A 72,089-nucleotide genomic window follows, 5' to 3' on the forward strand; every position below is an offset into this window, starting at 1 on the left:
ATTGCTGGGATGTGGCTGGGGTGGCACGGCGCTATGAGACGGTCCTACCGTGTCCCAGGCTGTCGTTCCCCGCGGCATCCACGGTGCAGAGGAGTAGGCGTCCATGCCCCGGTAGGCTGCGTCCAATGATAGTGCGAGTTCAGAGGCCTTGTTGAGATCGAGGTCACTCTGCTCCAACAGTCGCTGTCGGGTGTAATTGGACCTGTGGCCCGCTACAAAAGCGTCCCGGATAAGTTCCTCTGTGTACACGGCGGCCTTTACATCCTTACAACCACAGGCCCGGCCAAGCACAGACAGTGCCTGAAGGTATTCCTCGGTCGATTCCCCAGGTTGTTGTTTACGACTCCCCAGGAGGTGCCTAGCGTACACCTCGTTCACTGGGCGCGTGTACTGGTCCTTGAGGAGCTTGATAGCATCCGCGTACGAGGTCGCGTCCTGGATGACCGAGTACACTCGGTGGTTCACTTTGGAGGTCAGGACGTCCAGTTTGTCCTCGTCCGATTTGACCGTTTCAGCGGAGGCGATCAGAAATTTTTCAAAACACCTAAGCCAGTGAGTAAACTTGGTGGATGAGTCCGCCTCCCGATGATCTAAGTCCAGGCATGCTGGTGTGAGGATCTTCTCCATTATAAAAATCTTGTTAATAAAATTGATGCGCTATCAATAACTCAAAAGACTGAGATTAAGCGAGTAATTAACAGGCTTTTATTAACAAGAGAATGAAGGTGTGCCTCGAGTGGTCGACCGGTCCAGAATACAGAGGGACTGTGGAGCAGTCACCTTTATACCTGGACTCGTGGGAGGAGTCAGCCGAGACATGTACAGGCATGTACACAGTGGAATACAAACAGTGGTTTACCACATTCACCCCTTGTTTAAAAATGAGTCCGGCGGGGTGAAGTGTATTAAAAGTTAGTGTATTGGAGTCTCTCTGGAGGTCTTGTCTGCCGCTGTGATCAACGTGGCGACGGCAGGGGTAGTGAAGCTTCCGGCGTCGAGTCCCGCGTAGGCTGGGGCACTGGTGTGTAGTCCTCGTAGGTGTCGAGCGGGTCGCAGGGCCCAGGCCCGCCGTCTGCTGGGGCTGGATATCGGGTCATGGGGGGGGTGGTAGTGGGTAGTGGGTTACTGCGGCCCCCGAGGGTGCGAGGTCTCGTATGGAGATTGTGTCCTCCCGCTCGTCCGGGTACGCAATGTAAGCATACTGGGGGTTGGCGTGGAGGAGGTCGACCCTTTCGACCAGGGGGTCCATTTTATGGGTCCTCACGTGTCTTCTCAGTAGGACCGGCCCTGGGGATGTCAGCCATGGCGGTAGCGATGTCCCCGATGTGGACTTCCTTGGGAAGACAAACATTTTCTCATGAGGGGTGGCGTTAGTGGCAGTGCAGAGCAGTGACCGAATAGAGTGGAGCGCATCGGGGAGCACATCCTGCCAGCGGGAGGTCGGAAGGCCCCTAGACTTTAAGGCTAGCAGGGCGGCCTTCCAAACTGTCGCATTCTCTCTTTCCACCTGTCCGTTCCCCCGGGGGTTGTAACTGGTGGTCCTGCTTGTGGCAATACCCCTAGCGAGCAGGTACTGACGGAGTTCATCGCTCATAAACGATGAGGCCCGGTCGCTATGGATATAGCTGGGAAAACCGAACAGGGTGAAGAGGTCGTTCAGACATTTAATGAACGTGGCACTGGTCATGTCCGGGCAGGGGATGGCGAACGGGAAACGGGAGTACTCATCAATAATGTTGAGGAAGTACACATTGCGGTCGGAGGAGGGGAGAGGCCCTTTAAAATCAACGCTCAGGCGCTCGAAGGGGCGAGTGGCTTTTATCAGGTGAGCCCTGTCTGGTCTATAAAAGTGCGGTTTGCACTCAGCGCAGACTTGGCAGTTCCTGGTCATGGTCCTGACCTCCTCAATGGAGTAAGGCAGGTTGCGGACCTTGATGAAGTGGAAGAACCTGGTGACCACCGGGTGGCAGAGGTCATTGTGGAGGGCCCGCAGTCTATCGATCTGCGTGCTGGCGCAGGTGCCACGCGATAGAGCATCCGGGGGTTCATTGAGCTTCCCGGGCCAGTACAAGATCTCGTAATTGTAGGTGGAAAGTTCGATTCTCCACCTCAAGATCTTGTCGTTTTTGATTTTGCCCCTCTGCTTGTTGTTAAACATAAACGCAACTGAACGCTGGTCAGTGAGCAGGGTAAATCGTTTTCCGGCCAGGTAGTGCCTCCAATGACGCACAGCCTCCACAATAGCCTGGGCCTCCTTCTCAACAGCGGAGTGTCTGATCTCCGGGCCCTGGAGGGTTCGTGAAAAGAAGGCCACGGGTCCCCCCGCCTGATTAAGGGTAGCGGCCAGGGCAAAGTCGGACGCGTCGCTTTCCACCTGGAAGGGGATGGATTCGTCCACTGCGTGCATGGTGGCTTTGGCAATGTATTCCTTGATACGGTGGAAGGCTAAGCGGGCCTCTGCCGTCACGGGAAAAGAGGTGGACTTGATCAGCGGACGGGCCTTGTCCGCATAGTAGGGGACCCACTGGGCGTAATAAGAGAAAAACCCTAGGCACTTCTTCAGGGCCTTGAGGCAGTGGGGCAGTGGGAGTTCCATAAGGGGACGCATCCGGTCGGGGTTGGGACCGATGACTCCGTGTTCCACAACACAGCCAAGGATGGCGAGGCGGGTTGTGCGGAATATGCACTTCTCCTTGTTATACGTCAGGTTGAGGAGTTTGGCGGTGCAGAGGAATTTTTCGAGGTTTGCGTCATGGTCCTGCAAGTCATGGCCGCAGATGGTCACATTGTCCAAATATGGGAAGGTGGCCTGCAACGCATTTTGATCGACATCTCCCTTTGGAAGACGGAGACCCCGTTGGTGATGCCAAAGGGAACCCTAAGGAAGTGATAGAGGCGGCCGTTTGCCTCAAAGGCAGTATACTGGCGGTCCTCAGGGCGGATAGGGAGCTGGTGGTATGCTGATTTCAGGTCAATGGTCGAGAAGACGCGGTACTGCGCATCTGGTTGACCATATCAGCTATACGGGGGAGTGGGTAAGCGTCCAGCAGGGTGTAGCGATTTATTGTCTGGCTGTATTCGATGACCAGGCGCTGCTTCTCGCCGGTCTTAACGACCACAACCTGGGCTCGCCAGGGGCTGGTGCTGCCCTCAATAATCCCTTCCTTCAGGAGCCGCTCCACTTCGGTTTTAATGAAAACCCTGTCCCCGGCACTGTATCGCCTGCTCTTTGTGGCGATGGGCTTACAGTCGGGGGTGAGGTTAGCAAACAGTGGGGGGGGGGTGACTCTGAGTGTGGAGAGGTTGCACCTGGTGCGCGGCGGGCAATTTGGAAGCTGCTGGCTGTGGACTGTGAGTGGGGGGAGGGGTCCACCATATGCCATCGTAACACTTTTAAGGTGGCACTGAAAATCTAACCCCAGTAGAACGGCAGCGCAGAGGTGGGGCAGGACCAGAAGTTTAAAATGATCATACACAGTCCCGTCTACTACGAGTGTCACCACGCAGTAGACGCCAATGTCTGCCGACTGGGACTCAGAGGCCATAGAAATCCGCTGGTGCGCAGGCAGGACTGGGAGAGAGCAACGCCGCACCGTGTCGGGGTGGATGAAGCTCTCCGTGCTCCCAGAGTCAAAAAGGCAGATTGTTTCGTGACCATTTACCTTAATGTCCATTGTGGACCGGGCCAGCTGGTGTGGTCTCGCTTGGTCCAGCGTAACGGAGGCCAGCGTAGGGGTCGGTGTGTCGCTGCGGGTAGCAGATGAGGCGGTGTTGGGAGCCTGCTGCGTCCCGGCTGTCGTCCAAGATGCCGGCGTCCATGAGCCCCATGTGGCTGGAGGCGTCCAAAATGGCTGCTGTTCCGGTGGTTCGCACATGGCTGGGGAGGCCCAAGATGGCGGCCCGCACGGCCCACACGCGGCGCTGCTGGGGTTTGGGGTGGCTTTGGCCCTGCAGACGCTGGCGTAGTGTCCTTTTTTCCCGCAGCCCAAGCAGATCGCATTTTTCGCCGGGCAGCGTGCTCTGGGGTGTTTGGCCTGGTCACAGAAGTAGCATTTCTGGCCTTGGGGCACTGCTGTCTGGCCTTGGGACACTGCTGCGGTAGTTGGGCCATTGCTGGGATGTGGCTGGGGTGGCACGGCGCTATGAGACGGTCCTACCGTGTCCCAGGCTGTCGTTCCCCGCGGCATCCACGGTGCAGAGGAGTAGGCGTCCATGCCCCGGTAGGCTGCGTCCAATGATAGTGCGAGTTCAGAGGCCTTGTTGAGATCGAGGTCACTCTGCTCCAACAGTCGCTGTCGGGTGTAATTGGACCTGTGGCCCGCTACAAAAGCGTCCCGGATAAGTTCCTCTGTGTACACGGCGGCCTTTACATCCTTACAACCACAGGCCCGGCCAAGCACAGACAGTGCCTGAAGGTATTCCTCGGTCGATTCCCCAGGTTGTTGTTTACGACTCCCCAGGAGGTGCCTAGCGTACACCTCGTTCACTGGGCGCGTGTACTGGTCCTTGAGGAGCTTGATAGCATCCGCGTACGAGGTCGCGTCCTGGATGACCGAGTACACTCGGTGGTTCACTTTGGAGGTCAGGACGTCCAGTTTGTCCTCGTCCGATTTGACCGTTTCAGCGGAGGCGATCAGAAATTTTTCAAAACACCTAAGCCAGTGAGTAAACTTGGTGGATGAGTCCACCTCCCGATGATCTAAGTCCAGGCATGCTGGTGTGAGGATCTTCTCCATTATAAAAATCTTGTTAATAAAATTGATGCGCTATCAATAACTCAAAAGACTGAGATTAAGCGAGTAATTAACAGGCTTTTATTAACAAGAGAATGAAGGTGTGCCTCGAGTGGTCGACCGGTCCAGAATACAGAGGGACTGTGGAGCAGTCACCTTTATACCTGGACTCGTGGGAGGAGTCAGCCGAGACATGTACAGGCATGTACACAGTGGAATACAAACAGTGGTTTACCACAAGCTCCCTCTACACTGTCCCATCAAACACTCCCAGGGCAGGTACAGTATGGGTTAGATACAGAGTAAAGCTCCCTCTACACTGTCCCATCAAACACTCCGAGGGCAGGTACAGCATGGGTTAGATACAGAGTAAAGCTCCCTCTACACTGTCCCATCAAACACTCCCAGGGCAGGTACAGCACGGGTTAGATACAGAGTAAAGCTCCCTCTACATTGTCCCATCAAACACTCCCAGGGCAGGTACAGCACGGGTTAGATACAGAGTAAAGCTCCCTCTACACTGTCCCATCAAACACTCCCAGGGCAGGTACAGCATGGCCTAGATACAGAGTAAAGCTCCTGCTACACTGTCCCATCAAACACTCCCAGGGCAGGTACAGCATGGGTTAGATACACAGTAAAGCTCCCTCTACACTGCCCCATCAAACACTCCCAGGGCAGGTACAGCAGGGGTTAGATACAGAGTAAAGCTCCCTCTGCACTGTCCCATCCAACACTCCCAGGGCAGGTACAGCACAGGTTAGATACAGAGTAAAGCTCTCTCTACACTGTCCCATCAAACACTCCCAGGGCAGGTACAGCACGGGTTAGATACAGAGTAATGCTCCCTCTAAACTGTCCCATCAAACACTCCCAGGGCAGGTACAGCACGGGTTAGGTACAGAGTAAAGCTCCTTCTACACTGTCCCATCAAACACTCCCAGGGCAGGTACAGTACGGGTTAGATACAGAGTAAAGCTCCCTCTACACTGTCCCATCAAACACTCCCAGGGCAGGTACAGCGTGGGTTAGATACAGAGTAAAGTTACCTCTACACTGTCCCATCAAACACTCACAGGGCAGGTACAGCATGGGTTAGATACAGAGTAAAGCTCCCTCTACATTGTCCCATCAAACACTCTCAGGGCAGGTACAGCACGGGTTAGATACAGAGTAAATCTCCCTCTACACTGCCCCATCAAACACTCCCAGGGCAGGGACAGCACAGGTTAGATACAGAGTAAAGCTCCCTCTACACTGTCCCATCAAACACTCCCGGGGCAGGTACAGCACGGGTTAGATACAGAGTAAAGTTACCTCTACACTGTCCCATCAAGCACTCCCAGGGCAGGTACAGCACAGGGTTAGATACAGAGTAAAGCTCCTTCTACACTGTCCCATCAAACACTCCCAGGGCAGGTACAGTACGGGTTAGGTACAGAGTAAAACTCCCTCTACACTGCCCCATCAAACACTCCCAGGGCAGGGACAGCACAGATTAGATACAGAGTAAAGCTCCCTCTACACTGTCCCATCAAACACTCCCAGGGCAGGTACAGCATGGGTTAGATACAGAGTAAAGCTCCCTCTACACTGTCCCATCAAACACTCTCAGGGCAGCTACAGCACGGGCTAGATACAGAGTAAAGCTCCCTCTACACTGTCCCATCAAACACTCCCAGGGCAGGTACAGCATGGCCTAGATACAGAGTAAAGCTCCTGCAACACTGTCCCATCAAACACTCCCAGGGCAGGTACAGCACGGGTTAGATACAAAGTAAAGCTCCCTCTACACTGTCCCATCAAACACTCCCAGGGCAGGTACAGCAGGGGTTAGATACAGAGTAAAGCTCCCTCTGCACTGTCCCATCCAACACTCCCAGGGCAGGTACAGCACAGGTTAGATACAGAGTAAAGATCTCTCTACACTGTCCAATCAAACACTCCCAGGGCAGGTACAGCACGGGTTAGATACAGAGTGAAGCTCCCTCTACACTGTCCCATCAAACACTCCCAGGGCAGGTACAGCACGGGTTAGATACAGAGTAAAGCTCCTTCTACACTGTCCCATCAGACACTCCCAGGGCAGGTACAGTACGGGTTAGATACAGAGTAAAGCTCCTGCTACACTGTCCCATCAAACACTCCCAGGGCAGGTACAGCGTGGGTTAGATACAGAGTAAAGTTACCTCTGCACTGTCCCATCAAACACTCTCAGGGCAGGTACAGCACGGGTTAGATACAGAGTAAATCTCCCTCTACACTGCCCCATCAAACACTCCCAGGGCAGGGACAGCACAGGTTAGATACAGAGTAAAGCTCCCTCTACACTGTCCCATCAAACACTCCCGGGGCAGGTACAGCACGGGTTAGATACAGAGTAAAGCTCCCTCTACACTGCCCCATCAAACATTCCCAGGGCAGGGACAGCACGGGTTAGATACAGAGTAAAGCTCCCTCTACACAGCCCCATCAAACACTCCCAGGGTAGGTACAGCACAGGGTTAGATACAGAGTAAAGTTACCTCTACACTGTCCCATCAAGCACTCCCAGGGCAGGTACAGCACAGGGTTAGATACAGAGTAAAGCTCCTTCTACACTGTCCCATCAAACACTCCCAGGGCAGGTACAGTATGGGTTAGGTACAGAGTAAAGCTCCCTCTACACTGTCCCATCAAACACTCCCAGGGCAGGTACAGCACGGGTTAGATACAGAGTAAAACTCCCTCTACACTGCCCCATCAAACACTCCCAGGGCAGGGACAGCACAGATTAGATACAGAGTAAAGCTCCCTCTACACTGTCCCATCAAACACTCCCAGGGCAGGTACAGCACGGGTTAGATACAGAGTAAAGCTCCCTCTACACTGCCCCATCAAACATTCCCAGGGCAGGTACAGCACGGGTTAGATACAGAGTAAAGCTCCCTCTACACAGCCCGATCAAACACTCCCAGGGTAGGTACAGCACGGGGTTAGATACAGAGTAAAGTTACCTCTACACTGTCCCATCAAGCACTCCCAGGGCAGGTACAGCACAGGGTTAGATACAGAGTAAAGCTCCCTCTACACTGTCCCATCAAACACTCTCAGGGCAGGTACAGCACGGGTTAGATACAGAGTAAAGCTCCCTCTACACTGTCTCATCAAACACTCCCAGGGCAGGTACAGCACGGGTTAGATATAGAGTAAAGCTCCCTCTACACTGTCCCATCAAACACTCCCAGGGCAGGTACAGCACGGGTTAGACACAGAGTAAAGCTCCCTCTACACTGTCCCATCAAACACTCCCAGAGCAGGTACAGCACGGGTTAGGTATAGAGTAAAGCTCCCTCTACACTGTCCCATCAGTGGTATCCACTCTGAACTGGGCAATTCAGTCAGAGCTGATCTTTACCTGGACTTCACACATTAAAACCGGACGGCATAGACCTTCAGCAACCTAAGAGATCGCACCAAGGGCCGTGGGCTCAGTGTTTGGGGCACTTCTCACAGGGCACATCGTTCTAAACTCAGCTCAGCCCCAACACTTCTAAACCGCTCCCTGGGCTCGGACTCAATAAAGGAGAGTTTTAATAAAATGTTAGAAATTACAGTCCAGGAGGTGACTTTGTAAAAACAACAGGCTGATAAAAGTCAAAGCTGTTCCATTTCCAGGATTGGCGGGGTGTCATTCTTCATCTTGGGGAGCAGTATTGTATTGGTGAAATGTCCAAATGCTGTCTTGAATTATCTGTGGCTCAGCAGGTAGCTCCCTTGCTTCTCGGTTCTGGGTTCAAGTCTCGCTCCACGGGACTTGAGCTTAAATATCTTGGCTGACACGCCAGTGCCGTCCCGAGGACTGTCGGAGGTGTCATCGTTAAACTGAGGCCTCGTCTTCTCTCTCAGGTGGATGTCCTGGGTCAATATTTATCCCTCAATCAACATAACAAAAACAGGTTATCTGGTCATTATCACATTGCTGTTTGTGGGAGCTTGCTGTGCGCAAATTGGTGGCCATGTTTCCCACATTACAACAGTGACTGTAAAGCGCTTTGGAATGTCCAGCGGTTGTGCAAGGTGCTATAGAAATGCAAGTCTTTCTTTCTAATCTCTGAGTTAAGCACCACCCAATAAAAGACCAGGACATTTTGAATTTGAAATGATAGTGAGTGAGTAACGTGCATTGTAGGGATCTTACTTTTCACCGTTGTTGCATGTAACATTGCTGAAACTGTAATAAATCTATGCCAATTGTATCTATTTCTTCATGTACATTGGCCAACCGGCTGCAACACCCACCGCCTGCCTCCTGGTGTCACCGCTGAGCTATTATGGGCCATTATTCCCTTCATCGCCCCCACGAGAGAAGTATTGGTATTGCAGCTCCAAGTTTAAATGCAATCTCATGTCCCAAGTTGTAATGAAAGGTCCCACTCGAAATATTAACCCGTCTTTTGACAAAATCAGAATACAGGCGTGGATGAGGAAGATCAGTTGCCTTATCTGAGTTCATCCATCCAGCCTCCCTACCACTGCCTCTTAAATCATTACAGAAGTTTCAACTCTACTCAAAGTTCTTTCCAACTGTTGGCCGCTTTTTGTGCGAACAAGAGCTTCGTGACATTAGTCCCAAACTTGCCTTTCACATCCCTGAAAGTGCATGTGTGTGGAAATTGTCTAAAGACAACAAGAGCGGTGTGTGAAGCTCACTGGTTACGATGCTGGACTAGGCTGACCCCCCCCCCCCCCAGTGCAGTGCTGAGGGAGTGCCGCGCTGTCAGAGGTGCCGTCTTTCGGATGAGACGTTAAACCGAGGCCCCGTCTGTCCTCTCAGGTGGACGTAAAAGATCCCATGGCACTATTTCAAAGAAGAGCAGGGGAGTTTCTCCCTGGTGTCCTGGGCCAATATTTACCCCACAATCAACATCACTAAAAACAGATGATCTGATCATTATGAAATTGCTGTTTGTGGGAGCTTGCTGTGCGCAAATTGGCTGCCGCGTTTCTTACATTACAACAGTGACTCCACTTCAAAAAGTGCTTCATTGGCTGTAAAGCGCCTTGGGACGTCCTGAGCTCATGAAAGGCGCTATAGAAATGCAAAACTTTCTTTGTTACTGGACTAGCAGCCCGGGGGTACTGAGTTCAAATGGTGAATTACCAAATTGATTTCAATAAATCCGGTAATTTACGAACTGTCACTAGGAGAGAAAGTGATCACAAAATCTGCTGAGTTGTTGTAAAAACCCAACAGTTTCACTCATGCCCTTCAGGGAAGGAAACTTGTCACCTTGACTCAGCCTGACCAACACGTAACTCTTGTCCCACACTACATGGCTGACACTTAAGGCCTTCAGAGAAACTAGGGATGGGAATAAGACACTGCCTTGCCAGTGTAACCTCCACCAGCCCTACAACCCTCCGCGATCTCTGCGCTCCTCTAATTCTGGCCTCTCACGCATCCTCGATTTTAATCGCTCCACCATTGGTGGCCGCGCCTTCAGCTGCCTAGGCCCAAAGCTCTGGAATTCTCCCCCTAAACCTCGTCACCCTCTCTACCTCTCAGTCCTCCTTTAAGATGCTCCTTAAAACCTCCCTCTTTGACCAAGCTTTTGGTCACCTGTCCTGTTATTGTTTCGTATGACGGGAAAAGCTTATAATGGGAGATCTAGTTTGGCTCTCCATTCGATGGCCTCCTGAAATGCCGAGTGGAGAAACGAGGTGCCTCCTGCAGCAGATCTCAGTGGGCAGGTTAATGTGATGTGTTCCATGGTCTGGGACTCATGGCCACAGTTGCACTTCAGGCCGTCCCTCATCTTCCACTTGTGGAGCAGGTGACCTCATTGTCTGTGCCCTGTGCGGATTGGGTTGAGCGCCGACCACTGTCTCCGAGGGAGGTCGAAGCCAGGGGACCTCTGCTGTTGGGTCAGTGATGAGGTGTTGGTTCTTTATGTTGCGTGCGTCCCACGATTCCGTCCATCTGGATAGTGGATCGATACCAGCGGCGTGAATATTGGCTGCTGTTTCCCAGAATGGCCGGCGCGATGTTAAGCGCTTTCGTGGTGTGTTTTTCAAGTCTCCGTGAATGGGAAGGTCGATGTTGCTCATGATTGTTTCCATGTCACGGAGCACGGTGGTGAACGGCAGGCGGGACAGCACCGGGAGCCATCCAGCTGGAGTGGACTCGAGCGACCCTGACACCGTCCTCACGTTTAGCTACAAGTGCACGAGCTTTGTGTGGCGGCTGCAGGACCAGGAGGCAGAGCAGTATCCTGCAGCAGTGTAGACCAGGGCCATTGTTGCGGTGTGAAGTGTTCTGGCTGTGCTCCCCCCCATGACGCTCCAGCCAGTTTCAGGACCAGCTTCTCGCTGGCTTTTACTTTTTTTGGCGGGTGTTGGTGAGATGAGGCCGACGGGCGAGAGTCCTGTCCAGGGTAATGCCCAGGTATTTTGGGTGGGGTTCATGGGTAAGTTGCCTTTTACAGAAGGAAACGTTGAGTCCTTCCTCGGCGACGCTGTTGTTCAGAGGGAACGCCGACACAACCGTCTTCTCTGGATTGAGGTGGGCGGGGGTTCAATGTCCGGAGGTAGCGTTTCAGTAGGTCCAGGTCGCTTGTTAACTTCCTACTTGCTCCCTTCAGCATTGATGCCTGCGTCAGCAGTGCCTGTCTTAATATCTGCCCGACCTGCTGAGTATTTGTAGCATTTTCTCTTTTTATTCCAGATTCCCAGCATCCGCAGTATTTTGCTTTTGTTTAGTGTTTAATTCACTGCCACTTCTCTGCTAAGAATCCGTGATTCTGAGAGTATGATGTTTTCCAATAACTACACGGATGCTGTAACTTAACAATCAACACGTGTTTACTGGAGGAGGGTAGTCTCAAGACTGGGGGTACAGAGGCATGCTCAAGGCTTATGCACAGGTGTGGTCACTGCCGGTACTACAGTATACAGGAGCTGTAAAAGTAGTTCTCTCTTAAAGATACAGACACTACAATTCCTCCCCTTTTAGATTAGCAGTACCCATAATATTCAAATAACAATTAACACTTTAACATGCACATTAAACAACAAGGCCTAGAAATTCAGTTGCGTTCGCCAGCCGTTAGCGCCTTAGGAGGGGTAGATCTCGAGCGCTAGGCACTTAGCGCCCGGGCGCAGGACGATCTGCGCCTACGCCCAACTTCAGTAGACATTTAGCGCCGGCGCAAAGTGTTTGCGCGCGCTCAGCTGCGCGCGCAACTTATGACGTCATTTCGTCGTGCAACGCCCTTTGTGCGCCCCAAACCGGAACTTCAGTCGCGCCCGCCCAATGTGGGCGTGGCGGTGTTAAGAACTGTGAAGTGGAACGCAGCAGAGGCCCTGCGGGCCTCGGGGAGCGCTAATTAAAGGGCACTTACACTGAACTATAAAGGCCAGCCATTTTGCTGCAATGACTTTAGTGCTTTGGATTTCTGGACAGAGACCAAGGAAGAGACCTTACTGATTTGGCCCAACATAGGAGAGGTATTTTTGGCTTCTGGCCAGAGCTTGGAAATTTGCCTCATTGTGATTTCATTGTTTGCAAGTATATTATGGGGGCTGCATGGGGTTCCAACCCTCAGTTCCAGCATTATGTGCGAAGGGCTCGCAGACGCTGTGTGAGAGGGGCAGCCATGCCTAGACGCAGAGGGGGCATCAGGCGTCGGCAACGTAGGCCTTACCCACTCAGGGAATACCGCCAGCAGGTGTCCTATCTCACCATGACTGCCGCGCAGTGTGTTAAGAGGCTGCGCTTCAGAAGGGAGGTGGTTGCAGAGATCTGCCAGCTGCTTCACAGAGATCTGCGTCCACAGCTGAAGTGCAGGACGTCTCTGTCGGTGGAAGTGAAGGTCACGGTGGCTCTGAACTTTTATGCAAGCGGCTCCTTCCAAGCCGCTGCTGGGGACATAGCTAACATCTCCCAGTTCGCGTGCATCGCTGCATCCGGCAGGTCACCGATGCCCTTTTCACAAGGAGACACCAATTCATCTCCTTCCCCATGACCCTAGAGAGGCAGGAGCAGCGTGCAGTCGGATTTGCGAGGATCGCCGACTTCCCCATGGTGCAGGGCGCCATTGACTGCACGCATGTGGCTTTGCGGGCACCTATCGACAATGCCGAGGATTACCGCAACCGGAAGGGCTACCATTCCCTCAATGTACAGCTGGTGTGTGACCACAGGCAGCGCATCCTAGCTGTCAATGCCCGCTTTCCAGGCAGCAGCCACGATGCATTTATCCTGCGCCAGACTACTTATGGCTGACATGTTCCAGGCACAGCCTCCCCCAAGAGGATGGCTTATCGGGGACAAAGGCTATCCTTTGTGTACATGGCTCATGACCCCGCTCCGCGCGCCCAGGACCCCTGCTGAGGAGGCATACAACGAAAGCCATCAAGCCACAAGGAACATCATAGAGCAAACGATTGGCATCCTCAAGCAACGGTTCCGCTGCCTGGATCGCTCCGGCGGATCTCTGCAGTATTCGGCGGATAGAGTCTCCCAGTTCGTCGTCGTTTGCTGCATGCTGCACAACCTGCAGGACTCAGGCACTGCCACCTCACGTTGGACCACCACTTCAGGAGGACGAGCAGGAGGACTATGAGGAGGAGGAGGAGGAGGAGGAGTACCAGCCCAGGAGGGAGCCACAAGGTCCAAGGGCCGTCCGTCGGCGGCTTATTGAACGACACTTCTAGGCCCCCTGTCAGGGAATGGCTTGTGGCAATGAAGGCACATGAATGCAGCCGCTCCGCAAGCCCTCAGCCGGTTAACGCAACAACCACTTGAAACATCACACATGGACAAGCTGAATAAAGAAAAAGCTTTATTGAACAAACTCAGGGCCCTTCCCACATGAAACCCAAAAAGAGACAACACCCCCAAAAAACAGTCAAAAACATATCTCACTCCCACAACCTGGGGAGGAATAACAAAACTTGTCCATCCAAATGGCCTTCATCCTCGGCCTTACCAAAAGAACCCCCCCCATAGACAACACAACCACCCCCATATAAAAAAACATTTGCCAACACACTCTACTTTGTGTGCCGAGAGGGCGAGTCCTTGTCCAGGCTTTTCCGGCCCCTGGCCGACCTGCTGCTCCGCCTCAACCTGGGCCCTGTGGGTGCTGCAAGGCTGGGGGAAGGCTCCTGAGGGGCACATTGCGTGACGGCAGATGCCCTTGGGGGTCGGCCTAGACGAGCTCTGGCCCTCGAGGGGCCGGCTGCTGACTGCTGCAGCTGTGGCTGGGCGGCATCAGTCCCTCCAGCAGCTCGTCGCAGCTTCGCTGGGGGAGTGGCAGTGGCGGCTGCAGCAATGGGGGCAAGCTGGCTGATGCCAGGCGCTCGCTGCTCGCCTGAGACACTGGCACTCGGCCGGGCTGGCACTGCAGCAAGCGCAGCAATCTGGTGAAGGCCAGACTGCTGTGCTGCTGCAGCGCGGCGGGTGCCCTGGCGATGCCTGCCTGACACAGCGAGTGTGGCAGCAGTGAGTGCCCGTACTGCCCTGGTCTGTGCCCGCATCAGACCAGCCAGTGACTGCACGGCACCACTGATCAACTGTCCACTCGCTGCCTGTGCTGCCCTGAATTCGTCCCGACTCGCGTCCTGTGCTGCCCTGAATTCGGCCCGACTCGCGTCCTGTGCTGCCCTGAATTCGGCCCGACTTGCGTCCTGTGCTGTCCTCAATTCGGCCCGACTCGCGTCCTGTGATACCCCGAATTGTTCGAGACCCCTGGCCTGTGCTGCCGCGAGTTGTTCGAAACCCCTGGCCTGTGAGGCCCCGAAATCGGACACACTATGAGCCAGGGACTCAATGGCCTCAGGCAACCATGCCACAACCCCCATGAACTCGGTGTGCCGACGATCCGAGTCCGCGGACATTTGATCAAGGAGGCGCACCTCCTGGGTGAGGACCGTCTCCGGACTGGAGGCCGGACTCTCCCTCTGGGGAGAAGGCCGCCGAGCTGCCCGACCCTTCCCGCGTGGCTGCACGCCACTGGGCCCAGCAACTACACTCCCCTGCAACACTTCCCCCCTCTGGGGAGAAGGCAGCCGAGCTGCCCGACCCTTCCCGCGTGGCTGGACGCCACTGGGCACAGGAGCTACACTCCCCTGCAACACTTCCCCCCTCTGGGGAGAAGGCAGCCGTGCTGCCTGACCCTTCCCGTGTGGCTGGACGCCACTGGGCACAGGAGCTACACCCCCCTGCAACACTTCCCCCGGCTCTCCTCCAGGGAAGACGTGTCCCCTCCATTGCCATCCCCTGGCGCGGATGAGGGTTCCCCCGATGGGCCGCCTTCCTCTTGCTCCTCCTCGTCCTCCTCTTCCGAGGGACTCTCACTGGCAGCTTCAGGGACCTCCTCCTCACCAGCTGAAAGCAGGAAGGCACAAGAGTAGCTTTAGAGTGAGGACAGGGCGTCAGCGAGGGAGGCATGAGTGGTGGCATTCTGCGCATTGGTCGGACAGTGGCAAAGGATGTAGATCTGAAGCGCAAGGGGAACGAGAGAGGTCCAAAAGGTCATGTCCTTACCATTGGGGCCCAGCACAGGGTCGGCATCTCCAATTGCAATGGGGCCAATCACCCGGGCACCCATGAGTCGACCCACGTGCTCCTCCAGGTCACTGAGCTGCTGGAACTGGGGACGGCCTCCCCTGGTGACAGTCCGGCTCTTCAGATTCTGGGCCAGCTTGGCCTGCAAGAGAAAGGACGGCCTCTAAGTACAGTGTGGTGCCCTGTTGTTGTGTGCACTGCCTCCCATGGTCGAATAGCTTGGCCAGTGTGGTGCCCTGTTGTGTGCACTGCCTCCCATGGTCGAATAGCTTGGCCAGTGTGTAAAGTGCAGAAAGTGCAATTGATGTTCATGCCAGTGCCATAGCTGCTGGATGAGGGCTGGCCATTAGGCCTTTGAGGTCCCTTTGCCCATAATGTGAGGTGCACATGCAAGGATGAGGAGGACACTGGAAAGGGTACTCACCCTGACAATCCGAGTGAGGTCGTTAAACTTTTTCCGGCATTGGACAACAGTCCGGGGGACATCGCAGGTGGCTGTGACCCTCTGGGCAACATCCCTCCAGGCTTTCCTGTACACCCTGGTGGCAGGCTTCTTGCCACTGTCCGGGAACAAGATATGGCTTCTCTTCTCCAAAGCCCTAACCAGCACCTTTAAATCATGGCCAGAGAAGCGCTGCGCTCGCTCACGGGCCCTCTGCATCCTTCCTGGCGCTATTTCTCTCCAGCAGCAGTGTTTAGGCCTAGCTGGAGGACTGCAGTATCCAGGGCGTGGCAGCAGGCCAAGTCGACCCTTCCCCCATTAAGAGCTGGCCGGCGCCAGGGTGTCTGCTGTCAATCAAAACATGACCGCACCTGCGCTGCGCCCGGCCTCGGCGGTATCAGTCTGCACCGCCGGCTTAGCGCCTAAGGATAGCCGTGCAACGCCAGTTTTAGCGCTCGAGCAAACTCCTTGGCCAAAGCTACTGAATTTCGGCGAACTGCCCTCCACTTTCCGGCGGGCGCAAACTATAGCGGCCGCCCGACTTTACCGCCCCAAAAGTGGCTATACTGAATTTCTAGGCCCAATAGTCCATTTATAAATTCAGTCTTTGGGGCGGCTTCCTGATCCTTTCGGGATAGCGCCTTTCCTGCGGTTCTTGTTCTTGGTGCGGAGGCGATTCTGGCCCCTTTTCGTCGGTTAGTTCATCGGTTTCCACTGCTACTGGTTCTGAGGTAGATGCTACCGGCATGTCGGGTTCATCCCCAGGTACGCGAGACATGGGGTTGACTCGTTCCTGTGACGCTAAGATCTGATCGACGTGGCGTCTCACAATGTTCTCCCTGACATCCACTGTGTACATTAATGGCCCCTGCCTTGTGCATATCGTTCCGGGTTGCCATTTCTCTGTTCGGTAGTCACGAGCCAAGACTGGTTGTCCTACGTTGAAGCTCCTTGTCGGCTTCTCATTGATGTGCTGGAATTGTTTATCCTCAACATTTCTTCGCACATTTGGTCTGAGCAAATCCAGACGAGATCTCAACCTTCGGTTAAAGAACATCATGGCCGGGGTCTGGTTGGTAACTGCATGTGTCGCATTTCTGTAGGCTAATAAGAAATTGTCCACCTTATGCTGCAGTGGAATTTCATCGTCGCACATGGCCTTTATCACCTTTTTAAAGGTTTGTACGAACCTCTCAGCCAATCCATTTGTGGCTGGATGATACGGGGCAGATGTGTAATGCCTTACCCCATTCCTTCTCATAAATTTCCGAAACTCTTCGGACACAAACTGTGGTCCATTATCAGAGCAAATCTGCTCTGGCAAGCCGTTCCTGGCAAATATGGTCCGTAGGACTGCAATCGTTTTCTCTGTAGTGGTTGAGGACATTTTTATCACCTCAGGCCATTTCGAGTGAGCATCCACTGCTATAAAGAACATTGAGTCCATGAATGGACCAGCAAAATCAATATGTACCCGTTGCCATGGAGAGGAGGGCCACTCCCATGGGTGTAGAGGGGCATGTGGTGGTGCATTTTGGACCTTCTGGCATCCTGAGCAGCTCTTGGTTAGGTCCTCGATTTGTTGATCGATTCCCGGCCACCACACATAAGCCCTAGCAAGGCTTTTCATTTTCACCCCTCCCAGATGACCTTCATGAAGCTCATTTAGCACTCTCTCCCTTAACTTGGGTGGAATCACCACTCGGGATCCACACATCACTGTCCCCTGGCATACTGACAGCTGTTCTCTTCTGGATGAGAATGCTGGCAACAGTGAGTCGCCATGTGTTGGCCATCCCCTCGCCGTCAAATCATATACCCGAGACAGCGTCGGATCATTGCGGGTCTCCTTCTCTATATCCGTGTTAGTTACTGGCAATCGTTCAATTATTGACGAATAAAATATCTCGATATGGTCCACTGCTGGTGCTTCCTCCACAGTAGGCAGTGGCAGGTGTGATAGCCCATCAGCGTTTCCATGCTGTTTCGTGCCTTTATATTCTATTTCATATTGATTCGCCCCTAGAAAAAGGGACCATCTTTGTAACCGTTGTGCAGTCATCACCGAAACGCCCTTCTTTGGATTAAAGATGGAGACAAATGGTTGGTGGTCAGTCAGCAAGGTGAACTTCTGCCCATGCAGATAGTGGTTGAATTTTTTTACTCCCCATACTAGGCTGAGGGCCTCCCTGTCAATCTGGGCGTAGTTGCACTCGGCTGAGGTTAGTGACCGAGACGCAAAGGATACTGGCCTCTCCAACCCGTCTGGGAATTTGTGCGACAGCACCGCTCCAATACCATAGGGTGATGCATCACATGCCAAACGAATTGGTAGTGCTGGGTTGAAATGGGCCAACACCTCTTTTGATGTGATCAATTCTTTGCACTTCTGGAAAGCTCGTTTACATTCGTTCGTCATTCCACTTCCATGGTACCCCTGTTTGCAGTAGGCTGTTCAGTGGGTGTAATACCGTAGACAAATTTGGTAAGAACTTATGGTAGTAGTTTACCAGCCCGAGGAACGACCTCAGTTGTGACACATTTTCCGGTGCTGGAGCCTTGACTACTGCCTCAATCTTTTCAGGGGACTTATGTAACCCCTCTTCATCGATAACGTGGCCACAATACGAGATCTGCTTCTGGAAAAACTCGCATTTGTGGCGATTAGCTCGTAGCCCATATTCCTTTAATCTGGTGAGCACCTTCTCCAGGTTGGCGAGGTGATCACTGTCATTTTTGCCCGTGACCAGGATGTCGTCCAAATAACACTGGGTCCCTGGAATCCCTTGCAGGACTTGATCTATCGCCCTTTGCCAAATAGCCGGAGCTGATGCTACCCCGAACACCAGCCGGTTGTATTGGTAGAGACCTTTATGAGTGTTGATCGTGAGGTATTGTTTCGAGGCTTCTTCTATCTCCATTTGCAAGTACGCCTGGGCTAGATCAATTTTGGTGAAGCGTTTACCTCCAGATAGCGAGGCGAAAATATCCTCAATTCGTGGAAGCGGATATTGTACCGTGTGAAGGACTGGGTTCACTGTCACCTTAAAATCCCCACAGATGCGGACCTTCTTTGGTTCCCCAGGCGTATTACTCAATGACCTCTTCATTACAGGTGTTAAGTCTGTGGGTTGTATTGTAAATAATACACAGACTCCACGATTAACAAAATAAAACAGGTCTTTACTATTCAGAGGTTCGGGCGATTCTGATCTAGTTAACGTATCACAACCCTTATATACTGGTGTGGTCACTATCGGTATTACAGTATACATGAGCCAATAAATAGTGCCACCCTAAAGTAGTGCTCTTAAAGGCGAACGGTCACATTCTATAGTTCCCTTAAAGGTAAACGGTTACATACACAACACTCCTCCCTTCCTAGCTTATTACTTACAGAATCCCGTTAAACATACAATCTTCAATTTTATATAAACAGTTTGCAGATATACTCTCGATGGAGTCAACGTCATATAACAATTTACAGATATACTCTCGATGGAGTCAACGTCATATAACTTCATGTTTAACATAACATAATAACATATATAACTTCATGTCAAAACAGATCACAGATTCAGTCTCTGTGGAAAACAGTTCATAGATTCAGTCTCTGTGGTGTAGTCGGTTCACATTGCTGGAGTGACTCATTCAATAGTCCTTCCATGGGTTTAACAGTTTGAACTTCCGAACTGAATTGGCTCCGTTCGGAGGGACGTGTGTGATCTGGTAGAGGTAATCATGGTTCAGATGGGTCATCTTCTGTTTCGACTTTTCCTTTTCTGCTTCTTGGAGACTCTCTGGGCTCCACTGTCAGCTGCCAGCTGCATGCGCAGTTCCTCCTTCTCTTCCTCCTTTTTCCGTAGTAGAGCCACCTTCTCCCGATGTTCCGTAGACTTTCGGTGCTCCTCCATGATTTCTGTATGGTGGGAGTCGAAGTTACAAGTTGGGCAGGACAGGACATAGTAATATTCGGAGTCGTCCGACAGGCCAGCGAGAGGGTCTTCTATGTCCTCCCTACCCAGCTGGACGTCAGCCAGTTTTTGTTCCAAATCCAGACATCTTTCCTGAAGAGACTTCTTCACGTGTTCCGCTTCCTCTAACTTTTTCTGGGCTTTCAGCAAGTTGTTTACTAATGACCTCATTTGTGATTTTAATACTTCAACTTCCTTTGGAGATTGATTGATCGGACTATTCAATCCCTCTACCGGGGCAGTTGTTTCAGCGTTCTGTTGTTCAACCTTGACATGAGTCAGCGTACTTTTGGTATCTAAGGGTTGCTCTGCTGCCATCTTCTCAGTCTGTGTTGCAACCTCGGCTATTTCAATAACTTTTGAGAGCTCCAAACCCTTCTCCTCTGACGATTTAAGCTCATGTTCATGGCCCATTCTTACGGTCTCTGTGTTTCTTACAGTTCCCTTTTCTTCCACTGAAAAGATTTCCAGTCGCATCTGTTCTTCAAGTCGTTGGACCTCGGCCATTGCCGCTTCATATTTATTTTGTGTTTCCTTTAATAATTTAACGAGTTCTTGGACATCCTGTATTCCCTGTTCTGGTATGTCTTCCACCACTAATTTTTTTTCTATGGATTGAATCCCTAACGATGAGTCAGCCTTGGCCTGAAGCTCATCAAACATTTCCTGCAGACTTTGTAATTCTTGCTTATGGTCAACCTTTAGTCGTTCATGTTCAACCTTTAGTTGCTCATATGCTTTCACTAACACGAGCTTTTCGGAAGTTGCCAAGTTAACCCCTTCCAGGATTGTAGTCCGAGCCTGTTCATACTGTTCTTTCAACTCGTTACACCCTGCTTGCAACAAATCGTAGAGGTGAACTGGAATACCATCCTGACTTCCTGAAGATTCCTCTTCCTTTGGACCGTTCTGTGTATATTCTAGTTCCTGAACAGCCTCAGGGAGATGTGATTGGTACTTGGCCACGATGGCTCTATGGTCGCTCTCTGCTTGAGCGAGCTGTCTCTGTTGTCTTTCCAGGGACTCCCATTCGGTGTCCCAGAACTTTTTCACCTTTTCCATCTCTTGTACGAGACGGGCACTCAACTGTTCTAATTGTCGTTGTACTTTGACATAACGTTGAGTTCTAGCCCGGTGTTCCTCCGTAATGCATATGTCTGTAGCTTGAACAGACTCAGAATTCTCTGTCTTTATGTACGCCATCGATTTCTCAACCTTAGTCCGTGAGTTCATGTTAACCTTGTTTTTCATACATAAGCTGGACTTATCGTCTTCCGGCTCGGAGTCTGAGCTGCTTGTCTGCACCGAGTCCTCACTCGTCATTGCTTGTCGGTAGTGCCATTCCATGTCTATTTTCTTGATCCACTCCCGTCCCAGAAGTGGTGGTCCTCCCTCAGGTAGTACGTACAGATACATTCGTGGGTGTTCTTTACCCCTATCTCTCACCTTGACTCGTATTTTTCCCAGGGGGTATACATGATGCCCCGTGTATGTCTGTAATACGAATTTGGTATTTCTTAAGGGTATGTGAGAGAATAGCCGGTGATAGTCCTTTTGGTTGATGACGGATACAGCTGATCCCGTGTCCAGCTCCATTCGTACCTGGACTCCCGCTATTTTTAGTGTGACCCAGATCGCCTGTAGATCAGTTACTTTACCCACATTGTGGATTCTCAGACTATCCAGCTCCTGGCTGTTTGGGTCTGAGTCTGAATTTTGTTCGTCTGAACTCTTTCCAGCCACCTGATGTACCTTGTTGTACTTTCCTTGTGGTGGTGGCTTCCTTTGCTTGTTGGTCTTCTTTCCGGACCTGCATACCTTCGCGATGTGACCTAGTTTGCCACATTTCCTGCATTCTTGGTTCTTAAACCAGCACTGATTCTGGTCGTGCGTTGTCTTTCCACAACGGTAGCATTTGGAAGTACTTGCTGTAATTTGGTCCACCCCGAGTGCCGCCGCCTTTAGCTGCATTTCCGCCGTCCCTTTCGCTGCGGCTTCGTGCGATGAAGCTATGAGGACAGCCCTGTCCAGTGTGAGGTCGTTTTCTTCCAGAAGTCGCTTCTGCGTTCCTTCTTTGGCCAAGCCGCATACGAACTTGTCCCGCAGCGCCTCTGTCAAATTCCCTCCAAACTGGCAGTATTTCGCTAGCTTACGCAGTTCGACTAAGTATTCCGCATTGCTTTCATCTTGCCTCTGGGTTCTGGCGTAAAATTTAAATCGTTCAGCCAGCATCAACGGTGTGGGGTTCAAGTGATCCTTCAACACTGTTACGATCTCTTCGAAGGTCTGGTCCACTGGTTTAACTGGTGCTATTAGATGTTTCAAAAGCCCGTATGTTTTTGCTCCCATCAAATTTAACAAAGTTATTGCCTTGTCGTCATCCTCAATGTCGTTGGCTACGCAATATATTTCTATGCGTTCCACATACGTGGCCCAGTCTTCTATTTCAGCATTAAAATCATTAATATTTCCTCGCTTAGGCATCTTCTTCTCTTTTCGAGAACAGTACAAGTATTTCTTTACTTATTATTAATTTTCTTCTCTTCTTGAGAACACCACAAGTATTGCTTTACTTATTCTTATTTTTCCTCTCTTCTTGAGAACACAAGTATTGCTTTACTTATTCTTATTTTTCCTCTCTTCTTGAGAACACACCAGCCTTTCTGAAAATTCTAATTAATTTTCTAAGATGGCGGTTTCCCGCTTCTGTCTTCTTCCCCAGCGGTTTTCCCGCGAAAAATGGCTGCTTTCCCGCGCTTCTCGCTCTCCCCGCCCACTTCAATGGCGGTTTTCCCGCGCTTGACGGTCTTCACCCGTCCCCCGACGCTGTCTTTCAGCCCGAGTGCGGCCCTTATCAGCAGATGCGATCGATGGCCCGGCTGCGCCTCGCACTTGAAAGCGGCCCGGCCCTTATCAGTGCTTGCGATCGATGGCCTGGCTGCGCCTCGCACTCCAAAGCCCTTATCTCCCAATTGCGATCGATGGCCCGCGCTGTGCACCGCGGCTCTCGCGCCTTCAATTTCTGCAGCCGCTGCCCTTTCAGCCCGAGTGCGGCCCTTATCGGTGGTGCGATCGATGGCCCGGCTGCGCCTCCCGCTCGAAGCGGCTCTCGGCCCTTATCTGCGGTGCGATCGCTCTCGCGCCCTATACCTCCGGCTTCCCAGCCCTTGCGTGCGGCCAACGCGGTCGACTGCCTGTCGCGTCGCTGCCCGGCCCAGAGAACGGCTTACCCACCACCGAGGTTGGAGAAGAAGCTGACAGTCGCCGATGGAGGCTCCGAGGTCAGGGTGTCTTCCAGTGGGGTGGAGAGGGTGGAAAACTCTCTGCAACGTCCTGTCTGTGGACGAAGCTGCCGTGAGTAACTGCCGCAGGGTTCGAATCTGACTCGTCGCCAGTGTTAAGTCTGTGGGTTGTATTGTAAATAATACACAGACTCCACGATTAACAAAATAAAACAGGTCTTTACTATTCAGAGGTTCGGGCGATTCTGATCTAGTTAACGTATCACAACCCTTATATACTGGTGTGGTCACTATTGGTATTACAGTATACATGAGCCAATAAATAGTGCCACCCTAAAGTAGTGCTCTTAAAGGCGAACGGTCACATTCTATAGTTCCCTTAAAGGTAAACGGTTACATACACAACAACAGGAGTGATGGGTGTAGGCCACTCGCTCCGTCTACTTTGGACAGTACTCCTGAACGTTCCAACCCTTCCAGCTCTGCTTCGACGGCTGGTCTGGTCGCATAAGGCACTGGTCTGGCCTTCAGAAACTTTGGGCTTGCATTTTCCTCTATTTTAATCGTTGCTGTTATGCCTTTTATTGTTCCGAGTCCCTCCTGGAACACTTCTTTTGCGTCAGTTAGCATTTTTGACAGTCGTCCAGGTGTGACGTCGTCATCCTTTTTAGCCTCAACCTTCAGTGCCTGTATGGAATGCCAATCTAATTGTATCTTCCAGATCCATTCACGTCCTAGTAGTGGTGGTCCTCCATCTTGCAATACATATAAGTCCATTTTAGGTATTTCCTGGCCTTTGTATATCACTTTCACCCTTATTTTTCCTTTGGGGTAGACTTTTTGCCTCGTGTACATCTTCAAGACAATCTCTGTAGCTTTCAAGGGTATATGTGAAAAGAGCCGCTTGTAGTCCCTTTGGTTTATGACTGTTAGGGCTGATCCTGTGTCCAATTCCCTTTTCACTTGGACTGCGTCTATCTTGAGTGTAACCCAGATAGTCTGGTGATCCTCCATTTTGGTTACCTTATGTAGTTTCAGACAACCCAGCTCCTTGCTCCCGGAGTCTGTATCACTTTTCTGTTCATCTGAACTACTGTCCATCACCTTATGTACCTTTTTGTACTTCTCCTGTGGAGATTTCTTGCTGTTGGTTTTCTTCCCAGACCTACAGACTCTTGCTATGTGTCCTGCTTTTCCACACTGTCTGCACACTTGGTCCTTTAGCCAACAATCCTTCTGGTCATGTGTTGTTCTGCCGCAGCGATAACACTTCCCTGTTCCATAGGACATTTCATTGGTGCCATATTCTTGCGGTCTCCGTTGTATCTCTGCAGCGCCCCTTGCGGCTGCTTCGTGCTGCCATGCTGAAAGCCTTGTCCAGCGTAAGATCCTTTTCTGATAGAAGCCGTTTCTGGGTTCCTTCACTTTGAAGCCCACACACAAACTTGTCCCTTAACGTATCTGCTAGTCCCACTCCAAACTGGCAGTGTTTCGATAGCTTGCGCAGTTCTGTTAATTACTCAGCATTGCTTTCGTCTTTATGTTGGTTCCTTTTATGTAACTTAAATCTTTCTGCTTAAGTGGTCCTGCAGGATTTCTACTATGCTTTCGAAATTCTTATTCACGGGCTTCTCTGGGTTATTAGGTTTTGCAGTAACCCATAAGTTTTTGCACCCATGGAATTTAACAAAACCAGTGCTTTCCTAGCATCTGGCACTTCATTCGCCTTGCAGTACACCTCAATGCGTTCCACATATGTTGCCCAATCTTCGACTTCATTGTCGAACGTAGAGATACTGCCACTCTTCAGCATCCCTGGGTGTGATTTAACTTTCAAAAATGGTGTCTCCCGCACTCTCCCTTCTTCTCCGCTGGCACAAAATGGTGTCTCCCGCGCTTTCCTTTCTTCCCGCGCTCGCCCTTCTTCTCCGCTGCGGCTTCTAAAAATGGCATCTCCCGCACTCTTCCTTCTTCTCCGCGGCTCAATGGCGTCTCCCGCGCTCTCCCTTCTTCTCCCCGCGGACACTGTTCAGCCCTTGAGCCCTGGCTGTGCTCTGCGTGTTTTTTTTTTGTTTTCTGTGCGCCTTTCCCATTTCCACTGCTCGGTCCTGGACCCGGATGCTGCTTTACCCTCTCTCTCTCCATTTTGTTTTTCCTCGACACCGCTTGGTTTTCAACCCCCGGCTGCGCCCTGTGCGCTTCACCCTCTCTCTTACCCCGTCGACGCTGCTCGGCTTTTTCTCTGCCGTCGGTCGGCTCCAGTCGCCGCTGTCCGGGAAGGGTCTGCGCTGTACCTGTTGTCAGTCTGTTGCTGATCGTCGTGGCTGGGGAACCAAGCCCGGCTCTCCACAGCCTCCCCTGCGATGTTCACTCTCTGCTGGATGACTGGGCAGTTGCTCGTGGTCGACGCCCGTGCTTCTGGCCTCGACTTTCTTCCACCGCCCTCCCGGAGCGAATCCTCGAAGGGAAATGCAGAGTTGCAGGTAGATTCGAATCGACACTCGTCGCCACTGTTAGATCCATGATTCTGAGAGTATGATGTTTTTCAATAACCACACGGATGCTGTAACTTAACAATCAACAGGTGTTTACTGGAGGAGGGTAGTCTCAAGACTGGGGGTACAGAGGCATGCTCAAGGCTTATATACAGGTGTGGTCACTGCCGGTACTACAGTATACAGGAGCTGTAAAAGTAGTTCTCTCTTAAAGATACATACACTACACCCACCTTGAAGAAGTTCTCTCCGACAGGATTTCCGTTTATCCTTTTTGTTCTTTCCTCCCCTCCCCCCTCTCCCTGCCCCGACACTTGCTTAAAAACCTGTTCCATCTCCAACTTTTTCCAGTTCTGACGAAGGGTCATCGACCTGAAACATTAACTCTGTTTCTCTCTCCACAGATGCTGCCCGACCTGCCGAGCACTTCCAGCATTTTCTATTTTTATTTCAGATTTCCAGCATCTGCAGTATTTTGTTTTTGTATTTATAATATCTCCTTATGTGGCTCGGTGTTAAATTTTGCTTGACAACGCTACTGTGAAGCACCTTGGGATATTTTGCCATGTTGAAGGTGCTATATAAATGAGAGTTGTTGTTATTGTTGGTTTGCCCACTTTACAAAATAAAAGGCTGTAATGTGATAATGACCAAATAATGGCCCAGAAATTCGGGTTGGGGGCTTCCCGCGGGTGCAAGCCCCCGACCTGCACTTACCTAGCGCGCCGGCCGTTGAGCTGTGGGCCCGCATGGGATTCCGATCCTGGGCCTCCTCCAATGGCCGGCGCGCAGTGTTTGCGTATCCCAGGGGCACAGTTAGTTCGATGCTCTAGGGCATAAAAATCCAAAAGGAAAAGTGATCCAACCATGGCTAACAAAAGAAATTAAAGCTAGTATTAAGTCAAAGGAGGAAGCTTATAAAGTTGCCAGAAAAAGTGGTCAGCCCGAGGATTGGGATCGTTTGGAAATCAGCCAAGGGGAACCAATAAATTGATTAAGAAAGGGAAAGTGAAATAGGAGCACAAACTAGTGAAAAATATAAAAACGGATTGTAAAAGCTTCTATAGGTATGTGAAAAGGAAAAGACTGGCGAAGTTAAATGTCGGTCCTTTACCGTCAGAGACGGGATAATGAGGGAATGGCAGAGAAATTAAATCAATACTTTGTTTCTGTCTTCACAGAGGAAGACACAAAAAACCTCCCAGAAAAAGGGCAGCACGGTGGCATAGTGGTTAGCACTGTTGCCAGCGCCAGGGACCCGGGTTCAAATCCGGCCTTGGGCAATTGTCTGTGTGGAGTTTGCACATTCTCCCCGTGTTTGCGTGGGTTTCCTCTGGGTGCTCCGGTTTCCTCCCACAGTCCAAAGATGTGTGAGTTAGGTTTTTTGACTATGATAAATTGACCCTTAGTGTTAGGGGGATTAAATACGTGGGGTTACGGGGATAGGGTGGGATATGTGTTGGTGTAGGGGTTACGGGGATCGGGTGGGATATGTGTCGGTGCAGGCTCGATGGGCCGAAATGGCCTCTATCTGCACTGTGGGGTTTCTGTGATTCTGTGATGCGTCCCCTGGGATCACGTGGGCCATGGGGAGCCAATGGGAGCAGGGGAATGCTTCATTCATAAATTTGACAGGAAGAGCTGTCAAACCTATAAATACTATAAGCCCCAAAACATCACTAAAACTTCAAATAAATAAAAAAAAATCACATTTTCAAAATAACTATAAATTGCATGAAATAACTATTTTAAACAATAATTTAAATTTTTGAAAACATTAATTACATTTTCTAACGGGGCTAAAAATAAACTTACCTTTCTTTAAAGTATTTAAAAATAATAAACCTGTGGAAATTTTTTTTTAAATTTTAATTAATTCACCACTTACCTTGTTAAAAGCAGGCCTTGCGCCTGCTTTTTAAAAGTGTAATTCCTGGAGATTTACCCTCCCGGGACAACCTGCAAAAAACGTAAGTTCGATGCACACGTGCTGCCCCTCCGGCGCACGCGTTCCACCTGTCAACCCCTTCTTTCAGGGGAACGGAAGTTCCGGTTTCCCGCGCATGAGCAGTGCATGCACAAAACTGGCACTTTCGTTGGGCCTACGGGTGAGTACCCAGTGCGTCCTCACCCATGGGGACCCGAATTTCTGGGCCAATCTGTTTCAGTGATGTTGGTTGAAGGATAAATATTGGCCAGGACACCGGGGAGAACTTCCCTGCCCTTCTTCAAAATAGTGCCATGGGATCTTTTCCATCCACCTGAGGGAGCAGACGGGGCCTGGGTTTAATGTCTCATCCGAAAGACGGCACCTCCGACAGTTGCAGCACTCTCTCAGATTGTGTGCTTGAGTCTCTGGAGTGGGGCCTGGAACCCACAACCTTCTTACACTCAGAGCGAGGAGTGCTGCCCACTGAGCCACGGTTGACACCTTGGTGGACAGGTGATGGCAAAGCTTGGGCTGCAATCTATCGGCAATCAGTAGGTGTGACAGATGGAGGAGCTGATAATGAACATTACAAAGCCTGGAACATGGGTCTGTTAGAACTGCTGTGGAAACAAAGCTGAATAATTGGCTGTTAATCGAGTTGCCGAGCTGACCGAGTGGAGCTGAGAGGCTCCGGCTCACTGTCACGCAGAGACAGAGATTGTAACCTGGGTCTGGTGCAGATTCCTGTACAGCATTAAGGAGGGAATAAATGTCAGCGTTGATTAAATTTCTGCTTAAAAGTTCAGCCCGTGGGGATTGTTGCCCAAGGCAATTCAGACAACAATGAAGCCACAAGAGCTGACTGATGATTGCTGTTGGAGATTGGACTGGCTACAATTTGAACGGATTGCTATTAAATCCCTTTGTCCACTGTTGAGTGAAAATGTCATGTCATTTAAAATAATTGGGCTGCTACCTGTGCTAAAATAGTGGATAGTGGGATATTTTGTGAATGTGTTAACCATTCCGTGGTTTAGCAGTAGCATTCCACCTCTGAGTCAAAAGGTTGTGGGTCCCGCTCCAGAGGCTTGAGCACAAAATCTAGGCTGACACCCCCAGTGCAGTGCTGAGGGAGTGCTGCACTGTCGGAGGTGCCGTCTTTCGGATGAGATGTTAAAAACCGAGGCCCCGTCTGCTCTCTCGGGTGGATGTAAAAGATCCCACGGCCACTATTTTGAAGACGAGCAGGGGAGTTATCCCTGGTGCCCTGGGTCAATATTTGTCCCTCAATCAACATAACAAAAACAGATTATCTGGTCATTAGCACATTGCTGTTTGTAGGAGCTTGCTGTATGCAAATTGGCTGCCGCATTTCCTATATTACAACAGTGACTACACTTCAAAAAGTACTTAATTGGCTGTAAAGCGCTTTGAGACGTCCTGAGGCCGTGAAAGGCGCTATAGAAATGCAAGTTTGTTCTTCCTTTCTTAGTGAAAGGCAGTTCAGGACTGCTATCAGGCAACGCTTCACACAGAGCGGTAGTGCAGAAGGCAGAGAACCTGGAAATATTGAAGAAACACCTGGATGTGGGTTGGGAGACTGCACTGTCTTTCTAGATGGATGAGTGAAGGTGGGCCAGATAGCCTTTTGTCACTCGTATCTGCCTTGATATCTTCAGATGGCTCTGTCCCTCATCCCAGCTCAAGATTACCAGCGACTCTCGATTTTATTGCCCATTTTAAGCCACGAACCATCTCAATATTAAGATTTTTAACTCCACACTTCTATCTGAATACCAGTTGCGTTACATTCTGCGCGCACATTATTTTTATGTTGCTCTGTGTCACCTTCCCGAGAGGGATGGTTATTAAAATGGACCATTGTTTGGGAAAGTGTGAACAGCGTGTAATAAACCGCAAGAAATTCCCCAAATAATAAAAGTTTATTAAAGCAAAACCAAAAAGAATCACAAATTGGATTAGCAGATGTATAATCTGTGTTTTATTAATATAAGAAATAAATTTACACCCTCCGTTGTTTGCGCGATGGTCAAGGCGAGAGATGTTAGGTTTGGCTTTCGGAAGTCTTCCCATTTTAGGCTCCGAGTGTCAGCATCAAGCCTTCGTGGGACAGGGAGGAAGGGAGGAATGGGGGGAGAGTGAGAAAGACAGAGAGACAGAGTGAGAGAGAAAGAGAGAGAGAGAGAGAAAGAGAGAAAGAAAAAAGAGAGTGAGAGAGCAAGAAAGAACGAACATTTACATGTCCCATCAAACACTCCCAGGGCAGGTACAGCACGGGTTAGATACAGAGTAAAGCTCCCTCTACACTGTCCCATCAAACACTCCCAGGCCAGGTACAGCGTGGGTTAGCTACAGAGTAAAGCTCCCTCTACACTGTCCCATCAAACACTCCCAGGGCAGGTACAGCACGGGTTAGATACAGAGTAAAGCTCCCTCTACACTGTCCCATCAAACACTCCCAGGGCAGGTACAGCACGGGTTAGATACAGAGTAAAGCTCCCTCTACACCGTCCCATCAAACACTCCCAGGGCAGGTACAGCACGGGTTAGATACAGAGTAAAGCTCCCTCTACACTGTCCCATCAAACACTCCCAGGGCAGGTACAGCATGGGTTAGATACAGAGTAAAGCTCCCTCTACACTGTCCCATCAAACACTCCCAGGGCAGGTACAGCATGGGTTAGACACAGAGTAAACCGAGGCCCCTTCTGCCTGTTCAGGTGGACAGAAAATACCCCATGGCACTATTTTGAAGAGAAGGGGAGTTCTCCTCATTCGACCATCACCACTAAAAACAGATGATCATGTGGTTCATCGCACTTGCTGTTTGTGGAATCTTGCTGTGTACAAATTGGTTGCTGCATTTGTCTACAGTGCAACAGTGACTACACTTCAAAGGTACATCATTGGCTATGGATGTGAAAGGTGTTGCAAAAATGAAAATACTTGCTCGATAGCAAGCTCAGATTTGCCGAGGGAAAAAAAACCAATAGTTATGATGTTTCTTAAAAGACTAAGAGAAAGAACTTGTATTTATATAGCGCCTTTCATGACCTTAGGATATCCTAAAGTACTTTACAGCCACTGAAGTACTTTTGAAGCGTGGTCACTGTTGCAAGACAGCAGTGAATCTGCGCACAGCAAGCTCCCACAAACAGCAGTGAAATAAATGACCTGATCATATGTTTTAGGTGTTGGTTGACAGATAAAAATTGGCAAGGGCACCAGGGAGAACTCGGCTGCTTTTCTTCAAACAGTGCCCGCGGGATCTTTTATGTCCATCTGAGAGAGCAGATGGGGCCTCGGTTTAACATCTCATCAGAAAGACGGCACTGTAGCGGTTCGTGTAGGTCGCCACTAAATAAGAGAGTTTGACTTCGACGAACTATTAACAAGTTCTTTATTTACAGGAACAGACTAATTACATCAGGTAAGATGGCAGGTAAGATGGTTGACTGTAGGAGCACCGTGGTATAGGTCTTGTCCCAGCGGGGACTCCACGAGGACTAACTAGAAGTTTCCCAGCTCAACTGCCAGCAGGTTCCGAGCTCAACTGCCAGCAGGTTCCGAGCTCTGATGTCATGACATCAGAGTACAGGAGAGAAGCCTGAGTATAGTAACAGACACATACAGTAAGGTAAGTTAAAGGGAATTATGTATCTCAATGTAAGGGACAACCGGTGGTACCGCCACATAGGCCCCCCCAGAATTCGCTTTAACGAAAGTCCAAGGATGAGATGGTCTGACGAGCTGGTGGTCTCGGCGGTCATGCTGTCTCGGCTTGGCGAGCGAGTTCCGAAGATGCTGCTCGTGAGGGGATCCATATGCGCATCGTGGCAAATAAAGTGTATCCGTCAGGCAAAGGACCGTGGAGACGTGCGAAACAGCAGGCCTTGTCAGAGTGATGGGCAGGTTGGGCGGATGCGGGCGATGACTCTGTTGATGTTGGAACAAGTCCTTGTTATAACGAACTCTGCAGGAACGCCAAACGAGCGTTCCAGAAGGACTTGACAGGCGAGGTGAGTGAACTCGCCGACAGGTGAGCGAAACCTTCAGGAGGCTGGAACACGCAGAACGGTGCGTGCCATAGTGCTACGATGTTAACGCGTCGTCAGCGGAGAAGGAATCGTCGTTTTTCACGAGGGATGGGTCCTTGTGTTTCGCGAGGGATGGGTCCTCGTGCGCGAGGAGTGGGTCCTCGTGTTTCGCAGGGGTGAGTCCTCGTGGTATCCCAGCAGGGCGCGCTCTGATTTTGTGGGCCCAAACATGCTGTACCCCGCGCTTGGAGAGATGTATACTTGCTGTTGCTTTGGATGTAGAGGCGGACAATCCGTGTGGCGGTAGGAAAGGCGATTACGGGGACCGTAAGCAAGTGCGTGTTTGGCGCCGCATCGATGTTCTCATCGAACGGGGCTTCTACCTTTATAAAGCACGAGGGAGACTGTGGCTCCCTGGATTGCGGTAGCAACAGCAAAACGGCTGGTGCTTCCATGGCGTACTTCTTTTGTGAAAATTGCTCACAAACAGGGTCCGGTTGAGTTTTGTCTGTGTCAAACAGTATCTGCTCCAGACTGCGCTTACCTTGCGAATACGTTCGCAAAGACGGGGTCGCCTTTGGAGGAATTGGTGTTAGGCGGTTGCTGTTCCGTGGTTGTTCGTTGGTTGTGCGTCGGTCGTCTTGTGGGAAGACAAGGTTCAGGCGCGCGTTGCTACCGTGAAAATCGTTCACGGATACGGGTTCACCAATTGTAGTGTTGGAATTGATGAGCTCCCGCACTCACGTCGTTGGGTCACCAATGTAGCGATTCGTGTTCGTCGGTCGTCTTCTGTGAAGACGAGGGTCAGGCTGCGCGTTGCTTCCGTGAAAATTGTTCACGGATACGATGTCACCAATTGTAGTGTAGGAATTGATGAGCTCCCGTACTCACGTCGTTGGGTCACCAATGTAGCGGTTCGTGTAGATCGCCACTAAATAAGAGAGTTTGACTTTGACGAACTATTAACAAGTTGTTTATTTACAGGAACAGACTAATTACATCAGGTAAGATGGCAGGTAAGATGGTTGACTGTAGGAGCACCGTGGTATAGGTCTTGTCCCAGCAGGGACTCCACGAGGACTAACTAGAAGTTTCCCAGCTCAAGTGCCAGCAGGTTCCGAGCTCAACTGCCAGCAGGTTCCGAGCTCTGATGTCATGACGTCAGAGTACAGGAGAGAAGCCTGAATATAGTAACAGACACATACAGTAAGGTAAGTTAAAGGGAATTATGTATCTCAATGTAAGGGACAACCGGTGGTACCGCCAGAGCACCTCCGACAGGGCAGCACCCCCTCAGTACTGCACTGGAGGGTCGGCCTGGATTATGTCCTTAAGTCTCTGGAGTGGGTCTTGGACCCACAACCTTCTGACACAGAAGGGAGAGCGCTACCCACTTAGCCACGGCTAACACCCTGAGCACTTTAAGGAATACTCCACTTTGTAAATAATCGAAGCACACTTCTGTCGCCTGTATTATCTTATCACCTTCTGCCTTATTCTTTAAACCCTGTCAGATAAAACGAGTGCGACAGTTTTGGATTCTTCAAGTCACTCAGCGGAAAGTAAACCATTCAGTTATTTTTAGTGACGCTCCTTCTGTTACCTGATTCGATGCCAGGCCACACAATTATTTACTGTCACCATTCAGTCTGGCTGTCAGTAGTTGCCCATGTTAAATAGATTTATGATTTTAGTGGGTCATTTTACACGCCAGAGATCATAGGCAGTAGGCCTGATTAACTGGGAAATAAAGTGACTCGGTTATTTCATCGCGCACACACCATCTATTGGTCCTTAAAGGCAGAATGTTTCACAGAGTTTCTCTAGAAAAGGGAAGGCTGAGGGGTGACCTGATAAGAGGTTTTTAAGATTATAAAGGGTTTTGATAGGGTAGACGTATCCACTTGTGGGGGAGACCAAAACTAGGGGCCACAAATATCAGACAGTCACTAATAAATCCAATAGGGAATTCAGGAGAAACTCCTTTACCCAGAGAGTGGTGAGAATGTGGAACTCGCTACCACAGGGAGTGGTTGAGGTGAATAGTATAGATGCATTTAAGGAGAAGCTGGTTAAACACATGAGGGAGAAAGGAATAGAAAATTCTGTTGATAGGGTGAGATGAAGAGGGGTGGGAGCTCGTGTGGAGCATGGACACCGGCATGGACCAGTTTTTTAAATTCATTCACGGAATGTGGACATCGCTGACAAGGCCAGCATTTATTGCCCATCCCTAATTGCCCTTGAGAAAGTATAGGAAGGGTGTGATTGCATTGGAGAGGGTGCAGAGGAGATTCACCAGGATGTTACCTGGGCTGGAGCGCTTCAGCTATGAAGAGAGGCTGGACAGGCTGGCGTTGTTTTCCTTGGAGCAGAGAAGGCTGAGGGGGGACCTGATTGAGGTGTACAAAATTATGAGGGGCATAGATAGGGTAGATAGAAAGGAACTTTTCCCCTTAGTAGAGGGGTCAATAACCAGGGGGCATAGTTTCAAGATAAGGGGCAGGAGGTTTAGAGGGGATTTGAGGAAAAACTTTTTCACCCAGAGGGTGGTTGGAATCTGGAACTCACTGCCTGAAAGGATGGTAGAGGCAGAAACCCTCACAACATTCAAGAAGCATTTAGATGAGCACTTGAAACGCCATAGCATACAAGGCTACGGACCAAGTGCTGGAAAATGGGATTAGAACAGACAGGGCTTGATGGCCGGCACGGACACGATGGGCCGAAGGGCCTCTTTCTGTGCTGGATAAATCTATGACTCTATCTAAAGTGGTGGTGAGCCACCTTCTTGAACTGCTGCAGTCCGTGTGGTGAAGGTGCTCCCACAGTGCTGTTAGGGAGGGAGTTCCAGGATTTTGACCCAGCGACGATAAAGGAACGGCCGATATACTTCCAAGTCAGGATGGTGTGTGACTTGGAGAGGAACTTGGAGGTGGTGGTGTTCTCATGCGCCTGCTGCCCTTGTCCTTCTAGGTGGTAGAGGTCGCGGGTTTGAGAGGTGCTGCCGAAGAAGCCTTGGCGAGTTGCTGCAGTGCATCTTGTAGATGGTACACACTGCAGCCACGGTACGCCGGTGGTGGAGGGAGTGAATGTTTAAGGTGGTGGATGGGGTGCCAATCAAGCGGGCTGTTTTGCACTGGATGGTGTCGAGTTTCTTGTGCGTTGGAGCTGCACTCATCCAGGTAAGTGGAGAGTATTCCATCACACTCCTGACTTGTGCCTTGTAGATGGTGGAAAGTCAGTTGGGCCGAATGGCCTGTTTCTGTGCTGTACATTCTATGTAATTCTACATAATGGACAATCGAACATCGGAGCTGGCTGAGTTAGTTGGTGTGCTATTATTAGCCCAGAATCTCTAGGCCAGGAGGGTGAATCAGGCAGGTTTGCTGCTCTTGATTTTTAACCAGTCACCTCTGAAAAATTGAGAAAGAAGTGGAGAGAGGGCGGAGGCTAGAGATTGGAGAAAGAAATTGCCTATCGGTGACACGGCATTGTAATCGATTTGGATTATCGATCAGGACACGTTCAAGACATGTGGAGGATGAAATTGGGCGACAGCGCTAAACGGGCCATAGCGAATTGGCAGCACCTTCCACACGCTGCACGATTTTCTCTTCCATTGACTTTGCTGGTGGCCGCTTCGCTCTCGGCTGAAACCAGTTTCTACCCACTTTGTCCTTTGACCCAGAAATAGGTAATTCTGCTCTTCCCGTCCTTTACTTCACCCTCCCCTGGCACCATCTATCTCACTTGCTCTCGGCTGCTCTGCGCTTCGACAGGGATCCGCCACGCAACCCGCAGCTACAACTTACATCTCGCCAGATGATAAGAGAGGCTGAATCTGAAGTTAAGTAAAAGTGAATTAAAGCATAACCTTTATAAAGGAATATATTTTAGGTATTTGAGTGAGATAGAACTGGACAGAAAATACATCATCTGCTGCCAGCTATAATGGGCTATTGATCACTGCAAAGTACGTTGTCAGGACACCACTAAATTACTCGAAGGTAGTGTGTGTGGGGAATGTCTCTGAGGGAGGGGGGTAGGTCCTCTTGCACTGGATTCTCCCACCAGAGGAAATAGTTCCTCCGTATCTACCCTATCAAATCTTTTTAACACTTTAAACACCTCGATCAGATCACCCTCTCAATCTCCTGTACTCGAGTAGCGGGTTTATCACTGGGTCTAAATGGGGTCGAGGAGCAAAGGGATCTAGGGGTACCAATACACAAATCATTAAAATTAGTGATACAGGTTGACATAGCCATAAAAAAAAAACAAACAAAGCACTGGGGTTAATTTCTAGAGGAATCAAATTGAAAAGCAGAGAAGTGATGTTAAACTTGTATCGAACCTTGGTTAGACCACACGTGGAGCACTGTGCACAGCTCTGGTGTCCATATTATAAAAAGGATATAGAGGCACTGGAGAAGGTGCGAAAAAGATTTACAAGGATGATACCAGAACTGCAAGGTTATAACTATCAGGAAAAATTGAACAGACAGTGAATCTTTTCTCTAGAATAGATAAGGCTGGGAGGTGACCTGATAGAGATCTTTAAAATTATGAAAGGGTTTGATAGGGTAGACGTAGAGAAAACGTTTCCCTTGTAGGGGAGACCAGAACTAGGGGACATAAATATAAGATAGTCACTAATAAATCCAAAAGGGACTTCAGGAGAAATTTCTTTGCTCAGAGAGAGGTGAGAATGTGGAACTCGCTACCACAGGGAGTTTTTAAAAATTCGTTCCTGGGATGTGGGCGCCGCTGGCAAGGCTAACATTTATTGCCCATCCCTAACTGCCCTTGAGAAGGTGGCGGTGAGCCGTCTTCTTGAAACGATGCAGTCCGTGTGGTGAAGGTACTCCCACAGTGCTGTTAGGGAGGGAGTTCCAGGATTTTGACTCAGCGACAATGAAGGAATGTCGTTATATTTCCAAGTCAGGATGATGTGTGACTTGAAGGGGAACTTGGAGGTGGTGGTGTTCCCATGCGCCTGCTGCCCTTGTCCTTCTAGGTGGAAGAGGTCGCGGGTTTGGGAGGTGCTGCCGAAGAAGCTTTGGCGAGTTGCTGCAGTGCATCTTGTAGATGGTACACACTGCAGCCACGGTACGCCGGTGGTGGAGGGAGTGAATGTTTAAGGTGGTGGATGGGGTGCCGATCAAGCAGGCTGCTTTGTCCTGGATGGTGTTGAGCTTCTTGAGTGTTGTTGGAGCTGCACTCATCCAGGCAAGGGGAGAGTATTCCATCACACTCCTTACTTGTGCCTTGTAGATGGTGGAAAGGCTTTGGGGAGTCAGGAGGTGAGACACTCGCCGCAGAATACCCAGCCTCTGACCTGCTCTTGTTGCCACAGTATTTATGTGGCTGGTCCAGTTAAGTTTCTGGTCAATGATGACCCCCAGGATGTTGATGGTGGGGGATTCAGCGATGGTAATGCCGTTGAATGTCAAGGGGCGGTGGTTATACTCTCTCTTGTCATTGCCTGGCACTTGTGTGGCACGAATGTTACCTGCCACTTATCAGCCCAAGCCTGAATGTCGTCCAGGTCTTGTTGCATGTGGGCATGGACTGCTACATTATCTGGGGATATGTGAATGGAACTGAACACTGAGCAATCATCAGCGAACATCCCCACGTCTGACTTTATGATGGAGGGAAGGTCATTGATGAAGCTGCTGAAGATGTTTGGGCCTAGGACACTGCTCTGAGGAACTCCTGCAGCGATGTCCTGGGGTTGAGATTGTTGGATCCGTGTATCTTGATGTTGTGTGTCCTTCAATAATTTGACAAGAGACTGCAGGGAACAATCAACAGGTGTTTACTGGATGAGGGTTACTCTAAAACTAACTCTACAGATCCCTACTCAGGGTTATATACAGGTGTGGTCACTGCCGGTACTACAGTATACAGGAGCTGTAAAAAGTAGTTCTCCCCTTAAAGGTACATACACTACAATTCCTCCCCTTTTAGATTAACAGTACCATAACATTCATTTAACAATTAAATATCAACTAATTACAATTAACACTTTATACATGCAACATTAACTGAAAATAGTCTATTTATAAATTCAGTCTTTGGGGAGGCTTCCTGATCCTTTCTGGATAGCGCCTTTCCTGAGTGTTTTGCTCTTGGTGCGGAGGAGATTCTGGCCCCCTGTCGTCGGTTGGTTCATCAGCTTCCGCTGCTACTGTTTCTGGGGTAGATGCTACCTGTATGTCGGGTTCATCACCAGGTACGCGAGACATGGGGTTGACTTGTTCCTGTGACTCTAGGATCTGGTCAACATGGCGTCTCACAATGTTCTCCCCAACATCCACTGCGTACATTAGTGGCCCCTGCCGTGTGCATATCATTCCTGGTTGCCATTTCTCTGTTCAGTAGTCGCGGGCCAAGACTGGTTGCCCTACATTGAAGCTTCTTGTCGGCTTCTCATTGATGTGCTGGAATTGCTTATTCTCAACATCTCTTCGTACATTTGGTCTGAGCAAATCCAGACGAGATCTCAACCTTCGGTTAAAGAACATCATGGCCGGGGTCTGGTTGGTGACTGCATGTGTCGCATTTCTGTAGGCTAACAGGAAATTGTCCACCTTATGCTGCAGTGGAATGTCGTCATCGCACATGGCCCTTACTGCTTTTTTAAAGGTTTGTACGAACCTCTCAGCCAATCCATTTGTGGCTGGATGATACGGGGCGGATGTGTAATGCCTTACCCCATTCCTTTTCATAAATCTTCGAAACTCTTCGGACACAAACTGTGGTCCGTTATCAGAGCAAATCTGCTCTGGCAAGCCGTTCCTGGCAAATATGGTCCGTAGGACTGCAATAGTTTTCTCCATGGTGGTGGAGGACATTTTGATCACCTCAGCCCATTTCGAGTGCGCATCCACGGCTATTAAAAACATTGGCCTAGAAATTCGGTTGTTTGCGCCAGCGGTTAGCGCCTTAAGAGACCGAGAATTGGGGCGTTGCCTAATGTTGGGGCGGGCGCAATGAAGATAGCGACAACTCCCATATTGACTATACATTTAACGCCTGTGCTAAGTGTTTGCGCGCGCCCGCGAGCGCAAGCACATAATGACGTCATTTCATCGTGCAACGCCTTTTAGGGGCGCCTGAGCGGATATTGGGTGGCGCCCGGAGCCTTAACGCCTAGCGCTATTAGTGACAGTTTGAGGGAGCGTTAGCAGGCCCTTCTCGGAGTCGGGGGGCACTATTTAAAGGGGACAGCTCTAGTATAGAAGCTTCAGCCACTTGGCCTGTTCATTGCGCTCGTTGGTGGAGAGAGTTGGGGAGCTACTGTGGAGCAGAGTTTTTGGATTTTAGCACTAGAGTACTTGGGACCCTCAAACCTGTCCAGAGCAGTTGGAGCACTAGACCTAACAGCCTTCTGACCAACTGGCATCGGAATGGGAGATGCTTTGGAGGGCTCCTGGCTCCTGGCCGAACACTATGAAGGGGCAGAAAGACGGTGGGAGAGAGGGCCGGAATTGGCCAGAAGGAGGAGGGGCAATGGAGGTTGCCCAATCCGAGGGTATGCTGCGAGGGTCTTTAGGGGTCATACCTTGACATGTCGGAGGAGCAGTGTGTGCGAAGGCTCCGAATCGGGATAGATGTTGTTACTGAGCTGTGCCACCTGCTTACTGAGGATCTGCAGCCGCGTCAATGGTGCATGACCTCTCTGTCGGTGGCTGCTAAACTGACTGTTGGCCTCAATTTTTATGGCAACGGATCCTTTCAGTGAGCCATTGGGGACATCGCGAATATCTCTCGGGCTGCAGTCCACTGCTGCATCCGGCAAGTTACAGCTGCCCTTTATAGGAGAAGGCGTCAATTCATCACCTTCCCTCTGACCCTGGAGAAGCAGGCGGAGGCGGAGGAGGAGGAGGAGGAGGAGCATGCGGACGAGGAGGAGGAGGAGCAGGAGGAGGAAGATGGAAGGGCTCCTGAAAGTGGAAGGGCCATCCGTCACTGGCTCATGAGGAGTCGTCTCGAGGCCCCTCTGGCGGAATGATGAGTGTCTTAACTGCTGCGCACTTTGGATGTTTGAAAGCATCTGAAGGCCAGCATCACTGTAATTATTCACGTACACCTTAGCACATTTAAACTTCTCTTTATTGTCACAAAAGTCTTTCAATACAGCAAAACAACGTCATGTCAACAGAAACCATAACAAACAAAATAACACTAAACTCTTTGGCAAAGCCGCCAAACTGAACAAACTTTTTCCAACAATTCCAACAGGTGAGGGTCTCCTTGAGTTTGGTCAAAGAAACGTCTCAGGACCTCCCTCTACTGCTGGCCCCTTGATGGAGAACGACTTCTCTTTCGCGCTCGGCCCCTTCCCTCCCTGCTGCTCCTGCGTAATTGAACCCCAGTGGCGGGGTGAAGGCTGGGGGACGCCTGCTGACTGTCTGGAAGCGCAGAAGCCCCTGAGGGACGGCCTGGCCGACCTCTGGGCTTGGAAGGTGCGGACGCAGGATGCTTGATCTGAGCATGGCTGGAAGCAGTGTGCACTGCAGGTGGTGGCAACTGCACTGCAGACGTGCCAGCGCTGGCATGTGGAATGGTCACCTGCCAAGAGAGGACACCTGCACCATTGTCGGACGACACACTGGCTCTCTGAGGGGACCAGCTCGGCTCATCCGCCACAATCGCATGCTCCACTGATTCCTGGCCTTGTATGGGACTGGAAGGGCCCGGGGTGATCCTAGCTGATGCAGATAGGGTGGCTGCAGTGAGAGTTTGCGTTGCCTCAATCTGGGTGTGGACGAGGCTGGCAAGTGACTGCGTGGCATCAGTGAGGACCTGTGAGCCAGGTGCCAGTGCTTCGGAGAAGCCCTGGACAGTTCTTTCCATTGCTTCGGACAAGGCCGGTGCCGACCGCTCCACTGCCTCGGACAAGCCCTGGACAGACCTTTCCAGGGATTGTCCGAAGCCCTGAACAGTCCTTTCCATAGCGGCCTCGAAGCCCTGGACAGTCCTCTCCATTGTTGGTGCAAAGCCCTCGACAGACCTCTCCATTGTTGCCCCGAAGCCCTCGACAGACCTCTCCATTGTTGCCCCGAAGCCCTGGAGAGTGCTGTCCATTGTTGCCCCGAAGCCCTGGAGAGTCCTCTCCATTGTTGCCCCGAAGCCCAACACACTCTTTGCCAGTGAATCTATTGACTGAGGCATCCTCCCCACTGCAGCCATCAGCTCAGTGTGCCTGAGCCAGGCCTGGGTGCTCATTTCAGCCAGGCGACACACCTCCTCTGCGCTCTGTGCAGCAGTCATCGCTACCTGCCTTGCCCTCCGGGGAGACGGTGGCCAAACTTGCCTACCCCCCTTGCGTTGCTGCATGCCGCTTGGTCCGGCAACTGCCTGATCATCAGAGCCCCCCCCGTCCCCTCCAGGGAACTACTAACCCCAGTCTGTACATGTGTATGCTCCTCTGAGATTGGAGCGGATGGTCCGGCTTCCTCCTGATCCTCAACTCCGGAGGCACTGGCACTGGCAGCTTCAGGGCATGGAGCCCCAGTTGGTGATGCATCATCTGAAAGCAGGGAGGTGGAAGAGTGGCTTCAGCAAAAGGACAGGTTGGCGGAAAGGCATGGCAGATTGCGGCACACTGAGGAAGCATGCTGGCGGGGGGACCAAGTGGAAGGAGACAGTTGCAAAAGGTGAGAGCCTTACCCTCGCTGTCGAGAATGGGGTCGGCAGCTGCAGTGGTTACAGGGCCAGACAGACGTCCTCCAAGAATCTGGTGCACTCTCTCCTCGAGATCCGTGAGAGTGACCACTTGTGGAGGTCCGCCACCGGTTCGACGCTGCTCCCTCCGCATCGTCGCCAGCTTGGACTGCAGGGGAAAGAAGGGGAAGTTCTGTAACATGATGCCCTGAGTGATCATCTCATGCCCCCCATGGTGAAAGAGCCCTTACATGATGCCTTGAGAGATCATCTGATGCCCCCCATGGTGCAAGAGCCCTTACATGATGCCTTGAGAGATCATCTCATGCCCCCCATGGTGCAAGAGCCCTTACATGATGCCTTGAGAGATCATCTCATGCCCCCCATGGTGCAAGAGCCCTTACATGATGCCTTGAGAGATCATCTCATGCCCCCCATGGTGCAAGAGCCCTTACATGTGGCCTTGAGAGAAATGTCCATGTATGTGCCCAGAAAGGGCCATGGGTGCTTGCTGACAGATGGCCATTGGGGCATCATGGCAACAGGGTCCTCGAAGTTAGGTGCAGATGGAGGGAATCAGAAGTTTGCATAACCAACACTCACCCTAACGACCCGAGTGAGGTCGTTGAATTTCTTCCTGCACTGAACAGGGGTCTTGGTCGCCAAGCTGTTGGAGTTGACCCTCTGAGAAACCTCCCTCCAAGATTGCCGGTAAGCCTTTTGATTCGGCCTCTTGCCATTGTCAGGATACAGAACATCTCGACGGCGCTCAACTGCAGACACCAAGTGGTCCAGGGCCTCAGTGCTGAAGTGCTCTGCTCTCTGTCTCACCTTCTCCACCCTCACCAAATTTGTTGCGCCAGAGAAGGGCGAGCGCCGATTCTGAGGCCTACAGGGCGTTGAGTGTAGCAGCTCAGGCTGACTGACCCACCCCTTTAAGAGCCGGCCGGCGCCTGGAAGTCTCGTGGTTTCCGGTAATTGAGATCACCTGCGCTGCGCCCGTCAGCGACGATATTGGGTAACGCCTGAACTTTTGCGCGTTAGGAGCCCCGTGCAACGTCTGAGTTAGCGCCGCAATCTCCTTTGGGGGTGATGCAACCCAATATCTCGCCAGGCAGCGATAAGTTTCGTCTGGCTATAAACTTTGCGCAGCGCCAGTTCTAACACCTCAAGCAGGGCTATACCCAATTTCTAGGCCATTGAGTCCATGAATGGACCAGCAAAATCAATATGCACCCGTTGCCATGGAGATGAGGGCCACTCCCATGGGTGTAGAGGGGCACGTGGTGGTGCATTTTGGACCTTCTGGCATCCTGAGCAGCTCTTTGTCAGGTCCTCGATTTGCTGATCGATCCCCGACCACCTCACATAAGCCCTAGCAAGGCTTTTCATTTTCACCCCTCCCAGATGGCCTTCATGAAGCTCATTGAGAACTCTCTCCCTTAACTTGGGTGGAATTACCACTTGGGATCCACACATCAAGGTCCCCTGGCATACTGACAGCTGTTCTCTTCTGGATGAGAATGCTGGCAACAGTGAGTCGCCATGTGTTGGCCATCCCTTCACCGTCAAGTCATATACCCGAGACAGTGTCGGGTCATTTCGGGTCTCCTTCTCTATATCAGCGTTAGTTACTGGCAAGCGTTCAATTATAGTCGAATAAAATATTTCGACAGGGTCCACTGCTGGTGCTTCCTCCGCAGTAGGCAGTGGCAGGCGTGATAGCCCATCAGCGTTTCCATGCTGTTTCGTGCCCTTATACTCGATTTCATATTGGTTCGCCCCTAGAAAAAGGGACCATCTTTGTAGCCGTTGCGCAGTCATCACCGGAACACCCTTCTTTGGATTAAAGATGGAGACAAGTGGTTGGTGGTCAGTCAGCAAGGTGAACTTCTGCCCGTGCAGATAGTCACAGAAAGAAATCACAGAAACCTCACAGTACAGATAGAGGCCATTTCGGCCCACCGAGCCTGCACAGACACATATCCCACCCGATCCCCGTAACCCCTGCACCAACACATATCCCACCCTATCCCCGTAACCCCACGTATTTAATCCCCCTAACACTAAGGGTCAATTTTTATCATAGCCAATCAACCTAACCCGCACATCTTTGGACTGTGGGAGGAAACCAGAGCACCCGGAGGGAACCCACGCAAACACGGGGAGAATGTGCAAACTCCACACAGACAGTCACCCGAGGCCGGATTCGAACCCGGGTCCCTGGCGCTGTGAGGCAACAGTGCTAACCACTATGCCACCGTGCTGCCCATAGTGGTTGAACTTTTTCACTCCCCACACTAGGCTGAGTGCCTCCCTGTCAATCTGGGCGTAGTTACGCTCGGCTGAGGTTAGTGACCGAGACGCAAAGGCTACTGGCCTCTCCGAGCCGTCCGGGAATTTGTGCGACAGCACCGCTCCAATGCCATAGGGTGATGCATCACACACCAACCGAATTGGTAGTGCTGGGTTGAAATGAGCCAACACCTCTTTTGATGTGATCAATGCTTTGCACTTCTGGAAAGCTCATTTACATTCGTCACTCCACTTCCATGGTACCCCCGTTTGCAGTAGGGTGTTCAGTGGGTGTAGTACTGGAGACAAATTCAGCAAGAACTTATGGTAGTAGTTCACCAGCCCGAGGAACGACCTCAGTTGTGACACATTATCCGGTGCTGGAGCCTTGACTACTGCCTCAATCTTTTCAGGGGACTTATGTAACCCCTCTTCATCAATAACGTGGCCACAATACGAGATCTGCTTCTGGAAAAACTCGCATTTGTGGCGATTAGCTCAGAGCCCATATTCCTTCAATCTAGTGAGCACCTGCTCCAGGTTGGCGAGGTGATCACTGTCCTTTTCGCCCGTGACCAGGATGTCGTCCAAATAACACTGGGTCCCTGGAATCCCTTGCAGGACTTGATCCATTGCCCTTTGCCAAATAGCCGGAGCTGATGCTACCCCAAACACCAGCCGGTTGTATTGGTAGAGACCTTTATGAGTGTTGATCGTGAGGTACTGTTTCGAGGCTTCTTCTACCTCCATTTGCAGGTATGCCTGGGCCAGATCAATCTTAGTGAAGCATTTCCCTCCAGATAGCGAGGCGAAAATATCTTCAATCCGTGGAAGCGGATATTGTACAGTGTGAAGGACTGGGTTCACTGTCACCTTAAAGTCCCCACAGATGCGAACCTTCTTTGGTTCCCCAGGCGTATTACTCAACGACCTCTTCATTACAGGAACGATGGGTGTAGCCCACTCGCTCCAGTCCACTTTGGACAGTACTCCTGAACGTTCCAAACCTTCCAGCTCTGCTTCGACGGCTGGGCGGATCGCATAAGGTACTGGTCTGGCCTTAAAAAACTTTGGGCTTGCATTTTCCTCTATTTTGATCGTCGCTGTTATGCCTTTTAGTGTTCCGAGTCCCTCCTGGAACACTTCTTGTGCGTCAGTTAGCATTTTTGACAGTCGTCCAGGTGTGACGTCGTCATCCTTTTTGGCATCTACAGTCAGTGCTTTTATGGAATGCCAATCTAGCTGTATCTTCCGGATCCATTCACGTCCTAGTACTGGTGGTCCTCCATCTGGCAATACATGTAGGTCCATTTTTGGTGTTTCCTTGCCGTTATATATAACGTTCACCCTTATTTTTCCTTTGGGGTAGACTTTTTGCCCCATGTACATCTTCAAGTCAATCTCTGTATCTCTCAAGGGTATATGTGAGAATAGCCGCTTGTAGTCCCTTCGGTTTATGACTGTTAGGGCTGATCCTGTGTCCAATTCCATTTTCATTTGGACTCCAGCTATCTTGAGCGTGACCCTGATAGTTTGGTGATCCTCCGTTTTGATCACGTTATGTAGTTTCAGACAACCCAGCTCCTTGCTTCCAGAGCCTGTATCACTTTTCTGTTCGTCTGCACTACTCTCCATCACCTTATGTACCTTCTTGTACTTCTCCTGTGGGGATTTCTTGCTGCTGGTTTTCTTTTGTGAAACTTAAATCTTTCCGCTATCAGCAGCGGTGTGGGGTCTAAGTGGTCCTGTAGGATTGATACTATGTTTTCAAAATCCTTTTCCACTGGCTTCTCTGGGGTCACTAGGTTTCGCAGTAAGCCATACGTTTTTGCACCCATTGAATTCAACAATACCAGCGCTTTCCTGTCATCTGGCACTTCATTCGCCTCGCAGTACACTTCTATGCATTCGACATATGTCGTCCAATCTTCGACTTCATTGTCGAACGCTGTGACACTGCCACTCTTCGGCATCCCTGGGTGTGGTTAGACTGGCTCAAAATGGCATCCCCCGCGCTCTCCCTTCTTCTCCGCTGCGGCTCAAAATGGCGTCTCCCGCGCTCTCCCTTCTTCTCCGCTGCGGCTCAAAATGGCGTCTCCCGCGCTTTCCTTTCTTCCCCGCTGACGTTGCTCGGCCCTTGAACACCGGCTGCGCTCTGCACGTTTTCCTGCACGCCTCTCTCTCTCTTCTCGCGTCGACGCCGCTCGGTCCTGAACACCGGCTGCGCCCTGTGCACTCTACCCTCTCTCTTCTCGCGTCGACGCCGCTCGGTCCTGAACACCGGCTGCGCCCTGTGCGCTCTACCCTCTCTCTTCTCCCGTCAACGCTGCTCGGCCTTTTTCTGTGCCGTCGGTCAGCTCTAGCCGCCGCTGTCCGGGAAGGGTCTGCGCAGTACCTGTTGCCAGCCCGTCTCGCTGGAGTCTCCGCTGGATGGTCGACGCCCGTGCTTCTGGACTTGGCCTTCTTCTGCTGAGTTGCAGGTAGGTTCGAATCTTCTCGTCGCCAATGTTGGATCCGTGTATCTTGATGTTGTGTCCTTCAATAATTTGACAAGAGACTGCAGGGAACAATCAACAGGTGTTTACTGGATGAGGGTTACTCTAAAACTAACTGTACAGATCCCTACTCAGGGTTATATACAGGTGTGGTCACTGCCGGTACTACAGTATACAGAAGCTGTAAAAAGTAGTTCTCCTCTTAAAGGTACATACACTACAGAGATGATTGTCCTCCAACAAACACAACCATCTTCTTTTGTGCCATGTATGACTCCAGCCAGTGGAGAGGTTTCCCCCCTGATGTGCCATCAATTACTCAAAAGACTGAGGTTAAGCGAGTAACAACCAGGCTTTTATTAACTAAAGAATGAAGGTCTAGTCTCGAGTGGTCGACCCGTCCAGAATACTAAGGGACTGGGAGGTAGTCACTTATATACCTGGAATAGTGGGAGGAGTCAGCCGAGGCATGTCCAGACCTGTACCTAGTGGAATACACATACACATACAGACAGGTATAACAGTGGTTTACCACATTCACCCCTTGTTTAAAAATGAGTCCGGCGGGGTGAAGTGTATTTAAAAGTTCGTGTATTGGAGTCTCTCCGGAGGTCTTGTCTGCCGCTGTGATCGACGTGGCGACGGCAGGGGTGGTGGAGCTTCCGGCGTCGCGTCCCGTGTAGGCTGGGGCACTGGAGTGTAGTCCTCGTGGGTGACGGTCCAAGGCGAGCCGGCTGCTGGGGTTGGATATTGGGTCGTGGGGGGGGGTGGTAATGGGTAGTGGGTTACAGCGGTCCCCGAGGGTGTCGTGGTGGGGGGTGGTAATGGGTAGTGGGTTACAGCGGTCCCCGAGGGTGCGAGGTCTCGTATGGAGACTGTGTCCTCCCGCCCGTCCGGGTACGCAATGTAAGCGTACTGGGGGTTGGCATGGAGGAGGTCGACCCTCTCGACCAGGGGGTCCATTTTATTGGTCCTCACGTGTCTTCTCAGTAGTACTGGCCCTGGGGACGTCAGCCATGGCGGTAACGCTGTACCCGATGTGGACTTCCTTGGGAAGACAAACATTTTCTCGTGAGGGGTGGCATTGGTGGCAGTGCAGAGCAGTGACCGAATCGAGTGGAGCGCATCGGGGAGCACCTCCTGCCAGCGGGAGGTCGGAAGGCCCCTAGACTTTAAGGCTAGTCGGGCGGCCTTCCAAACTGTTGCATTCTCTCTTTCCACCTGTCCGTTCCCCCGGGGGTTGTAACTGGTGGTCCTGCTTGTGGCTATACCCCTAGCGAGCAGGTACTGGCGGAGTTAGTCGCTCATAAACGATGAGCCCCGGTCGCTATGGATATAGCTGGGGAAACCGAACAGGGTGAAGAGGCTGTTCAGACATTTAATGACCGTGGCACTGGTCATGTCCGGGCAGGGGATAGCGAACGGGAAACGGGAGTACTCGTTAATGATGTTGAGGAAGTACACATTGCGGTCGGAGGAGGGGAGAGGCCCTTTAAAATCGACGCTCAGGCGTTCGAAAGGGTGAGTGGCTTTTATCAGGTGGGCTCTGTCTGGCCTATAAAAGTGCGGTTTGCACTCAGCGCAGACTTGGCAGTTCTTGGTCATGGTCCTGACCTCCTCAATGGAGTAAGGCAGGTTGTGGGCCTTGATGAAGTGGAAGAACCTGGTGACCCCCGGGTGGCAGAGGTCATTGTGGAGGGCCCTCAGCCTATCGATCTGCGCGCTGGCGCAGGTGCCACGCGATAGGGCATCTGGGGGTTCATTGAGCTTCCCAGGCTGGTACAAGATCTCGTAATTGTAGGTGGAAAGTTCGATTCTCCACCTCAAGATCTTGTCATTTTTGATTTTGCCCCTCTGCTTGTTGTTGAACATAAAAGCAACTGAACGCTGGTCAGTGAGCAGGGTAAATCGTTTTCCGGCCAGGTAGTGCCTCCAATGACGCACAGCCTCCACAATAGCCTGGGCCTCCTTCTCGACCGCGGAGTGTCTGGTCTCCGGGCCCTGGAGGGTTCGTGAGAAGAATGCCACAGGTCTCCCCGCCTGATTAAGGGTGGCGGCCAGAGCGAAGTCGGACGCATCGCTTTCCACCTGGAAGGGGATGGATTCGTCCACTGCGTGCATGGTGGTTTTGGCAATGTCCTCCTTGATACGGTGGAAGGCAGAGCGGGCCTCTGCCATCAGGGGAAAAGAGGTGGATTTGATCAGCGGACGGGCTTTGTCTGCATAGTAGGGGACCCACTGGGCGTAGTAGGAAAAAAACCCTAGGCACCTCTTCAGAGCTTTTAGGCAGTGGGGCAGTGGGAGTTCCATAAGGGGACGCATCCGGCCCGGGTCGGGACCAATGACCTCGTGTTCCACAACACAGCCAAGGATGGCGAGGCGGTCTGTGCGGAATATGCACTTCTCCTTGTTATATGTCAGGTTCAGGAGTTGGGCGGTGCGGAGGAATTTCTCGAGGTTTGCGTCATGGTCCTGCAAGTCATGGCCGCAGATGGTCACATTGTCTAGGTAAGGGAAAGTGGCCTGCAGCGCGTTTTGATCGACCATCCGGTCCATCTCCCTTTGGAAGACGGAGACCCCGTTGGTAACGCCAAAGGGAACCCTAAGGAAGTGATAGAGGCGGCCGTTTGCCTCAAAAGCAGTATACTGGCGGTCTTCGGGGCAGATGGGGAGCTGGTGGTACGCTGATTTCAGGTCAATGGTCGAAAAGACGCGGTACTGCGCGATCTGGTTGACCATGTCAGCTGGGCTTGCCAGGGGCTGGAGCTGCCCTCAATAATCCCCTCCTTCAGGAGCCGCTCCACTTCGGTTTTGATGAAAACCCTGTCCCCGGCACTGTATCGTCTGCTCTTTGTGGCGATGGGCTTACAGTCGGGGGTGAGGTTAGCAAACAGTGGGGGGGGTGGGACTCTGAGTGTGGAGAGGTTGCATCTGGTGCGCGGTGGGCAATTTGGAGGCTGCTGGCTGCGGACTGTGAGTGGGGGGAGGGGGCCACCGTACGCCATCGTAACGCTTTTGAGGTGGCACTGGAAATCCAACCCCAGTAGAATGGCAGCGCAAAGTTGGGGCAGGACCAGGAGTTTAAAATTATTGAACACAGTCCCGTCTACTACTAGTGTCACCACGCAGTAGCCGCCAATGTCTGCTGACTGGGACTCGGCGGCCATAGAAATCCGCTGGTGCGCAGGCAGGACTGGGAGAGAGCAACGCCGCACCGTGTCGGGGTGGATGAAGCTCTCTGTGCTCCCGGAGTCAAAAAGGCAGTTTATTGCATGGCCGTTTACCTTAACGTCCATTTTGGACCGAGCTAGTTGGTGCGGTCTCGTTTGGTCCAGCGTAACAGAGGCCAGCGTAGGGGTCGGTGTGTCGCTGCGGGTATCAGATGGGGGGGGTTGGCGGCCTGCTGCGTCCCGGCTGGTGTCCAAGATGGCGGCGTCCATGATTCCCATGTGGCTGGAGTTGTCCAAGATGGCTGCTGCTGCGGTGGTTCGCACATGGCTGGGGAGGCCCAAGATGGCGGCCCGCACGGCCCACACGCGGCGCTGTTGGGGGCCCAAGATGGCGGCTCGCACGGCCCACACGCGGCGCTGCTGGCGTTCGGGGTGGCTTTGGCCTTGCAGACGCTAGCGTAGTGTCCCTTTTTCCCGCAGCCCGAGCCGGTCGCATTCTTCGCCGGGCAGCGCGCTCTGGGGTGTTTGGCCTGGCCACAGAAGTAGCATTTCTGGCCTTGGGATACTGCTGTCTGGCTTTGGGACACTGCTGCGGTGGTTGGGCCGTTGTTGGGCTGCGGCTGGGGTGGCACGGTGCTATGGGGCTGTCCTACCGTGTCCCAGGTTGTCATTCCCCGCGGCGTCCACGGTGCAGAGGAGTAGGCATCCATGCCCCGGTAGGCTGCGTCCAGCGTTAGTGCGATTTCGGAGGCTTTGTCGAGGGTGAGGTCACTCTGCTCCAGCAGTCGCTGTCGGGTGTAGTTGGACCTGTGGCTCGCTACGAAGGCATCCCGGATCAGTTCCTCCGTGTACTTAGTGGGCGTTACCGCCTTACACCCACAGGCCTGGCCAAGCACGGACAGTGCTTGGAGGTATTCCTCAGTCGATTCCCCTGGTTGTTGCTTGCGACTCCCCAGGAGGTGCCTGGCGTAAACTTCGTTCACAGGGCGCGTGTACTGGGTCTTGAGGAGCTGGAGGGCGGCTGTGTACGAGGTCGCGTCCCGGATGACTGAGTACACTCGGTGGTTCACCTTGGAGATCAGGACAGACAGTTTGTTCGCATCCGTTACGACTGCAGTGGAGGCAGTCAGGAATGCCTCGAAGCACATGAGCCAGTGAGCAAACTTGGTGGAAGCGTCCGCTTCCCGACTGTCCAGGTCCAGGCATGCTGGTGTGAGGATCTTCTCCATTATAAAAAATTTAGTTAATAAAATTGATGCGCCATCAATTACTCAAAAGACTGAGGTTAAGCGAGTAACAACCAGGCTTTTATTAACTAAAGAATGAAGGTCTAGTCTCGAGTGGTCGACCCGTCCAGAATACTAAGGGACTGGGAGGTAGTCACTTATATACCTGGAATAGTGGGAGGAGTCAGCCGAGGCATGTCCAGACCTGTACCTAGTGGAATACACATACACATACAGACAGGTATAACAGTGGTTTACCACACCCTCCGATTCCCATTTACTTTAATTTTACTGAGGCTCCTTGATGCCACACTCGGTCAAATGCTGCCTTGGTGTCAAGGGCAGTCACTCTCACCTCACCTCTGGAATTCAGCTCTTTTGTCCATGTTTGGATCAAGGCTGTATCTGAGTGGTCCTGGCGGAACCCAAACTGAGCATCGGTGAGCAGGTTGTTGGTGAGTAAGTGCTGCTTAATAATACTGTCGATGACACCTTCTGTCACTTTGCTGATGATTGAGAGTGGACTGATGGGGTGGTAATTGGCTGGATTAGATTTGTCCTGCTTTTTGTGGACAGGACATACCTGGGCAGTTTTCCACATTGTCGGGTAGATGCCAGTGTTGTAGCTGTACTGGAACAGTTTGGCTAGAGGCGCGGCTAGTTCTGGAGCACAAGTCTTCAGCACGATAGCCAGGATGTTGTCGGAGCCCATAGACTTTGCTGTATCCAGTGTGCTCAGCCATTTCTTGATATCACGTGGAGTGAATTGAATTGGCTGAAGGCTGGCATCTGTGATGGTGGGGACCTCAGGTGGAGGCCGATATGGATCATTCACTCGGCACTTCTGGCTGAAGAAGGTTGCAAACACTTCAGCCTTGTCTTTTGCACTCGCGTGCTGGGCTCCGTCATCATTGAGGATGGGGCTATTCATGGAACCGCCTCCTCCCGTTAGTTGTTTAATTGTCTATCACCATTCATGACTGGACGTGGCAGGACTGCAGAGCTTTGATCAGATCCAAGGGTCTAGCGAGAATGAGGAACTGAAAGAAATTAGTATTAGTAAAAAAAATAGTACTGGAGAAATTAATGGGACTGAAACCCAATAAATCCCCTGGATCTGATGGCCTACATCCTAGTGTTTTGAAAGAGGTGGCTATAGAGATAGTGGATGCATTGGTTGTCATCTTCCAAAATTTCATAGATTCTAGAACGGTTCCCATGGATTGGAAGGTAGCAAATGTAACCCCACTATTTAAGAAAGGAGGGAGAGAGAAATTTCTTTCAGTTCCTCATTCTCACTGGACCCTTGGTTCTCCACTCTTTCCGAAAGGTTTTTTGCATCTTCTTCCATGAAGAGAGACACAAAGTATTTGTTTAATTTCCCTGCCATTTCCTTATTCTCTCCTGTCTCCACATTTACTTTCACTAATCTTTTCCTTTTTACACACCTATAGAAACTTTTACAGTCCGTTTTTATGTCTCTCGCTAGTTTACTCTCATATTCTATTTTCCCTTTCTTTAATTTCCCTTGTTAGCCACGGTTGGACCAGTTAGCCTGACATCAGTAGTAGGGAAAATGCTAGAATCTATTATTAACAGGGCACTGAGAAAATAATAATAGGATTGGGCAGAGTCAACATGGATTTATGAAAGGGAAATCATGTTTGATGATTCTGTTAGAGATTTTGAGGTTGTAACTAATAGAATAGATGAGGGGGAACCAGTGGATGTGGTGTATTTGTATTTTCAGAAGGCATTTGATAAGGTGCCACACAAGAGGTTATTAAACTAAATTAGGGCTCATGGGATTGGGGGTAATATACTAAGCATGGATTGTGGATTGGTTATTGGACAGGAAACAGAAAGTACGAATAAACAGGCCATTTTTGGGTTGGCAGGCTGTAACTAGTGGGGTAACACAAAGATCAGTGCTTGGGCCTCAGCTATTCACAATCTACATCAATGATTTGGATGAGGGGACCAAATGTAATATATCCAAGTTTGCTGATGATACAAAGCTAGGTGGGAATGTAAGATGTGAGGAGGATGCAAAGAGGCTTCAAGGGGATATAGACAGGCTAAGTGAATGGGCAAGAACATGGCAAATTGAATATAATGTGGAGAAAGGCGAAGTTATCCACTTTGGCAGGAAAAATGGAAAATCAGAGTATTTTTAAATGGTGAGAGATTGGGAAATGTTGGTGTTCAGAGGGACCTGGGTGGCCCTGTACACGAATCACTGAAAGTTAACATGCAGGTACAGCAAGCAATTAGGAAAGCAAATGGTATGTTGACCTTTATTACAAGAGGATTTGAGTACAAGAGTAAAGACGTCTTACTGCAATTATATAGGGCCCTGGTGAGACCACACCTGGAGTATTGTGTACAGTTTTGGTCTCCTTACCTAAGGAAGGATATACTTGCCATAGAGGGAGTGCAACAAAGGTTCACCAGACTGGTTCCTGCGATGGGGGGATTGTCCTATGAGGAGAGATTGAGAAGACTAGGCCTATATTCTCTAGAGTTTAGAAGGATGAGAGGTGATCTCATTGAAACATACAAAATTCTTGCAGGGCTGATGTTTCCCCTGGCTGGGGAATCTAGAACCAGGTGTAACAGTCTCAGAATAAGAGCTCGACCATTTAGGACTGAGATGAGGAGAAATTTCCTCATGCAAAGGTGGTGAATAAACATAAGAACATAAGAACATAAGAAATAGGAGCAGGAGTAGGCCAATCGGCCCCTCGAGCCTGCTCCGCCATTCAATAAGATCATGGCTGATCTGACCCTAACCGCCAATCCACTATCACAGAACCATCTCCTGAATCTAACAGAATTAGACACATGAAATAGGAGCAGGATCAGGCTACATGGCCCCTGGGCCCGCTCCACTACCCACAGGGCCATGACCGATCCGAACCTAGACTCATGTCCAAATTCCTGCCCGCTCCCCGTAACCCTTAATTCCCTTTACTTCTAGGAAACTGTCTATTTCTGTTTTAAATTTATGTAATGATGTAGCTTCTACATTTTTTTGGGGCAGCATATTCCATGGACCTACCACCCTCTGAGTGAAGTAGTTCCTCCTCATCTCAGTTTTGAAAGAGCAGCCCCTTATTCTAAGTCTATGCCCCCTAGTTCTAGTTTCACCCATCATCGGGAACATCCTCCCCGCATCCACCCGATCCAACCCCTTCACAATCTTATATGTTTCAATACGATCGCCTCTCATTCTTCTGAACTCCAATGAGTAGAGTCCCAATCTACTCAACCTCTCCTCATATGTCCATCCCCTCATCCCCGGGATTAACCGAGTGAACCTTCTTTGTACTGACTCGAGAGCAAGTATGTCCTTTCTTAAGTATGGACACCAAAACTGTACGCAGTATTCCAGGTGCGGTCTCACCAATACCTTGTACAACTGAAGCAATACCTCCCTATTTTTATATTCTATCCCCCTAGCAATGAAAGCCAACATTCCATTGGTCTTCTTAATCACTTGCTGCACCTGCATACTAACCTTTTGAGTTTCGTGCACCAGGACCCCCAGATCCCTTTGTACTTCAGTACTTTCCAGTTTCTTGCCATTAAGATAATAGCTTGCTCTACGATTTTTCCTGCCAAAGTGCATAACCTCACACTTTCCAGTATTGTATTCCATCTGCCAAATCTCTGCCCACTTACTTAGCCTGTCTATGTCCCCTTGAAGGTTTTTTATGTCCTCCTCACTCACTACTTTCCCCCCCATCTTAGTATCATCTGCAAACTTTGATATGTTACACTCGGTCCCCTCCTCCAAATCATTAATATAGATTGTAAAGAGTTGGGGACCCAGCACTGACGCCTGCGGAACACCACTATCTTTGGAATTCTCTACCCCAGAGGGCTGTGGAGGCTCAGTCGTTGACTATATTCAAGACAGAGATCGATAGATTTTTGGATATTAAGGGAATCAAGGGATATGGGGATAGTGCAGGAAAGTGGAGATGAGGTAGAAGATGAGCCATGATCTTATTGAATGGCGAAGCAGGCTCGAGGGGCCAAATGGCCGACTCCTGCTCCTATTTCTTATGAACCAGGTCCCCTGGCTTGATGGTAATGGTGGAGTGAGGTATATGCCGGGCCATGAGGTTACTAATTGTGGTGGAATACAATTCTCCTGCTGTTGGCCCACAGCCCTTCATGGATGCCCAGTTTTGCGCTGCTAGATCTGTTCTGAATCTAACCCATTTAGCACAGTGGTAGTGCCACACAACATGATGGAGGGTGTCCTCAGTGTGAAGACGGGACTTCATCTCCACAAGGACTGTGCGGTGGTGACTGCTACCAATACTGTTGTGGACAGATGTATCTGCGACAGGTAGATTGGTGAGGACGAGGTCAAGTAGATTTTTTCTTCGTGTTGGTTCTCTCAGCACCTGCTGCTGCATGCCCAGTACAGCCGCTATGTCCTTCAGGACTCGGCAAGTAGCGGTGCTACTGAGCCAATCTTGGTGATGGACATTGAAGTTCCCCACCCAGAGTACATTCTGTGCCCTTGCTACCTCTTCCAAGTGGTGAGGGAGGGCGCTAGGTGGTAATCAGCAGGCGGTTTCCATGCCCATGCTTGACCTGAAGCCATGAGTCATGGGGTCCGGAGTCAATATTGAGGACTCACAGCGACACTCCTTCCTGACTGCATACCACTGTCCCACCTCCTCTGATGGGCCTGTCCTGCCGGTGGGTCAGGACATACCCAGGGATGTTGATGGACGAGTCTGGAAAATATGATTCTGAGTGGTCTGTCTAGTTTTATTCTTGTAGACAGTTTGTTATAACTGAGGGGCTTGTCAGAGGGCAGCTTAAGAGTGAACCACTATTGCTGTGGGTCTGGAGTCACAGACCAGCAGGATTTTTCCCCCTATTGGACATTAGTAAACCAGGTGGTCCTTATGACAATCCAGTAACCATTACTGATACTAGTATTTTATTCCAGATTTATTTAATTGAATTATAAATTCCCCAGCTGCTGTGGTGGGATTTGAACACATATCGCTGGATCATTAGTCCAGGATTTAATTAGGATTACCAGTCCAGTAACAGTACCACTATGCTGCCATTCCCTATGGACTAGGCAAGGCGAATAGCATAGATGCATTTAAGGCGCGGCTAGATGAGGGAGCAAGGAATCGAGGATATGCTGATAGGGTGAGATGAAGAAGGGTGGGAGGAGGCTCATGTGGAGCATAAACACCGGCACAGACCGGACGGGCCGAATGGCCTGTTTCTGTAACGGTGGAATTTAGATTAAGAGCTTCATTAGGAGCCCCAGGTGAACGTAAATGGATGGGCAATGATGGGCACACATGCCCCTTGGCAGACAACTCACCACGGTCATGTGGCCTTATGAATGGTAAGGGTGCCAAGCAGATTCAGGATCAAGAAAAGCACTTCTCATTTTGAATATGTCATGCCGGCTTCTCGAAATGTATGTGTGATTTTTTAAAAGGTACATATATATGGGAATGGTCAAAGTAGCCAGAATGGACTGGATGGGGTGAAAGGTGAAAGGGTGTCCTTCTGCACCAGTCGCTGAAGGTAAGCATGCAGGTGCAGCAGGCGGTTAAGAAGGCAAATGGTATGTTGGCCTTCATAGCGAGAGGATTCGAGTACAGGAGCAAGGATGTCTTGCTGCAGTTGTACAGGGCCTTGGTGAGACCACACCTTGAGTATTGTGTGCAGTTTTGGTCGCCTTATCTGAGGAAGGATGTTCTTGCCATGGCGGGAGTGCAGCGAAGATTCACCAGACTGATACCTGGTGTGATGAAATATGCCATTCATCAGGCACTGTATTCCCTGTGTTTAGTTTAGTTTCAGTTTCATTTCCTTACCTGTATTGTATTGTGTGTAGGGCTCCGCCCATACCTGGCCCCTACTTAAGCAAGCCCCAGCGTGTCTCACAGCAGTACAGCAGATCTCTGGATGAGAGACACTTCTCCAATGTGTACTACTTTCTGAGTTAATAAAAGCCTTGCTTTGCTCCGTTAACGTCGAGTCTCGGATTCATTGAGGCACATCAATTTTATTAACTCAATTTTCAACGCAATGGACCAACTCTTGAAACCCGAACGTTTGGATTTGGACCCGCATGCTTCGGATGCATCGGCACGATTCGGACACTGGTTTAAGTGTATGGAATTCTTCCTGGACAATTCCGCAGCCATCACAGGCGCTCCGGACGCTGAGAGTATGAAACTCGGAATCCTGCGGAATTGGGTAAGCCACCGGGTTTACCCCCTCATCCAAGACGCCGACACGTACCCGGCTGCCTGCGACATCCTAAAGGCGCATTACCAGCAGCCTACGAACGAGGTGTAGGCTAGGCATCTGCTCGCTACTCGCACACAGCGACCTGGGGAATCGCTGGATGAGTTCCTAGTCACCCTGAAAACGCTTGGCAAAGACTGCAAGTGCCAAGATGTAAAAGCCGCAGTGTACACTGACGAGCTTGTTTGTGATGCCTTTATCGCAGGCCTCAGCTCCACTTACATCCGGCAGAGACTACTGGAAAAAACGGGATTGGACCTGAAACAGGCTGTGGACACAGCGCGATCCCTGGATGTGGCCCAGAGAAACTCGGACGCCTACTCTTCGGCCCGCGCCGCCCACGCCGCCACGTGTGCACCAAGGACGCCACCATCTTGGAAGGCATCTTCCCCGCCCGGCAGCCCGACACCGTCGGGGCCCCGCTCTCCCCCCAGAATCCCTACGACAGCCGCGACGCGTCGGGGCCCCAACTGCTACTTCTGCGGGCAGCCGAAGCACATCAGAAACCTGTGCCCGGCGAAAGGCACCACCTGCTTTAAGTGCGGTAAGAAGGGGCACTTCAGGAAGGTGTGCAGAGGGAACCCCGCCGGAAAAACTGCCACCGCCGCGTGTGCGCCATGGGAGTGGCCATATTGGACGCCATCTTGCCCGACCTCATGGGGTCCGCCATCTTGTGAGCAGACAGCGTGGACGCCATCTTGTCTCGATCAGGGCCCTACAGTGGCATCGGTCACAGTGCACCAGACCAGACCGCACCCGCTATCCAAATCAATGGTGGACATTGTAAGAATTCGCAATAATTTACAGTTCTGAAGATTCATGTTTTTGATTAAAGTATCCCTGGGCAATGTGCTTTTTAAATTTCCAGGGGTAAAATGGCTGTCACCACATGGCCGAATGACAAAAGAGGTTTGGAATGCAGCTTTCTGTGTCTGGAAGTAAGGTTCAATGAAGACAAAGGACAATGCTTTGTTTACAAAGCAACTGAATGCTATTAGCATTTGTTTGTATATCGAGTGGATACACCTAAACTGCAGAAGAGACTCTATGGGCTAGATTTTCAGTCGCTTGCGCCAGCAGTTAGCGCCTTAAGAGAAGTGATTTCCGGGCGCTATGCGTGTAGCGCCCGGGCGCAGCGCAGTTTGCGCCCCGCCCCAAATTAAGTTGCCCGTTAGCGCCGGCGCAAAGTTTAGCGCCCGCCCGGATGCGCGCGCAGAAAATGACGTCACATCCTCGTGCAACGTCCTTTGGCCGCTCCGATTGCAAACTTCAGTCGGACCGCCCCATTGTGCGGCGGGCGGCCGGAGCGTTTGGAAAAAGGAACGCAACACAACCAGCGCGGGCCCCGGGGGGCGCTAATTAAAGGGAACGTCCTCTCCAGTATAAAGGCCAGCCTTTTTTCAGAAAACAGTCTTGTGCAACGCATTTCTGGAGACACAACGAGGAGGATAGCTAACTGGTTTCAAGCAGCAAGAGCCAGGTATTTTTGGACTCAGGCCATAGTGCTGCAAGTGGCCATTTGGAAATTAGACTGTTTGCCAGGATTTGATGGGGGCTGCATGGGGTGCCAACGCGGAGCTGCAGCGCCATGTCCGTAGGGCTCGCAGACGCATTGTGAGAGGGGCAGCCCTGGCTAGAGGCAGAGGGGGCTACAGGCGTCGGCCACGTAGGCCTTACCCAGTCAGGCTATACCGCCAGCAGCGCTCCTACCTAAACATGAGTGCCGCGCGATGTGTTAGAAGGCTCCGATTCTGAAAGGAGGTGATTGCAGAGATCTGCCACCTGCTTCGCCGAGATCTGCGGCCAAAGCTCAGGTGCAGGACGTCTCTGTCGGTGGAAGTGAAGGTGACGGTGGCATTGAACTTCTATGCCACCGGCTCCTTCCAATACGCTGCTGGGGACATAGCAAACATCTCCCAGTATGGCGCGCATCGCTGCATCCACCACGTGACCGAAGCACTGTTCAGAAGGAGAAGCCAATTCATCTCCTTCCCCATGGCCCTCGAGTGCAAGCATCAGCGCGCATTGGGATTTGCCAGACTCGGGGAATTCCCCTTGGTGCAGGGCGCCATTGACTGTACGCATGTGGCTTTGCGGGCCCCTCTGGAGCATGGCGAGCAGTATCGCAACAGGAAGGGCTACCATTCTCTGAATGTGCAGCTGGTATGTGACCACAAGCAGCACATCATGGCAGTCAATGCCAGCTTCCCAGGCAGCAGCCACGATGCCTTTATCCTGCGGCAGAGTACTGTGCATGACATGTTCCAGGCACAGCCTCCCCCAAGAGGATGGCTCATCGGGGACAAAGGCTATCCTTTGTGCACCTGGCTCATGACCCCGCTCCACGCGCCCAGGACCGCTGCTGAAGAGGCCTACAACGAGAGCCAGCAAACCACCCGCAATATCATCGAGCTAACTATTGGGGTCCTCAAGCAGCAGTTCCACTGCCTTGATCGCTCCGGAGGAGCTCTCCAGTATTCGCCGGACCGGGTCTCCCAATTTGTGGTGGTTTGCTGCATGCTACACAACCTGGCTATCCGCAGGACTCAGGCACTGCCACCTGACGTTGGACCAGCACCTCAGGAGGAGGAGCAGGAGGAGCATGAGGAGGAGGAGGAGGAGGAGGAGCAGGAGTACGTTCCCTGGAGGGAGCGACCAGGGCCAAGGGCCGCACGAAGCCACCTTATTACACGGTACTTCTAAGCCCCCTGTCAGGGAATGACCAGGGGCCATGAGGGAAGATGAATGCAGCCGCTCCGCAAGCCCTCAGCCGGCGAAGCCAACAAACACTAAGAAGAACAACCATGGAGACTGCATGAATAAAGATAATTTTTTATTGCACAAAAATGAAAAGCCCTTCCCACATGAATCCCCAAAAACAATAAACGGGCCCCACAAAAAGCCCAACAAATGACTCACTCCCACAAACTTGGGAGGAGTCACTCCACCTTTCTTCAAACCGGGCCTCAACGTCGGCCTAACGCAAAAAATAAGCCCTCCAAAAGCACAACCATGGGCAAAATAAAGATGGCCACCGCCATATTAAAGGTAAGCTGCCCACACCCTCCACTGAGTGGCCCGTGAGGGCGAGACCTTGGCCAACCTTTTGCCTCCCCTGCCCGGCCTGCTGCTCCTTCGCAAGCTCTGCCCAGTGGCTGCTGCGAGGCTGGGGGAAGGCGCCTGAGGCTCAGATGCCCTTCCGCCAGAGGCCGCTGGGGGGCGGCCTACACGGCGTTTGGGCCTCGAGGGGCCATCTGCTGAGTGGCGCACCTGAGCCTGGTCACCATCAGCTGCAGCCGCTTGCCCTTGACGCCCCAGTGGGGGAATGGCGGCGACGGATGGTGCAATGTGGGCCAGCTGGCGTCTGGGATGCGCTGGCTGGTGTTGTGGCGCAGTGGCACTCGGTCGGGCCCGCACTGCAGGATCCGCAGCAATCAGCCGAGGGGCAGCTTGCTGGGATGGTCCAGCGCGGCGGCTGCCCTGGCGAAGCCTGCCTGAGACAGCGCGTGTGGCAGCTGTGAGTGCCCCTGTGGTCCTGGTGTGCGCGCGCATCACATCCGCCAGGGTCTTGACGGCATCAGTCAGCATGTGGCCACTCGCGGCAGTTGCTGCCCCGAACTCGCGCACACTGGTCACCAGCGACTCGATGGCCTCAGGCATGCGCCCCACCATGCTCATGAGCTCCGTGTGGCGCCGGTCCGAGTCGTCGGCCATCTTATCCAGCTTCCGCACCTCCTCCGAAGTGAAGGTGTCCGGACTGGAGTCGCGACTCTCCCGCTGGGGAGGAGGGGGCCGAACTAGGGGACCCTTGCCGCGTTGGTGACGGCAAGTATGCCGAGCAGCAGCACTCCCCTCTGATCCTTCCCCCCTTTGGGGGGAAGGCCGCGGGCCACGCACACGGCTGCTGGGTGGCTGGACGCCACTGGTCCCAGAAGCTGCATTGCCCTGCGACAGTTCCTCCAGGCACTCGTCCAGTGAGGAGGTGTCAAGCATTTCCTCCTCTCCTGCGGGACGTGACTGTTCCCCCGAAGGTCCGGCTTGCTCCTCCTCCTCCTCCTGGTCGGAGGTGCTGTCACTGGCAGCTTCAGGGTCCTGGTCGTCACCAGCTGAAAGCAGGAATGCACAAGAGTAGCTTCAGAGTGAGGAGACGGCGTCAGCGAGGGAGTTAGGACTGGTGGGATTCAGCGCATTGGTGGGACAGTGGCAAAGGAGGTAGCTCGGATGGGCCAGTGCAACGCAAGAGGGCCAAAAGGCGAGGTCCTTACCATTGCCGGGCAGTGGAGGGTCGGATACACCGCACGCTGTGGGGACAATCACACGGGCTCCCATGAGCACACACACGCACTCCTCCAGCCGAGTGAGCTTCTGCAGCTTGGCGCGGCCACCCCTGGCACGGGCCTGGCGATTAAACGCTACTTTAGCCTGCAAGAGAAAAGACGGGCTGTAAGTGCGCAGTGAAGCCCTGATGTAGTGTGCACTGCCTCCCATGGTGGAATAGCTTGGACAGAGTGAAGCCCTGATGAAGAGTGCACTGCCTCCCATGGTGGAATAGCTTGGACAGAGTGAAGCAGTGATGTACTGTGCACTGCCTCCCATGGTGGAATAGCTTGGACAGAGTGAAGCCCTGATGTACTGTGCACTGCCTCCCATGATGGAATAGCTTGGCCAAAGTGTAGAGTGCCGAATGGCCATTTGATGCTCATGACTGTCCCAATGCTGCTGGCTGAGGGCTGGCCAATAGGACTTCCAGCTCCCTTTGCCCATCATGTCAGGTGTACATGCAAGAATGAGGAGGAGACTGGAAAGGCTACTCACCTTCACAATCCTGGTCAGATCGTTGTATTTTTTACGACATTGTTTGGGGGTCCTGGGGGCATCGCCGGTGAACGTCACCCTCTGGGCGATCTGCTTCCAGGCTTTGGTGTAGTCTTGGTGGGTTGGATTCCTCCCACTCTCTGGAAACAAGATCTTGCGCCTCACCTCCAGAGCTGTGACCATTATGTCCAGATCACCCTCTGAGAAGCTCAGGGCACGCTGACGGGCCTTCTCTGGCGTTGCCATGACTCCCTGGGGCTGAGCAGCAGTGTTGAGGCCTCTTTGCAAGGCTGCAGTGTGCAGGACGTGGCAGCAGACCAATTCGTCCCTTCCCCCTTTAACAGCTGGTCGGCACCACGGGGTCTGCTGTCAGTGCAAAAATGACCGCACCCGCGCTGCGCCCCGCCTGGGCGCTATCCCTCTGGACCGCCGGCTTAGCGCCTAAAGGTAGGAGTGGAACGCCTCTTTTAGCGCTCCACCACTCTCTTAGGGCGAAGCCACTGAATTTCCAGCAACGGGGCGCTACTTTGGGGCGGGCGCTAACTTCGGGCGGGCGCTAACTTTAGCGCCCCAAAACTGTCTATTCTGAAAATCTAGCCCTTTGTACCTTGAATGGGTTTCCAATCACCCAGTACTGGACAATAGAGCAGATGTATCTCCCTTTTGTTTCAGCAAAGGGAGCTCTGAAAATCACATTAACTCAATCTAACCACTTTGAGTTAGCCTATCACAGCTTTGGGGTTAATTTTGCACACAGCCCTTGCAAGGCAGGATGTGAGGGGCTCACCAGGTATAAAAAAAGGGCTGAGCAGCCAGCTCGCTCTCTTGACTCTTGACTCTCTTGACTTCCTGGTACCATAGGTGAGCTCTCTCTCTCTCTCTCTCTCTCTCTCTTCGCTGGACCACATGTCGGCAGAGTTTCTGACTCCACACAAGGCAACCTAGCAGGAGTTAAGGGGGGATGGTGATTTAAGGGACTTGCTAAGATTGTTTAAATAACATTGTAGCCATTGTACCCCTCGTTTTCACCATCTGCAACCCCCCTGCTGTATAGTTTTACAATTTTACTGTGTTCGTGTGGGATAGTTTGATATTGTGATTGTAGTTTCTTTTAGTTAATAAAGCTTGATTTTTTTCTCTCATCCAAACCACGTGTTCTGTTTTAATATCATTAATTATAAGTTCCTCCACTCAGAACTAAAGGAGGGGTAGCGATTCAAAACCGCTGTTTGTAAATTGGTTTAGAGTGCAGCAGCAAAAAGACTGCTGGCCAGGTAGATTACCTTAAACCAATTTAAAAGAAGCCCCCGAAATCCTTACAATGGCGAGCCAGGTAGGAGTGGAGGCAGTTTTGATATGATAAGTGGTCTGGATCTAGAGAAAGCATCAGTTATTGTCTTTCTTGCTTTCAGTATGTGGGTAGCCCTGCGGAAGGTAGTGGCAGTGTGTAAGCCGACCTATCGGGGTATAGGTGGCTGGGCTAGGAAGGGTGAGATGGGAGAGCAGGAGGAGTTTAAAGAGGCCAAGAATCGGGAGTCCCAGCTTGGAAAATGCCAGGCGGAGGTAGAACGCCTCAGAGAGGTGTATGAGGCCAGAGCTCGTGGTATGAGGGTGCGGGAAGAGAATGCACGCCTCACACTAGAGGTCACGAAATGCCAGGCATTTATAGAGCGCCTTGTGCAGGAAGTCACAGAGGCGAGGGACAGTGAGATGAGACTGCGGGAAGAGAATGCCAGGTTTGGTGAAGCAGATCATGGCCTCTGTAGGGCAGAGATAGAAAGCCTTAACGTGGCTTTAAAGGTAGCAAGGGGAATGATTTGCGTGATCAGCCCGAAGGCAGGTCAGCTGGATTTTACTGGCAGCCCAAATCAAACCACCCCAGAGGCAACACCCAGGGAAAGGCTGGCTAGGGAATTAGAGATCCGAAGACAGCAGCCCACAGCTCCGGGTTTTGGGGAGCTCAGGCAGCAAGGAGGGGTGGACAATGGGGTGGTAGAACACCAGCAGGTCCCGCTAGGCAGGCGGGGATCAGGACCAGTGTACCCCCTCAGACAACGGAGGTACGGTCAGCCCGTGAATGATAACCCAGGGGCTGTTCAGAATACCTTTCTCATACCTTATGATACCCCACAGCTCAGAGGCATGGTGAACCATATTCCCATGCTCTCTGGAAAGGGAGACCCCTCAATGCACTTCCAACAAGTAGACCAGGCATCCGGTGTTAACGGCTGTGATGATGCAGAGAAAGCCAGAATGTTGCTTTTCTCTGTGGATAGCAGGCTCTATCAGACCCTTTCCAATGATGCCAAGAGAGGGCAGAAGGGTTCTGAGAACATGAAGGAGGAAATACTGGAAGCCATGGGTGCGAACGACGGCAATCCGTTTGATCGCATAGGTAAAATGAAGCAGCAGGAAGGGGAGACCCCACAGGCATTTGCAGACAGGCTGTGGCCAGTCTACAACCGTGCCTGTGCAGGGGGACAAGATAGGGCACAGCTGAACCAGCAGCAGCAGACCCAATGGCTTCGTTGCCTGGTGTACAATTGCCTGCCCCAGATAAGAGCAAAGGCCGATGCTTGGTTTGACCCCCGAGACCCCCTAGCAACCGAAGCGACTGTAATCCGGCAGTTTACGGTAGCATTTAGGAATGGGAGGAATAGGGAGAGCCCCCAGCAAAAGGGTAAAGTCCACAAGGTTAAACCTGGGGCTCCGTATAAGAAAGAGTGGCACCAGGAGGGGAACAGTCCCTCCCAGGCTAGGTTAAATTGCTATGGGTGTGGGAAAGACAGTCACTGGAGAAAAGATTGTAAGAATCTCTGGAAGGATAGCAAGAGAAAAAATCCCACAGCCCCAGTCCAGAGGGTAGAGACAGGAATTTCCCCCGCCTCAGTTGAGCCGCTACTGGAAGCAATGCGGTCTCTCCTGACCAACCAGGGAAAGGTAGCAGCCATCAGTGGTGCTGCCGCCCCCTCGCCCACCTCTGCCTCCCCACTATGGCTAGAGCCCGTGCAGCCTGTCCGTCTGTGTAATCTCCAGTATGATGAATGGAAGAGACCGCTTGTACAGATGGAGGTAGAGGAGGTTACAGGGATTTATCTATTGGATACGGGGGCATCATGCACCGTGATCCATACGGATAATCCCACCACCTCACCTCTGTCTAACGGGGTTCCATACATACTATCAGGATTCACTGGTCAGGAGCAGGCGGGAGTATACTCCAAGCCACTCTCAATCCGCTTGGGAACGATCCGGACCGAATGGACGTGTATCCTGGCAAGGTGGGAGGCGGAGGGAGGAAAGGGGATCCTAGGAGCCGACTTCCTGGTGGGCCACGGGATCCTCGTGGATCTCCGCAATCATTGCCTGTGGGGAGCCAATACGGGTGGAGAGGGAGGTGTAGTAATCATTCCCCGCAAGGAAGGGAAGGGGACCCTGTGTACTGTGAAGCCTAAAGAAGGTTACAACCTCGAGCTCATGGTCGAGGGTGTCCCGGGGGAATTCCAGACAGTTGTGCAGGCTAATCTAGCTGCGTTTGCCACGCACAAACACGACTGTGGGAGGGTCACAGGGTTTGAGGTTAGAGTGGATGGGGACCCCATGGCCCGGCCCCAAAAGCAGTATAATTTCCCCAAGGAGGCGGAACCCGACATGGAGGCAGCCATGGCCTCTTTGGTGCAGCAGGGAGTGTTGAGGTCCATAGCCACCCATGTTAACTCTCCGCTTTGGCCGGTCAGGAAACCGGACAATACGTGGAGAGCCACGGTGGACTATCGGGTGCTTAACAGCAATATCCCAGCCTGTGCGCCCACGGTGGCAGCAGTTGCCGACCTGATAGGGAGTATTCCAGCATCCGCTACCATTTTCATGGTGCTGGATATTTCTAACGGGTTTTGGTCCATCCCTTTAAGGAGGGATGATCAATACAAGTTTGCTTTTACCTTTAAGGGGCAACAGTACACGTGGAACTGCTTGCCACAAGGTTTTCATAACAGCCCCAGCATCTTCCACCAGTGTATGGCAGATAGTTTAAAGGATTTCAGCCAGCCCGCACAGTTGGTTCAATACGTGGATGACCTGCTCCTGTTCACTGATTCAGGAGAGGAGCACGGTCCACTATTAGCCGAACTGCTGGAGCTGCTCAGGAAAAGGGGTTTCAAGGTAAACCCAAAGAAAGCGCAGATCGGCCAGCAGGAGGTCAAATTCCTGGGCCTGACCATCCGTGCTGGAGAAAGGGCCATAGATAAAGCAAGGAGGGAAGCGGTCCAGGAGTTACCGATTCCCAATTCAGTAAGAGGGGTGAGGTCGTTCCTGGGATTGACAGGGTACTGCAGGGATTTTATAGAGGACTATGCAGCCACAGCGGCCCCTCTGCTCCATCTCCTACACAAGGGGGTGGAGTGGTCCTGGGATGAGGGATGCCATGTGGCATTTGTTAAGTTAAAAGGAGACTTGCAGACTGCACCAGCCCTAGGAGCAATAGATGGGAAAAGGGAGTTCTCCTTGGAGGTAGCTGCCAGCGGGGATAGTCTCAGTGCTGTGCTGCTCCAGGAGCGGCACGGCAAGCTGAGGCCCGTGGTCTACTCCTCCAGAGTCCTCACAGATGTGGAGAGGAGCTATTCCAACTGTGAATGGCACCTTTTGGCCACACATTGGGCTGTGAAAAGATCTTTGGTTTTCACAGGCACCTCTCCCATCACCCTCCTCACACACCACACACCCACCCAGATGCTTCTGGATGGGAGGATTAAAGATGGGACAGTGAGCAGTGCCCGCATTGCCCGCTGGACCCTCCTCCTCTCGCAGATGGATCTGAGGGTAAGGGGCCTTTGCGAGCCAAAGCTCGCGGCCAATATGGTATATCCTGGAACAGCCCATCGGTGTTCCATAGAAAGGGTATGGGAGGTAGATATAGGTTTACGGGCCGGGATACACCCCACAGGCCGTGAGATCTATGTAGACGGTTCCAGCATGGTATCCGCTGGAGTACGACTCACGGGTTGCGGGATTTTAGACCCAACGGCAGACGTTGCCTTGGCAATCAGGCTTCCTAACACCATGAGTGCCCAGCAGGCTGAACTGTCCGCGGTGATGTACGTGGTCACACACCCCGACATCTTCCCTACCCCATATACGATTTGCTCTGACAGTATGTTCACTTGCAACTCGTGTATGGAGTACCTGGCCATCTGGTCCCGTCGTGGGTATACCTCCGCCGACGGGAAGCCCTTGACAGTAAAGCCCCTACTGGAGAAAATCCTGGCAGCTGTGGGGGAGGAAGGTGCTGTTTTCATCCATAAGGTGAAGGCCCATTCCTCCACAGAGCCCCGCAGCCAGGGTAACCAGCAAGCCGACATGCTGGCCAAGGAGGGCGCACACGCCGGCACTTTCTGGGACCCGTATGAGTCTGGGCCCGTGGCGGCAGTCAGAGGTAGGGATGGGGCCCAAGGGAGCTCAGGGGTAGTGTTAGCCCCAGATCTCAAGACGGTCCAAGCCCAGGACCCAGTCCTGAAGGTTGTCATGAGTGCAGTAATGGAGGGCAGGAAGTTAGAAGGCCCTTATGGCGCAGCCACCCTCTCCATAAGGGAAGGCATGCTGTTCAGGGGGGAACAGTGGGTAGTACCCCAGCAGCACCGGAGGGAGTTCCTTCAGCTGGCCCATGAGGGGCCGGGAGCGGGACACCCCGGGCCAGAGACCACCTGGCAACGGGTGGAACAGGCGGGATGGTGGCCAGAACTCCGGGATGATGTCCGCGAGTTCTGTGCTAGCTGTCTTGTGTGTGCAGCAAATAATCCCGATCCCCACAAAAGGAAGGTGCCCATGGGACACATTAGGAGGGTCGAGGGACCATGGCAGTCGATCCAGATCGACTATATAGGGCCCTTGCCCACCACCCAGGGAGGCTATAAGTACTGCCTCGTCCTGGTTGGATGTGTTTTCCAAGTGGGTGGAAGCCTTCCCCTGCAGGACGGCCACAGCAATGGGGACTGCAAAGATCTTGGCGAAGGAGGTGTTCTCGCGGTGGGGACTGCCCCAGTTCGTGGAGTCTGACCAGGGAGGCCATTTTACTGGCCAAGTCATGCAGAACACCCTCAGGCTGCTTGGTATTCAAGGGAAGTGGCACGTTGCCTACAACCCACGGTCTTCAGGGATTGTGGAGCGTATGAACCGTACTCTTAAAGAAAGATTGAGGAAAGAGGTCGTGGGGTCGTCCCAAAAATGGGCAGAGACCCTACCTCTGATCCTCATGGGGATCCGGGCCAGTCAGTCCAAAAGTACAGGGCATTCACCACATGAGCTCATGACCGGCAGAGTTATGAGGACCCCCACTCATGTCCTCGCCCCAGTTCTCACCGAAGGACAACTGCAGGAAATAAACCAGGATAAATTCGCCCGAAACCTCCTAGAACACCTCAAACGGATTTATGGGCAGGCAGCAGATAGCATGGGGAAGCAGCATCGGAATAACCGGCTGCTGCTCGAGCCTAGCAAGAGCCACCAGTGGGAGATAGGAGACCTAGTGATGGTAAGAAACTATGCCCGGGTGGGAAGTTTAGAGCCACTCTACATGGGACCCTATAGTATAGTGGATAGGGCCAGCTCCATGGTCTATGCTGTAAAACTACCCCGGTGCACAAAGTGGTTCCACGTCAACCAATGCAAATTGTACAAGGCAAGTTCAAGTTCACCGCCTGTAAAGACAGGCACTGTGGCCTGTTTAAAGGGGCCAGCTTCCCAGCCCGCTTCTAGAGTGGTCCCCCCCATGATGTGGGACCCTGCGGGGGCAGGGATAGCAATCCCTCTTGCAGGAGACATAGGGAGGGAGCTGACACCAGGTTTTAAACATGGGGAGGAAAATTTCCAGCCACCAGCAGCGGGTGGTGAGAGCATACCTGCCCCCAGCACAGGAGTGGGCAGGAAAGAGCAGACAAACCCAGAGAGAGATTTGCACCGGCAGGCTGCCAGGTACATTATACAGTGCGGGCTATTTGGACATGGGGGAGCAGGTTCCCAGCCAGCTGGGGCTGTGACCCAAGCTCAGGGTCTGCCAGCCAAAGTTTCCCCCGTAGAGACACCCCTCAGAAGGTCTCAGCGGGTGCCCCAGCCTAAGAAAGCATGGTCACCCACTTTACAGTGGAGTAGGGCGGTCTCCTGAGCCAGGGAAAAGCCAGAGAACAGAGGCCCCCACTCAACAGCCATAAGCTGAGGGACCAGAGACAGGAGGCAGTCCAGCTTCGCTGCAGTCAGCAGCAATCTGCGACAGTGCCAGACATTAGACTGGCCGTCCGGAGACGGGCGGCATTTGTATTATAGCTATGTGTGTGTATATAGCTTGCTTTAAGGTGTATTTTAAGTTTTGTTGATTTAACTAGTTTCAATGTGTAACTCAAAGAGTTTAAGTTCACATGTGTGCCAAATGTTGGTATTTTGGTCCGAGGTCGAGGGACCCGACCATGTCTCCACCTAAGGCAGCAGGTCAGTGAGACCTGGCTGCATGTCCCTTTTAAGTTTTTGCAGGAGATGGGAAAATGAAGCAGCCATGTTCGCCCAGCCCGAGCTGGACATCGAATGAAGATACGGAATGTTGGGGATCACCTCGCCACTGGACGAATCCAGGAGACCCCGCAGCGATCTTCGGGAAAAACCGGACAGAGTCTGGAGGAACTTGCCTACTCCTCCTACGGGGAGGAGATGGCCCCAGCTGGGTGGGGCATGGCCCCAACCCAGCACTATCCTGACCGAAGTTCACGTGCGGGAGACCTCGCTGTTGAGGAGTCACGATGGGGAAGCGCGGGCGCCTGGTCATAGGGACGCGTTCCCCGGGGGTGGGTGGTGATGGCCCGGGAATGATTGTATAGAGGAAAAGTGCGAAAATAATAGGGTAATAATAGTGGGGGATTTCAACTTCCCCAATATAAATTGGGACAGTCAGAGTGTGAAAGGCTTAGAGGGTGCAGAATTCTTAAAGTGCATCCAGGAGAGCTTTTTGAGCCAACATGTAGAAAGTCCTACAAGAGAGGGGGCGGTACTGGACCTAATTCTGGGGAATGTAGCCGGGCAAGTGGTGGAAGTGTCAGTAGGGGAGCATTTTGGCGACAGTGACCATAATTCGGTGAGATTTAAGGTGGTCATGGAAAAAGACAAAGACGGCCCGGAAATAAGGGTTCTAAATTGGGGGAAGGCCGATTTTAATATGATAAGGCAGGATCTGGCCAAAGTGGACTGGGAGCAGCTGCTTATAGGAAAATCCACATCAAAACAATGGGAGACTTTCAGAAGGGAAATTGAGAGAGTACAACGCCAACATGTTCCTGTAAAGGTCAAGGGTGGGACCAACAAGCAAAGGGAACCTTGGATGACAAGGGATATACAAAAATGCATTAGAAATAAAAGGGGGGCTTTTGGCAGTTACAAAAGACTAAAGACGGAGGAAGCCCTAGAGGAGTATAAAAAGTGCAGGGGCATACTTAAAAAAGAAATTAGGAGGGCGAGGAGGGGCCATGAAATAACACTGGCGAGCAAAATAAAGGAAAATCCTAAGATGTTTTATAAGTATATTAAGGGCAAGAGGATAACCAGGGAAAGGGTAGGGCCCATTAGGGACCAAAGTGGCAATCTGTGTGTAGAGCCAGAGGATGTAGGCAGGGTTTTAAATGAATTTTTTGCATCTGTGTTCACTATGGAGAAAGACGATGCAGACATAGAAATCGGGCAAGGGGACTGTGACATACTTGAACATATTAGCATCGAGAGGGAGGAGGTGCTAGCGGTTTTAGCAGGCCAAAAAGTGGATAAATCCCTAGGCCCGGACGAGATGTATCCCAGGCTGCTGTGGGAGGCAAAGGAGGAGATTGCAGGGGCTCTGACACTAATTTTCAGAACCTCTCTGGCCACAGGGGATGTACCAGAGGACTGGAGAACAGCTAATGTAGTACCATTATTCAAGAAGGGTAGCAGGGATAAACCAGGGAATTACAGGCCAGTGAGTCTAACATCTGTGGTGGGGAAATTATTGGAAAAAATTCTGAGGGACAAAATTAATCTCCACTTGGAGAGGCAAGGATTAATCGGGGATAGTCAGCATGGCTTTGTCAAGGGTAAATCATGTCTGACAAATCTGATCGAATTTTTCGAGGGGGTGACTAGTGGGGTGGATGAGGGAAATGCTGTGGATGTGGTTTACATGGACTTCAGTAAAGCTTTTGACAAAGTCCCGCATAGGAGACTGGTTAAGAAGGTAAGAGCCCATGGGATCCAGGGTGCCTTGGCGCGTTGGATCCTAAACTGGCTGAGTGGCAGGAGGCAGAGGGTGATGGTTGAAGGTTGCTTTTGTGACTGGAAGCCTGTGTCCAGTGGGGTACCTCAGGGATCGGTGCTGGGTCCCTTGTTGTTCGTGATCTACATAAATGATTTGGATGAGAATGTAAAAGGTATGATCAGTAAGTTCGCAGATGACACGAAAATTGGTGGGGTGGTAAATTGCGAGGAGGAAAGCCTCTGGCTACAGGACGATATAAACGGGTTGGTCAGATGGGCGGAAAAGTGGCAAATGGAATTTAACCCTGAAAAGTGCGAGGTGATGCATTTTGGACGGACAAATAAGGCAAGGGAATACACAATGAGTGGTAGGACCCTTGGAAGTACAGAGGGTCAGAGGGACCTTGGTGTACATGTACATAGATCCCTGAAGGCAGCGGAACAGGTAGATAAGGTGGTTAAAAAGGCATATGGGATACTTGCCTTCATTAGCCGAGGCATAGAATATAAGAGCAGGGAGGTTATGATGGAGCTGTACAAAACGCTGGTGAGGCCACAGCTGGAGTACTGTGTGCAGTTCTGGTCGCCTCACTATAGGAAGGATGTGATTGCTTTGGAGAGGGTGCAGAGAAGATTCACCAGGATGTTACCTGGGATGGAGCGCCTCAGCTATGAAGAGAGGCTGGACAGGCTGGGGTTGTTTTCCTTGGAGCAGAGAAGGCTGAGGGGGGACCTGATTGAGGTGTACAAAATGATGAGGGGCATAGATAGGGTAGATAAAGAGGAACTTTTCCCCTTAGTGGGGGGGTCAATAACAAGGGGGCATAGATTCAAGGTAAGGGGCAGGAGATTTAGAGGGGATTTGAGGAGGAACTTTTTCACCCAGAGGGTGGTTGGAATGTGGAACTCAATGCCTGAAAGGGTGGTAGAGGCAGGAACCCTCACAACATTCAAGAAGCATTTGGATGAGCACTTGAAATGCCATTGCATACAAGGCTATGGACCAAATGCTGGAAAGTGGGATTAGACTGGACAGGGATGGATGGGCGGCGCAGACACGATGGGCCGAAGGGCCTCTTTCTGTGCTGTAAAACTCTATGACTCTATGACTCTAGGAGGGGGAGACCCAAGAGTCGCGTGGGTGCGGTCGGGGGAGGGAGGAACTCACCCGGGGGCCCACGGGCAAGAGGATAAGTGTGGCTGGGAAGGATGAGTGGGTGGCCGGATCAGTGTGGGGCCAGGGAGAGCTGCCACACAGGCACCCATCATTTTCTGCAGCCAGTCGAGGGAAGACGGGAGGGGGAGGGACTGGGAGTCATGAGATCCCATACTCCCCGGTCTCGGTCCGTGGAAGGTAATTTTAAATGTGAGGGGTACCCCGCCTCCACAGAGGACAAGGGAACGGCTCGGGGCTGGCGGA

Source organism: Somniosus microcephalus, chromosome 3 (assembly GCF_052327205.1).
Source record: "Somniosus microcephalus isolate GS21.2 chromosome 3, FLI_Smic_1.0, whole genome shotgun sequence".
NCBI lineage: Eukaryota > Metazoa > Chordata > Chondrichthyes > Squaliformes > Somniosidae > Somniosus > Somniosus microcephalus.